Source organism: Helianthus annuus, chromosome 3 (assembly GCF_002127325.2).
Source record: "Helianthus annuus cultivar XRQ/B chromosome 3, HanXRQr2.0-SUNRISE, whole genome shotgun sequence".
NCBI lineage: Eukaryota > Viridiplantae > Streptophyta > Magnoliopsida > Asterales > Asteraceae > Helianthus > Helianthus annuus.
The window spans coordinates 132,854,415-132,926,503 of NC_035435.2; the positions used below are offsets into that span (position 1 = coordinate 132,854,415).

Below are 72,089 nucleotides of genomic sequence, written 5' to 3' on the forward strand. Positions count from 1 at the left end.
GTAAGATATTGATTATTAAACATTTTGTTGAGCTTATGGTATTGATGTTGATTTGTTTGATGTCAATTGCTGTCTTCTTATGCAGCCTTGTTTTTTTTTTTTTTAACTATAAATTTGAGTTAATTCAATGTAATATTTGATAAAAGTGTTGGTTCTGGTAAAATGAAATTAAAAAACTACAAATGTGGCATTCTCCCAACATAAAAAAACAGACATAACATGAGCTTATGTGTGCTTTGTAGCCAGGTTTTGTAAGAACTCAGCTTTTATAATCCGTAGAAAACTTGTGAACGTAGTAAGTCTATATTGGTAATAATATTTGTGATTTTCTTGGACCATATGAACACTCCTATTTGTATTTGTAAAGTTGCAAATATGTACTTTTATTACTTGGGGGCGACAATCCGTGACACGAACACGACTAGAGCTGTAAACGAACCAAACATTCAGCGAAAAGTTTGTGAACCGTTCGGCGTGAAGTTCGTTTATGTTCGTTCGTTTATTAAATGAATGATCACGAACAAGAAATTTTGTGCGTTAAGCTAAACGAACGAACATAAACAGAGGATGCGTTCATTCGTTTATGTTCGTAAACATTCGATAATATGTTCAGTTATTCATTTATGTTTATTTGCATTTGTTCACATCAAGGTTTCTTATATGTTAAATTTTTTTATTTGTTTTTGTTTTTAAAATTTCTTGAAATCTTAGTTATACTATGGGTATGTTTGGCAAAAGTAGTTGGTGGCTGAAAGCTGGTAGCTGATAGCTGTAGCTTTTTAGATATATTTGGTGTTTGGCAGAGTAGCTGTAGCTTTAATAAAATGTATAAAATGACCAAAATGGACATAACTAAAAATTTAAAAAACTTGTGCATTAATAAGTTCATTATCTTTAGTGGTTAAAATAGTGATTTTTTTCCCTAAAAGCTTATAGCTCCTTCTAAACGCTACTAGTAGGAGCGTTCAACCAAAAGCTTCAAGCTTCTAACCTAAAAGCTTCAAGCTCCTTCAACCAAACAAGATTTTTTACTGAGTAGGAGTTTTTTCTTAAAAGCTAAAAGCTTGGAGCTTTTATGAGCTTTAAGCTTTTAAGAAAAAGCTCATACTCAATAAAAAGCCTTGTTTGGTTGAAGGAGCTTGAAGCTTTTAGGTTAGGAGCTTGAAGCTTTTGATTGAACACTCCTACTAGTAACGTTTAGAAGGAGCTACAAGCTTTTAGGGAAAAATGACTACTTTAACCTCTAAAGATAATGAACTTTTTAATGCACAAACTTTTTACATTTTTAGTTATGTCTATTTTGGTCATTTTATTAAAAGCTCCAGGTATTCTGCCTAACACCAAATATATCTAAAAAGTTACAGCTACTAGCTACCAGCTATCAGCTTCCAGCCACCAGGACTTTTAGTTTTTATTCTAAAATAAATATATGTTCATATGTATTTGTATGTATCATAAACGTTCGTTTGTGTTCATGTATGTTATGAAAATTTATTTATGTTATTGTGTTCGTTTATGTTCAGTAAGTGTTCGGGAACAGGTCATGAACACGTTCATTTCCTTACTGAACGAACATGAACAAGAAATCTCGTTCGGTAAGCGTTCATGAACATGCTCATGCCTTAGCGAACAAACACGGTTCGTTTATAGCCCTAAACACGACACAATCTTCTCTATATTTGAGGGCTTAGTCTTCCAATTCCAAGTCCTTATCCACGTTTCTATATTGACTTTCCACCGGGTCCATATAACATGTTTCTAGTGCGAATAACACCACTAGAAAATAGACTACACTGAGAAGGGATGCGACCTGCCATACGACCAACCAAAATTTTATTTCGAACCCCACAATTAAGAGTCGATTGCTCCGATACAACTTTTATTAGAGTTTGTGTATCTTCTTATCAAGAGGATTGTCTCTGTGATATATCTTATGTAATTAGGGTTTATGTTACTCCTCTCATGAAGCATATCGTCTGGTGTATTTGTGAATGTATATTTGTTTTTCGTCTATGTCTTGTTCACATTTGTACTATAAGGGTTAATAAAATCGAAAAATTTGGGTATCTTTGTGTTCTTGAGTTGATTATGTGATAATGTTGTTGTAGGTTTGTATGTCTATATCCAACATCTCTCATTGAATGTCTATCTTTGTCTCGTGCACATTCGCACTATCCAAATTCTTTGTTGAAGAATTCATAAACTTCATTCAATTAAAAAACACCCATGAAGTATACCTAAAACAAGAGAAAAATGCCCGGATAGTTCCTGTGGTTTCGCCTTTTTTCACCTATAGTCCCCAACTTTCTAAAATTACCTCAATAGTCCGCAACTTTTCATTTTTTGTTCCCGGATAGTCCCTGGGTCTAACTTCAGTTAGTTTTTTTCAGTTAAGAGGGTGTGAAATGACAAAAATACCCTTTCCTTAAAAAGGGTAAACCACAGGGACTAACTGTGCATATAATAAAGAAAAAAAATAATAATCTAATTATAATAAGTCAAAGTGGGCCCCACAACCTACCCCACCCTCACCCCCACCCTACCTCTATCGTCTTCTTCTTTCACCCATCTGCAAATCCAACATCAATTTATTTTTATTAAAACCTACACAATGCAACTTCACCATAAATAACAACCATTTAAAGAGAACCGTATGCGATCATTTTACTGAAACACTCACCAAATAAAGCATTCGAAAGGCTGTTGTTCTCTAGGTACTCGTATACGAGCATCAGTTGATCTCTTTCGATGCAACATCCATGAAGCTTCACAAGATTTGGATGTTGTAAACAAGATATCACACAAACTTCGTTTAAAAATTCACAGTACCCTTGTCTTGACTCCGATGAAAGCTGCTTCACTGCGACAACCGTTCCGTCAATCAACATACCCTGCAATGAATATCACACAACTTCACAATCCATACATGCAATTTGAACAACAGAAGGTTTAAGATATGTATTGGCATTGCTAGAGGGTTAGCTTTTCTTCATTTAGAAGACTCTGGAATCACGAGGAATTGCTGTTGACCAGAGGTTTGGAAGTGATTTGACCTAACTGAGCGGATAAATGGCCTGCTAATGAACCTTTCATCAGTTTGTTTGTTTGCTTTCTGCTGCTACTAGCGCTACCGCCCCTTCTCCTCTTCAAGATTTCATTCTCACCAGGTGTCAGTCCCTGTTTGTTTTATGTGTTGTGTGTTTCCAATTGACAATTTGATTTTGATTCAGGCGACGGTGAGGGTTGGGATTGGCGGTGATGGTTGGGAATGGTGGTGATTTGCAGGTGGGTGGAAGAAGAAGAAGACGATAGGGGTAGGGTGGGGGTGAGGGTGGGGTAGGTTGTGGGGCCCACTTTGACTCATTATAATTAGATTTTTATTTTTTTTCTTTATTATATGCACGGTTAGTCCCTGTGGTTTACCCTTTTTAATGAAAGTGTATTTTTGTCATTTCAGACTCTCTTAACTGAAAAAACTAACTGAAGTTAGACCCAGGGACTATCCGGGAACAAAAAATGAATAGTTGGGGACTATTGAGGTAATTTTAGAAAGTTGGGGACTATAGGTGAAAAAAGGCGAAACCACAGGGACTATCCGGGCATTTTTCTCCCTAAAACAAAGTTATTTTTTAAAAATTTGTAAGATCACCCGTAGTAGGGGATTTTTCGGTGTTTTTCCCCCAAAAACGCCCCTCCACGCCCCCAAACCACCCCCTTGAGGTTTTTTCCAAGAAAAAAAAATCCAAGAAGCGTCTTTTTTTCCACGCCCCCCACTCTTTTCTTTGGCGAATGACAGTTTTTCTTCTTTTTGGTTGGCCAATACCTTTTTTGATTGTTTTTTTTTTTAATTTTTTACACCCATTTTAACATAATGTCTCACAATGCCCACATCCCCACTACATCCATTTAAAAAAAAAACGCCCCATGATGCTTCATTTCTAACTTGACTGACACGTGACGCAAAACACCCGATGTTCTTCCCCCTCCCACTACGACTACACATACGGTCTTAGAGCATTCACATCCAGCTCCCTAAAAATATACATATATTCCACTAAAAAACAACTCCTATATCAATATATTAGTAACCTATAAATAATCAACTACTTTAAGCATAAGGTGGTTGTAACTTTGGCTTTGGGAGAGTTTCAAAAAAAAAATGGAATTTTCCATTTTAACCTTCAAGTTTTAATCCTTGACAATTTAAGCTTAAAGTTTTAATCTTTGTTTCCTTTTTAACCCTAGAGTTTTAATCTTTGACAATTTAAGTTTAAAGTTTAATCTTTGGTAATTTAACCCCTTTAATTAATTTGATTTTTCACTTCTAATTCAAAAATTTCAATCTTTTACGATTTAACCACTTTGATTTTTTTTACTTATGTGTTGTAATCTTGGCTTTTTGGGGGTTTTCAAAGAAAAAATGGTTATTCATATGGTTGTTCCGTTGTTGTAACCTTGGCTTTGGGGATTTTTCAAATTTTTTTGCTTTATAGCTCATTCGAAATTTTGTGACTTAACACATCGCAACGTGCGTCTTTGGTTTAACGTTTTTACATTTCGTTCTAACGCGAGTTAACACGACGCAACGTGCGTGTGTGGGTGAACGTTTTTACATCGTCTATTTTTTCCCGTTTGACAGGTTTAATATAACGTGCGCATCCTAAATCGACTTAGTTACAACTAAAGAATTCCCGCCGCATTGCGGCGGGTCGTAATTCTAGTTTCCATTAAAAACAAATACTTTTTCCCTCTCCTTTTCAATTAAATAATATTTTTATACCTTTATCATTACATTTTTCTCTCTCATTTACTCACAACCACTTTCAATATATATTAAAAAAATTATAGGGGGTGAACAGTTTCCCCAAATTATTATTATATATATTAAAACACAACTCAAAAGTACTACACCAGTAATGTTTGGGTTTTTTTTGTTTTGCCACCAAACTTTACCAACTTCTAAGCAGATTGACAAAGACATACAGAGAGGAGGGGAAGTCTCTAGAGAGAGAGCGATGAAAGAGGAGCCGCTATGGGTACGAAGACGCGGATGTCCTCTCATCGGCTGATCCGGTGTGACAACGGCGTTCGTGGTGTGCTCTGTTAACCCAAGCGATGAATACAGAGGATGGTGGTGATGTTTGTAGCAATAGACTTACATAAATGCCCTGCTTGCAAATTATTCTTCACAAAAACACAACGGTGTCTTCTTTCTCTGTCTAGGGTTAGACAACAACCACCACCATGGAGCTGGCGGCGGCTACGATGGTGGATATGGATGAAGTGGTGGCGGTTACGGAAGTAGTGGTGGCGGAAGCGGATCTTACGGTGGAAACTATGGCGGAGGTGGAGGTTATGGTGGAGGTGGCGGCGGCGGTGGTGGAGGATGGTGGTGGATACGGATGAAGTGGTGGCGGTTACTGAAGTAGTGGTGGCGGAGGCGGATCTTACGGCGGAAACTATAGCGGAGGTGGAGGTGGAGGTTATGGTGGCGGCGGCGGTGGTGGAGGATACAGTCAGGTAATCTCTTGAGTTTCTTTAATACATCAGTATATTCATAAGACTTCCTTAACTTTAACTGTGAGAAACAATTCATAGCTTTGAATTAACATTAATGATGGATAATCATGAAGATTATAAATGGGAGTATTTCATGTGATAGCACATTTGATTTCAGAAATGGATCTCAATCAAAGAATGGTTTCCAAAGAATCATGAGTTAAAAGAGCTAACACCTGCTTTAAGGAGTTTGTTTATTTGTTTATTCATTAAAAATTGATGGTCAAAATATCTACATAACCATAGGAGGATCTGCACCTGTTTTGCATTTGTAGATATAGTTTTTGGTGGAATGTCTTGGTATAACTGCTACTGATGTCAATGAGGCTGAGGTAATAAGTTTTAGCAGATTTGAGATAGTTAAGTGTATATATAGTATCTGCATATATATGGGATATATCTTTTATATGTCCAACAATAAATGAGATACTATACAAGAACATGATTTGTAAGCTAATATTGCTAACCAAGTGCATTTAGCTTTTTCTTAAAATGTAAGCTCCGTGCCTTTCTTTATCATAAGTCTCTCTATCCTTCAGCCATGTTAACTCACTGTCTTCTTCCTTTAGCCAAGTGAATGAGTTGTTTTGCTTTGTAAAATTTGTTTCTGCCAATGGGGCACCAACTCTATTGGTAAAGTATTGAATAAGTTGTTTTGCTTTGTTCTTACGGTTAACGAGACACTCGATAGTCATACAATTTTAGTGTGCAACGACGACCGTCTCTTGAAGATTGTTTTATTCCTTCATAAATAACATCTCTCTTTTATATTTCGGTGATTTGTTATTGTAGATCGAGTAAAAGTTGGGGAATCTCTACTGAACATGGAACAATGATATTTGAAATCATGGTCTTGGTCCCAAAATACATCTCTTCAATGATGGCTGAACAGGTTATTTATAAAATATTATAATCATAATGAGTTTCATTTTGAGACCTAAATCTTCTTTCATGATTCTTAATAGTTCTCTTATTTGTGGAAGTTAACATGTGAGATTTGCTTTGAAGTGTATATATGTGATAATATGGGTTCTGCCGCTTGCATTCATCCTTTTGGGTAACTTGCTGACATGGTTCGAATATTTGGTGATTACCATCTAGCAGAAAACTATGCACAGCTAAAAGATCTTTCCAAATTTGAATACGAAGCGTCCTCATGTCGGCTCAGTAGGTATGTTACTAAACATCTATGGCAGATAACAATGAGTTCAAACTAGCCTATTGCACAAACTGATATATGTCATACTACTGTTGTCTAATTGTATAGGATCAAGCCATAGCGCCAAGAAGGCGCATGACAAGTGAAAAATCGCCGCGATGTAAACACAAGTCGACATACTTTTGTACTTACCCACGATTTATTTTGTAAGTTTTCTCTTTCGACTGCTATATCGAATCAAAAATCGGGTCGTCCCGCCGCGAAGCGCGGTGTCACCCACTAGTATATAGATAAACAGTAACATTTTCTCTTTCCTCCACTCACAACCACTTTTTATACTTTTTATATTTTAATAACCACACACATTTTGATTGCATGAATGTGAATGCTAGACTTTTTTTACATATTAGAGAAGAGAAAATTACCAAATTGGCCAAGAATATCTTTGACTTACCAAATTAGCCAATTGATGCCTCCTTGGAGCAGGGCATCCCCCATTTAATGTGTCCGCCAATGCTTACTTGACACGTGGCAAAAGTTGTCTGATGCGTCAGCCGCCAGCGCATCCCGGCCAAAAAGTAGGCTGATGCGTCCGGCTAAGCTGCATCAGGATACAAATGGCTGGCTTGGCTGTGGCTCGATGAGTGGCTCCTTGGAGGAGCTGTAAGACGCATGGGGGCGCGTGGGGGGGCATCAGTTTCCGTGCTTTTCTTTTTCTTTTTTTATATTTTACATATTCATTTATATTTTTTGTTAATTCAATCCTTTCTACTATATATAATAATGAAAATCAGTTATTTTGAACATGCTCTCTCCAAACCAGTTTTTATAAAATGCTTATGTCAATGTATCCGCCTTTTGATAGTCTCCAAATAAAAATGAACTTGTTTAACAGTGTTGAAGATGACGTTTTTCTGAGCTTTAGAAGTCCTACTGTTTATGGGTGACGGGACCTGCCCCGAGTGACGGAAGTGATCTGTCCTCCCATTTTTTTGTAGGTGGTTTAATGAAGAAATGCGAAGAACTCACCTACAATGGGAACGTTGGATCACTTCGTGTTATCGGATTTCCCCGTCCACGTCCTCTACCGCTCCTCCAAGGCCGCCAAATTATTCGAAAACAAAGGAGGAATTGGAGACCGAGCTTTTGTGGAGGAATTGGATCACTTCGTGTTATCGCTTAAAAATATCTTTTTTAGTCTGTATTTTTTTTGGTTTATTTTGGTTTGTTTTTCTATTAGGTTTAATTGTTGTATTTAAAGTAAATAAAAAGTTGTATGTTATTTCTTTTATTTTTATTTGACATTTCTATCCATATCTCCATCTATATATATATAAATTGGTAACTAGTATACCACTAAAGAAATAATTAGAAGAGATGGGTGGTGGTGAATTTGAACCATTGGGTGATTGCAACCCACCACCAACCCACTGTACACCTCCACCAGGCTGCCGTGCACCGCCACCATCCTACTGTACACCGCCACCAGGCTGCCGTGCACCGCCACCATCCTACTGTACACCGCCACCAGGCTGCCGTGCACCGCCACCACCCCACTGTACACCGCCACCAGGCTGCCGTGCACCGCCACCACCCCACTGTACACCACCACCTACTCCCTGTACACCCCGTCCAGTCTACCGTGCACCGCCACCTCCCCGTTTAAATCCTAATTTATTCAACCCGCCGCCTCTGAATACTGATGATGAGTGGGACGGTATCACCGATGAAGAAGCAAGCTTTGCTTACGATTGTGCTATGGCAGAAGTCCAGTTTTCCTGTTTACGAGTTGGTGGTAGTCAGTCAAACTACATGGATTGTGGGGAGCCCAAGAAAAGTGACCAGCGTTTAAATTAGAGAAATAGTTATTAATGGTAAAATGTATGTTAATGGTAAAATGTATGTTAATATGTTATCAAAAAATAGTCCAAATTTTAGGTTAATTAAAAACAAATTTTATAATTTATATATAATTCAGTAATCCTATACTAATAAACAAAAATCTTTTTGTACACGTGTCACTCTCTCGTGCCTTCTCCATTTTAATAATAATATTACATATTATTTTTTATACACAAAATATAATATAATATTAATTAATATAGTTAGAGATAAACGTATAAATTCGAATTTAATTAATAATTATCTATAACAAATATAAATGTATCAAATAATATAATAAGTATAATATTATTTAATATAGTTACAGATCAAACGTATAATTTCAAATTTAATTAATAGTAAATTACTTTTCGAGTCCCTATGTTTTAGTGGTTTTAACCACTTGAATCCAAAATCAAAAAGTTTAACGCCCTGAGTCTCTAACCGCTCATTCACACCCTCTGTAAAAAAAATCAAAAAACTTTTTGTAAGGTCGAGTTCTCAAAGTTTTCACAATTTGTAGAAATTTTCATTTTACCCTAACCATATATATTTGTTAAGATAAAATATATTATTTGGATATAAACAATAATTACTAATAAAGTATCAAATCACATGTACAAGTACTTATAGTATATAACTTAGAAGACTAAAATTACAAGTGGGTTATCTAAATAAAGTACCAAATTATCTTTAAAGCGAACACTAAATAGTTTTTAAAAGGCATATTTTTTTTGCTATTAAGTATATAACATTATATTTACTTAAGTCGTGTAATACATGTGTTCAATATTTTCTTCCAATTTTAAATTTATGTTAATATCAATATGTTTTCATCTTAAAAAATGGTCCAACTTCCTAATAACATTGAGTTTTAAATATTAAACTTAGTTCAATCATATTACGCAACTAAAAACATTATCATCATGCTAAATAAAGACATTATATAATGTTATAAAAATTTTATTTTGAATATTTAAATGTCGACTACTAATTAAAAAAGTTATTGTAGACGCTCAAATTTATAGTTTAAAAAACTTTAGTCCTATTTTTTAAACGTGTACTTTATTTTTAGTATGATTTTTTTAAATGTAATATTTTCTATACAATGATGATATTCGTATCTTGTCTCATGATCCATATATCTAAAAATAATATTTATATCAAAGAACTTTTTATATCAGTAATATACGTTGTAGAATTTAATTACAATTCATTTACCATAACTTATAATTATTTTTAAAAATACTTACAATTTTATGATCATTATTTTTTTTAGCGTTACTTCTTTTTAAGACATATAATAAAATGGATTGTAGTATCTCAAAAGAGAAGTGAAAACTTATAAAATTATTTTGAATAGCGAAAATATAATTGTTCTTTTGTTTTAATATTTTATCTAAGTAAGTCATTTCATTAATAAGGATTACATACAAGTTTATAATTTATATTTTTTTGTCACTTAACCCGTGTAATACACGGGTTGTAAGCTAGTTTGTTATGAATACACATAAATATATGAATCTGAATTTTTTTTTAAAAAAAAACATGCATCTATTTTCTAATTTTTTAATATAAAAATGTTAAAATGTTATTAAAGAAATTCATATTTTAGGTGATTTGTTATAAAAGAGATATGACAAACAAATTTTATATAAAATTTAGCAATTAAAATTTTATTTTGTGATTTTGTTATTTTGTTATTTTTAGATTATTATTTAAATTATATTTAGTGATTTTGTTATTTTTTATTATTAATTAAATTATAAAGGAATTATTACATAAAGAACACAAAGTAAAACGATCATGAAGGTAAATTAAAATTTCCGTTACAAAGTAAAACGATCATGAAGGTAAATTAAACTACATTAGGACGTGGTAAACAACGCCAGAAATACAAATTATCTGCCATGAACCTTCTATATGACTTCATTTTTTGATTGATGTCACCAGTGAGATTTATCGGTTTATCTGTAACGAGATGCTCCATCAGCATACATAGATACAAAGCTTCGATTCCAGTCAAAGAGCAGTTTGACACGACATAATCATCATTTATTTCAAATGAAATGATTTTTTCTGGCTTTCCAGTCTTTTTCCAATAGCGCAAATGAACTAATACTGCTCCTAAGTATATGCATATTTTTGTCAGCCTAGGGATGACAACCAGCCTGTATTTTTGGCCTGCACAGATGTCTTGAACCGGGAACATTACCAGCTGTTGGGTTGCTAGCTCAAGACGGAGCATTAGCCACTCCTTATTTTCTAGCGGGATCGGGAAAAAAACATAATCAATGTAAAAAAAAAAGAAGGAAACGGGCTTAATTTACCGTTACAGTAAGTAGCCGCGTTTTTCGGAACCGATTCCAATACACACTCATAAAACTTTGGGGGTAGTATTGTCCAACGTAGATTTAACAAGGGGTATTCTTGAAGCTTTCTACTTCTCCAATTCATCAGTCTTCCAACCTACGCTTCGATATGCTGTAAAAATTGTAGTGTTAGTAACATATTTTAAGAAATTATAGTTTACGCAAAATTGTTCATATAATTTATTGTGTCGTTGAGATAGCCGTTGAAACGAAATCCCTATAAAGTTCCCCAAAATTTTTTGTCAAGCTGTACTGATCTATTAAAAACAGCTGAATAACAGAACGGTGCGTCTCCTCTGTTGTAGAATTCGAGCACATCTTTCGACCAATTTTCTGTTTCATCGTCTGGTATCGCCCATCTACCGCGGTTGTGCTGATGTAGGCTATGTCTATTATGTAGATAGTCTTCTTCTCCCATTTTTTGGGGGTTGGATGATGTTCCGCTTTCTGTTCCATTCACCGGCTTCCACCATCGATTAAGGATCCAACTTGAGGATTTTTTAGCAGGTTGAGAGCAGTATTCTTCACCAGCTAAGTCTTTTCCCCGCCGTTCAGACATGTTTTTTTATTAAATTTTCGGAACCACAGATTTTTTATGTGTTTTTGCACTTGTAATAAAAGTTGCTTATATAAAAAAAATTTACATTAAAAAGACAAGATAAATGAGATGGGACGTTCTCGACGCATCCCATGCGTCTACGAATCCTAGAAAAATGTGATGTGATTTAAAAATAAATGAAAAATAAATTTGTTTATGTGATTTAAAAAACTAAAAGTTACTTATAAGTTACTTATATATATAAAAAAAAGATTACATTAAAAATAAAATAAAAAACGAATTTAAATTATTAATGGAAATTAAAAATTACATTAAAAAACTAAAAATTAAAAAAGATTACATGTCCGACGCATCCCATGCGTCATAGACGCCTAGGAAAACTACCTTTGACTCTTAAATTATTAATGGAAATTAAAGTTATTTTAGAGTCATCAGATGCAGCTACACATTAAACGAGGGGTCCATAGACGCTTTCGGGTTTAGACGTCTCCCATTGCAGGGACCACCACATGTGGTGGTTGCACTGTTCCTAGGCTGCTGCTTCCGAAGCGGGTAATAGGGACCACCTTTGCCGGAGCTCCGACCCATCTTTCCTCAGTAAACCACACGATCCTACCCGATTCAGTTACTTTCCGACCCGATCCGACCCGTTTTTGTAACGGAAACACGCACAATGAATCAGAATAATTGGGAGGATGACTCAATCCCAAACTTTAACATTGAATTTACTGTGGAAGATACGGTTGCTATGCTGGACAACACTCTTCCGGCTACCACTAAACTGGTATTTCTTAATCTTAATTCTTTATTCTAGTGTTATTGGTTTTTTAGTTTTTGTTGTAGTGTTTACCATTCATTATCCCACTGATATAGGCTAAGGCTCCTAGAATTAGAATTAGAGCAGCTTGGATGGTTCTAGATAAAATCAAGAAGAAAATGACAAGTAATTTAGAACATAGGCTAAGGCAGACGGTCTTTGGTCACTATTTGGATCTTGAGTCTGTCATTTGTGAAAGCCCACTTTTACTTTGTGTTGCACAACATCAGGTTCCCACTGATAACCCTAGCAATGGAACAAGTTATGTGTTTGGGAATGATTTTATTCATTTTACTCCCATCCAGTTTTGTCTTATCACCGGGTTTAGATTTGGACTGATTACAAATTCGATATCTAATGGATCACCTAGTTCGTTCAGATCAAGAATTTTCCCGGGGACACGCGATGTAAAGTTACGTCATTTAGAAGATGCATTTGATTCGGGCTGGTCACAATTCAGTGAAGACGATTGTCTTCGTATCTGTCTGTTGATGTTACTAGAGTTAGGTTTTAAAGGTACCCAACGGTTTGAATCCATTGACAAATTGGTTCTGAATTTGGTTGATGATTTAGAGGCATGGAACAACTTTCCGTGGGGTAGCTATCTTTGGCAGAGCACGTATCTGCATGTTTATGATTTGAGTCGTCGACACCAAGAGGGAAACGCCGGGTTCTCGTTGCCTGGTTGCGTTTGGCCATTCAAGGTACAGATTTTGATTTAATCTGATGCAATACATTGCAACCACTTTCTTAAAATAAATTAAATTAAATTTATGTATGTGTGTAGATGTGGATTTATGAAGTCTTTCCAGAATTTAAGGAGATGGTTTCATTTTTTAAAACCGAAGCAATTACAAGATTTTTGGGTTGGGGGCCTGGAAAAAGGGTTACAACTAGCACCGTTGAACTCATTTTTGAATCTGCCCAAAAGGTAATTGCTGCAGTTTGTTATTTTATTCTCAGTTATATAGTAAGATTAGAATAAATTGATTGATAAAACTTTTTCAATATTCAATTCTTAGAATGAACATTACCGTCTGATTCAAACCATATTGCCCACTAGTCAGGAGATGCAGACTGAGTGGTACATATCTAGTGTTCAATTTTAGAAAGTATTCGTATAGCAAGCGAGGTACCCCGTAACATGCAGGCCAATGATGATACGATGCACAACAGTGGTGAGATTCCAAATGATGGGGTTGCTGACGGGTTTGAAGGTTATGCAGCGTTGTCCCCCATGGCCACCCAATCAGCAAGAAAAAGAAGGTCTGCTATTTATGATGGAGGAAATGTTTCCAATACGGATGAATTAGAATCGTCTCTTGTTGAAAAATTTAAATCAATATTGGACGATAACAATGAGAAGCTAACTTTGTTAATTGAGGCAAAGGTGAGGGTGAAATTAAATAAATTTGTTTTATGTAATAGTGATGCTATAATTTAATTTAATATGTCTATTTCTTATGCAGCTAATGAGTCTAAATCTTGATCATGGTAGCGTTCATTCAGTCAGAAAGGTAATGTTGTATTGCGAGGATTTAAGCAATTCAATTACATCAAAAATAATATATACTAATGTTCGTTATCACTTAAACTTATGTATGTAGCCGGAAGTAGACTCGTTTGTGAACTTCAATGATGTTGGTGATTATGAAGTGGCATCAGTCAAGTTGCAACCGTGTCACGATCTTGTATGTAATAATACAAAACAGTTAGTCGATGATGCCCCGATAGCCGCATTGCGGCGATCAGAGAGGTTAGTAAAGCCCGTTCCGTCTATGCTATCACCTTTTGTTTTGTTGAAGAATGTGTCAAAGAGAAACAAGAACAAAGAAGATAGTACGTGTACGGATAAAGAGATTCAAAAGATCTGAGATTGGTATATCATCGAACGTTCACTGGTAAACAAGACGGATTCAAGGACCCGGAAGCTTGCAAAAACGATGGCCAGTGAAGTTGGTCCAGAATTTTGGTCGTCGTTGCTAGGTGACGACGGGTCCGGATGGTTAAGTGATGATGTAAGAAAATTATCAATATTCATGCTTTCAAATTATTTATATTTTCAAAACTGTTATTTTAAAAATTTTTCAAAACAGCATTTATATGGTTGGATGATTAAGATGTACGAGCAGAGGAACAAAACCGATCGTTGGAGCATTCTACCACCCTATTTTCAATTGACCATGATTCAGTGTGATGCACACCGGAGGTTGGAGGGCTATTTCAATGGGTCCTTGATTCCTATTCCACCAATTTCCTAAGTTGACGAGGTACAATATGTTTGAATGCCGAAATGTTTATATATATTACATTTAAAAATAAAAAATACTACCAAATCACTGAATGCATGGATAGGTTTATGTTCCGTTGAATGTAAAAAACGTGCATTGGCTTTTGGCGGTGTTCCACCTTCGCAATCGGACTCTTACAATTTACGACAGGTTCGTCATATCGTATATATATACCAATGTAGTGTATTGAATCAATTTGTTACAATTTACATATTCCTACGTGTGTAGTTTATTGGAAAGTGAAACCATGGTGAAAGACAGAACGGAAGTCATTTACCACATCAATTTTGCGTTCGACATATGGCTACGCATCAACGGATACTATTCAGCCGATGAGCCATTAAAGATGTCGTTGCCGTTCAAAGTCGTTTACCCCAGGCAAGTACCTCAACAATCAGGGAGTTTAGGAGATTGTGGTGTATGGGTTTGCATTTTCATGGAAAGGTTGATCAACAAGGAACCCGTATATCGAGAAGAAAACACCGCTAAGGCAGCTTACTAAATGAGGCAAAGGTTGGCTATCATGTTCTACGATAGTCTGTTACCGGAAAACTTTGATCTCGTCAGTAGTTGCCAATCATTTGAAAGTGATGTTGTTGAACAAGTTGATGAAAAAGTTGTAGATCCGTAAACAAGGTATTACGACATTGAACATTTGCATTGGGCCCATTTCTGAATTCTGATTCGGGCCAATTCTGATTCAGATTTGGGGCCCAATTCAGTGGCCCAATTCTGATTTGGCCCATTTCTGGTTATGCTTTAACTTTTGTAACAGTGTTTTTACTGCGTTTTTAATTGTTTATGGACCATATTACAGGTTGGGCCGGCCCAAATTTTGATTCTCCCCATTTCTGATTTGGCCCAATTCTGATTCGGCCCAATTCTCATTCTATTAGTGCAACAATTCTGATTCGGCCCAATTCTCATTCCATTAGTGCAGCAATTGATTTGGCCGAATTCTGTAACCATTTTAAAAACGCCATTGGGCCGGCCCATTGGCATGAGAAGGGGGTGCACCAACAGCTTTTTCTTTAATCCTAAAATAATCGAAGACAAGGTAACAGTTTGTCATTTTTCCATAGTAAGTTATGGTTTCATGCTTATCTCAAACTATTATTAACTATTATTTGCGGTTTACAAACAAACATTTCTTTTTTTTTTTTTAACGAAAAATGTTATCAATAATCCTTGAATATTTCCCTTGTTATCAGAATTTTGTAAATAACATAATAGAGATATTATATATAACCAAAATGGTGCATTTGTTACATATCTTAGATATTAAAAAAAAAACTTGTTAACCAAACTAGTAAATAAAACCAAAATCGGTTAACAAACGGGTGATCTTAGACATAATTGACAAACTATATGAAGATTTACAAATAAATCTTCATAATCTCCCAAACAGTGACCCGATCGAAGTCTTCATAATACGTCAACGGGTACTCTAGTTTTGCTTCCTCAATCACTTCTTGTTCAGTTAGCTTCTTCTCCTCCTTCGACGCTGCCTTGGACGCTTCGTTTACCTTTCCATTGAACCTGGAACATATGCACCTTAGGTAAGCCGAACGGGTCTCCACCTCGTTCACATCTCGTTCGGTTTCACCAACATGTCTACAAAACATTTTGAAAACGCTGACCCAAAAGGCGACATCCATACTCGCATGGCGGCATAGGTGTCTCGTTTCCACATAAGACATTGCAACGACAATGTCTTCTACTTCGGTCCATGAATCATCCATATTCTTAATGGTTTTGTGTATTGTGTAGAGCTAATAATGTGGAATGATGAAAAAATGGGAGATAGTTGGCTATATATAGGCATGGAAGAGAACTAATTAAATGCACATTTAGGGTGAAACAATTAAATAATCTTAGTTGTAACTTAAATTTTAATAAAAGAACTAAATTGTCATTCCATCTTTTGAAATTCACAATAATTAAATGATAATTTTGTATAAGTTAAAAAAATACCTTTAAATAAAAAAATAAAAAAAACAGATTCTAAAACTTTATAAAAAGTTATTAAATTATTTTATTAATATTTCCTTTACCTATTTTTAAAAAACGGTTTAAAAAAATTATAATAATAGTATTAGTTATAAAAAAGAGGAGGTAGGTGGAAGATATTATTGGTCTATAAATATAGACCATTGGTAGGAATTTCTTATTTCTTATTACCACAACAAATTTGCACAATAATGTCGTCAAAAGGAAGGCGTCAATCAAGCATTCCAGATTGTGTAGAGAACACTATTTGGCTTAATCGGGATGATCAATCTGTTTATTGATCACAAAATGTTCTTGACTTCTACTACGACGGTGATAGCCAATTTTGCTATTCAACTTATATGGGGCAAACGCCATTAGACAGAGAGTGGTGGGGTGGAGTACTAGGGTATTGTGGAGATGGATTTATGCAAGAAACGGTAATTAGATTATTTTACATAGTTTTATTATTAATATTATTTATAATTTCTAAATATGATCATTTAAAAAAAATTTATAGCATGTCCGTGCATGGTGTAACAAGCTAATACAAGATAGAGAAACAGAAAATCGTCAAGGGACATCTTCATCAAATACTGTTCTTTGGACCATTCTACCCCCAAATTTTATAAACCTTCTGGCGGAACAGGATCAAGATGCTTACGGATACGCTATTGGCGATGTAGAACTATACCCTGCCTTTTGGGAAGTGGATACGGTAAAAAAAATTACATTGTAAGAATGAGCAACACAGATATGCACTCACTAAATATTTACCGTATCTCGTTTTCAGGTTTACATACCAGTATCGCAAGACAAAGAAGGCTGGATAATCTTAAAGATAGATATGCACTCACTAAATATTACCGTTTATTCTACCAATAAATGTGATGCACTTAATTGCGGGGAACGATTCTGCGTTCACAGAAGGATACACCAAACTCTAGTAGAATTCGAGAGTCTGTTCTTATGGTTCCTCGGTCGTATTCAATATTGGGAAAATGCTGGACTAAGTGAGGCTGATGCGTTGGAGTACACCGGGGATGTTGTCTGGCCTACATCCGAACATCGGGCTGGTCAGAATTCGGGTGTCATATTGTCTATGTTACTGCAAAATCTTGTGCAAAACAGTGTACTTCCAAACTGGCAGGAACGAAACATGCAAGATGCCTGTATGAGATATAGAAGATTTATGGCAGATGAACTCTATTCTGCACGTTTCACACCCCATTAATAATCTAATTAATAAATAATGCCTACTGAAATTATTGTTTATTTAGTTAATTGAATCGAATTTTTTTTTAATTTAATGATTTAATTAATAAATAATGACTAATAAATAATTTAATTTAATTATTGTGAAATAAATTAATTGTTTATTTAGTGAAATTATGTTCTTTTTTTAAATTATAAAAGACTTTTTTTGTGAATTACAAAAAAGTTAAAACAGAAAACTAATATAAATAAAATAAGGATTGTAATATATCTTAAATAGGAAATGTATTTGGCATAAATTTATACAAAAACTTCTTTAATCATCACCCAAATTGTACGAGGGATATGCATTTTGAAGTACATAATCCTGAAATTCTCCGGCTTCAACTTGGATGGGTGTGGGTTGTGGCTTAGAGACGCGGTGAGAAGAAGTCTCTGTTTTGGGCGGTGCTAAACAGCTCGCACGAGAATGCCCATACGTTTTGCACTTACCGCAGTATATAGGAGTGGGGTCCTCTCCTAGCGATAGGATACATTTGTTTTCTTTCGGACGTCCGGCTTGTCGTTTTGTAATAAGCGGTGGTTGCAGATTCACCAGTCCATCGGGTACTTCCCACTCTGATTTATCAGGGACTGGATTTATATGCTCCTCATACGTGGATTTATAAACTTCATTACTGTAACATGACATCGCATAATGAGCACAATCTGGTTCACCTAAAAATCTAGATACCGCAATAACGTGCCCGCAAGGTAACCCAGATACTTGCCAAACCCGACAACTGCATGTTCCATTAGAGAAGTCAACTAAACCTCTCTTTCCACCGTCATCAACGTCAAAACTGTCCTGAGAAATTCCAGCAACCACCCAAGAACGAGAACCTTCAACTTTGCCTTGAATTTTTTTTTGAGCCCACGTTGTAAGCAAGTGTTCCCCTTCAATTCCCTCGTTCCGTCGATCATAGAACCATTTTTGGACAGACTGTCTGAAAAATTCTATAAGTTGGGTTATTGGAATTTTTCGGGCATGTTTTGATAAAGCATTCATAGATTCAGCGCTATTAGATGTCATGTAATGATATCTTCTGGCTGGACAATGTGCTCTTGACCATTTGTCAAACCCAATTTCTATAAGAATGTTCTGTAACCTTGGAACAGCGGCACATAGGGCGTCGAATGATTCTTGAAAATCGGATATCCGGTAAGATTTGCAAGTCTTCCACCAAAGACTCTCATATTCCTTTTTTTACGGTAAACGTAGGTTGACCATCAAATGGCGACAACATAACCCGTGAAAGCTTTTTGGAAACACAACCCGTACGGCTAATTGTATAGAAGCTGCCCGGTCAGAAATGATTGCCAAATCTGGATGCTCGCCGATGCATTCTTTCAGTTTTGAAAGGAACCACGTCCACGACTCACCGTCTTCAGATTTACCAATGCCATAACCAATAGGCAAAATCTGATTGTTTCCGTCCATGCCAACAGCCAAAAACATTGTTCCCTTAAATTCACCCTTCAAGTGTGCCGCATCTATGATGACAAGCGGTCTTAAATTACGGACAAAGCTCCGAATTTGAAAGCAATACGATAATGTTAGATTTTTGTTTAAAATTTTATTTATTTATTTATTTATTATTTAATATAGTCTTTCACTTACCACCGCACCTATGGCCACAAATAACATTTCAAAACGACTTTCAGAATCATTGCGTATGTGTGTCACTGTTTCTGGATTAGCCTTCTCCAAGTTATAACAATAGACGGGAAGTTCGGCAAAAGAACTTGACGAACTACCTTGCAAAAGTTCTAATGAGTTACATTTCCCACGCCATGCTTGCATGTATGATAAATTGACTTTTTCTTTAATCCTAAAATCCTTTACAATTTCGGTCGAACGGTATATCCGTCCACAATCTTTGAATTGTTCTTTTAATAAGCTACCCACCACCATTGTGTTTGCTTGTCGCATATGTGGATATGTTTGCGTCTTAGAACATGTATGTTTTTGGTTAAAATGTTTAACGTAAAAAACATCACAAGATTCCCGACTTGTTGCCTTGAAATTCCACTGGCAATTCTTATCAATACAAGATACTTCGTAACGAGTTTTGGATGATCTGTCTACTTTATACGAAAAACTTTCGGAAAGACACATTTTTCCTAATTCTATTTTTATTTCCTGCTTGTTACGGAAAATATAACCTATGTAAAACTGGCTTTTATTTTCAAGAGGACAATTAACATTATCAGTAACTCCAGATTTATATGATGCGTTACATTCATCTTCAGGAAAAACATTTACGTTAAGATCGGGACATTTAAAAAAATTGGTAGAACCCGCAGATGAACCAACACCAAGTTCTTGCACCACATATAATTTAAATAACTCATGAGAGTTTCCTTCCGTATTATTGAAAAAAAAGTAAGATCGGAATCATCAATTATATCATGGGATCGCTAAAACTTGACATTTTGTAAGATACACGTGTGATGTTTTGAAGACCTGTTGACTCACTAAGATTTTTTTAAAAATGTTTTATAAGAAATTGTAGTAGAAGTTTCAAAACCACGTCTAACAGAATCTGGTTGGACCACGTACTCTAGCCTCCCATCAACGACTTCCCACTTGCCTCCAGAGTAAACAACAAATCTGACTGCCATATCAATAGAGAAAAAAAATATAAAAAATAGATATTTCTTGTAAAAATTTTGGAGATGAAATTTTCTAAAATGTAAAGAGTATACTGGTACTTAGACTCTAATCTAAAAATAGAAACGTGTAATATATCAAATTAATAAAAACGAAAACTATTTTTTTTTGTCTAAAGCGTCCCGAGACTCCTCCAATGCGTCTGTCAGTTATAAAGAGTCAAAAAAGTACTTTTCTGATTACCGACGCATTACATGCGTCTAAAGAGGTCTTCCCTTTGACACGTGTTGCGTCACAACCGCATAACTTGAGGCGTCTGTTGACGCATAAATAAACGTGAAAGTTGACAACCGAAGCGTCTCATAGACGCATACAAAGCAGCTATAAAAAAGCTGACAAAGGAAGCGTCTATAGACGCATACGAAGCAGCTTTGAAAAAGCTGACAGAGGGGCATCCAAAAGCTGACAAATGGAGGCGTCCTTAGATGCATACGAAGCAGCTTTTAGGGGCATCAAAAAGCTGACAGAATGGAAGCGTCTTCTAGACGCTTAAGAAGCAGCTGCGAGGGGCATCCAAAAGCTAACATATGGAAGCGTCTCATAGACGCATAAGAAGCAGCTGCGAGACGCATAAAAATTTGTACCCAGCCAGACGCATCACACTAAGCCAGACGCAAGCTAAAGTGGATGCGTCTGGTAGACGCCTTCGAAGCAGCATAACTTTTCAGACCCAATCATTGACACACGTGTCCCTTGCCTATTCCCTGACGCATCCTTGTGACCTGCAGACGCATAACAACTCTCGAAAAATGAGATGCCCTGCTTCAAGGAAGCATCAAATGGCTAATTTGGTAAGTGAAAGATTTTCTTGGCCAATTTGATAATTTTCTCATTAGAGAAACCACAGTCCACAAGTGGTAGTTAAAAATCTCAAATAACCCTAAATACTCCGTAGTAAATAGTTGGAGGGTTTAAGGACGGCGATATTTCTGTAAAACCCAGAGGGAATGGCGATGAAGACTGCGACAAGGGTGGCGGCCGCCGGTCCACGTGGCATGAGATCGCTTTTCTCAACTCTTTCTACTAACTTCCCCTTTCCTTCACAACCTGCTGCCAATCAGTCGCAGAGGCCTCAAGCTGAACCTTCAACCAATCTCTTCGTATCAGGCACATTCTATTTCATTTTATACGAGTACAATCTTTATATATCTTTCATTATTTGTATCTACATGTATATATTTAGTATTAGCCCTAGTTTATTCATCGATTAAATAGTTACATGATCCATCAAGCGGATTGCTTTTGATGCTGATAAACGATTGAAAAACAATACTACTGTTAATTTATCCTGCAGATGAGCTTCCTCTAGTATTGAAGTTGTGCTCATCTGGAAATTTAATTTTAATGAAATTATTTATTTTTTTTCAGTTGGTCCATGGCTTATTATTGGATCAGTTTCATATCAAATCATATTTTAATAATTACCATTATAATTTAATAATAGTGGAATTTGTGTTGTTAATTTTACATTTACATATGTTGTAGATATTGCTTTTGCACAATGATTTACACGTCGAAATATATATCAGTTCTGTTGGTGTAGTTGACTGTCTTTTAGCTTTGCAAACTGTGTCATTTGTCTTCAATAATAACAGAAAACGTACTCGATGTTTGCAAACTCTTGCAAGTTATGTCCTTTAGCCCTAACTCAGTTAATTTTTGTGGTTAAATCTGACCAAATGGACCCCACACGAGGGTATTTTTGTGGTTAAATCTGAACAAATGGATCTCACATGAGAGTAAAATGACAAAAATACCCACATGTGGGGTCCATTTGGTCAGATTTAACCACAAAAAATTAACTGAGTTAGGACTAAAGGACATAACTTGCAAGGGTTTGCAAACATCGAGTACGTTTTCTGTAATTTTTGAAGACAAAGGACACAGTTTGCAATAAGTGACATACATAAAGGGCGATTTTTGTAATTTACTCCAAATATTTAATATTATGGTGTTTGATTCATGCTTTTTGGTTGTTCAATGATCTATTTTGTCTCAGCCAATTGTCATTTAATGCTGCTGCTATAGGCATGATCTTAGTGAGGTTTGTTGCTCTTTAACGCAGGTCTTAGCAAACGCACAACTGATGAAGGACTTCGAGAATGCTTTGCAAAGTTTGGTGAAGTTCTCCATGGTTTGATTCTTCTCCATAATTTATTATCCTGAACCATACACGTATACCATCATCACAACTTTAATTTCCATTTCTCTGCAGCTAGAGTAGTAAAAGACCGTACATCAGGTTGGTCAAAAGGGTTCGGTTTTGTACGATATTCTACACTTGAAGAGGCTGCTGCCGGCATAGAGGGCATGGATGGGAAGGTCAGGATAGTCATTTTACTGTTTTTTTTTTTCCGGTGATCGATTTAACATTGATGGTCGGTCATCTTATTGTTTTTGTTGTGTATATTGCAGTTTTTGGATGGTTGGGTTATATTTGCAGAGTATGCCAGGCCAAGAGACTCTCCTCTGCCGTCACCTCCTTCTTACGGGAACAACCAGTATGGCCGCCAATGAACTCTCTTCTGAACCTAAAGTACTATTATCAACAATGATGATCAATTCATGAACTACATATTTAAACTGTGTTGAGAGCTCAAACACCAAAATTTTGACCTCTTTATGTATTCAACTAAAGGCTGCAGTCCACACGGGTGATATTTGTGTGTGGTTTTATAGACAATTTTTTATTTGCTTACGGGAAAACTATAGTAGGGTTGTTATATTGGGACCCTTTTGTTTCCATAAATAAAACCTTAGACCACACGGTGTGGGCGTCGAAACTTGGCGTGGTTGCCAATCCACGCCCATCAAACCACTCCGTGACCCGCGTTGTGTGTGGGGCGAGTGATTTCCACCGGCGTGGTAGACGACGTCGACGTGGACTGTTGGTATTGGTGGGTTTAAATTTAATATATTTTTTTATAAATTATAAATATAAAATAATAACAAAAAAGTGTGTGCCAAGTGTCGAATTATGCCGCTCTTCCACGTCCAGTCCCACACCTCCCTTTTTTGCACCACGCCCCATTTCTGACGTGTGCTTACGTGTCGTCCACATGTTGCATAACGCTCCATTTTCAAGCCTCTTCACACCGTATGGTCTTATGACACAAGTTATCGAGCCCTAAGGTGGCATGTTCACTTAAAAGTTAAAACGCCCCCCCCCCCCGTCCAAATACACCATTAAAGGGACCAAAATCACCCGTAACTGTTCTGTATGTGTAGCACGTCAAAGAATGGTGTTTCTAACCATCGTCGGAAATAGGGCTGTTCAAAATTGCATTTGGCCTCATGTCATGGGCGACATAAACATTTTCTGGTAAAAATTTCCGATTGGTTGTTGCTAGGACTGTGCTTCCAGTCAAGACTATACCTAACCGTTAGGATTCGACCCTGACAAAAATACCTAGAAATCATAAAAACAAAGACCGGATTGAAAGAGGCTCGATTGAGTCTGGTTCAGGCGTTGAGTTGGATCTCAAGTTGTGCATTCTATCAGGCCTTGAATTGTTGGACCCTCATTATCTGATGGTCCATGTCATTATGTGCGATGAAAGAGGGGGTGCTTTTGGAGCCATGTTCAACCGTGAGAGAGGGACAAGCTCCAGGCGTGAAGGCGTTTCTAGAGCTACCCGTTGTGGACGCTCGTGCATGGCTTAGACTTTAATATTTTGCAAATTAAAGGAAATTAACGTGACATGTTTAGGCTCGTGAACCTAAACGATCGTAATGTGTAGAGATCATGCTTGGACTAGTTAAATAAAAGAGCTCCATTTAAGGATCCTATCTCAAAAGTGGTTCGGCTCATTCAGACTCAAAAACCATTTTAAATGTTTAAAAGTGTTATTTTAAACCCAACAGTCTAATGCACTACCGGATGAAACCAAAAAATGTACCCATTTTCTTTTGTTATTACTATACTATACTACTAGTGTATTACCGCGAATTTCGCGGTGTTGAGAAATGATATGTTTTTTATTTTTAGAAAAAAAAATTACGATTATACTGATTATAAAGAAACCGTACGCATGAACTTAATATGGAAATCTAAAGTTGAATATTAAAATACAATGAAGCATCGTATTATAAATCTAACAAAACTAAAAAGATAACTAAATGAAGGAAATATGTTTTTCTGATGCAAAATTTTAAAACATAAAGTATAAAACTCGTCAACTTTTACGCTAATGGAAAACGTTCTATAATTTTGTGTAAACATAAACGACAAAAGTTGTAACTTGCTCATTATTGAATTTGTTTGTCCATTTATTAATCATCCAATAATATAAAGAGTAAATTACTTTTTGAGTCCATGTGTTTTAGTGGTTTTAACCACTTGAGTCCAAAATCAAAAAGTTTAACGCCCTAAGTCCCTAGCCATTTATTTTATAACATTTTGAGTCCAATTTTGTTCATTTTATAACGATTTGAGTCCAAAAAATTGGACTCAAAAGGTTAATATTTGGATCCAAAAGGACTCAAATGGTTAATAAAAATGCTTATAGAGACTCAAGTCGTTAAATTTTTTGCTTTTGAACTCAACTAGTTAAAACCACTAAAACAGAGGACTCAAAAAAAGTAATTTACCCTAATATAAAAGAGTCTACATAATAAGCTCACAGTCCCTCGAAAACCTAGCGGCGCATACCCGATTCTTCTTCAGCAAATCAACAATGGTGATTCTCAATCTACTTCACCTTTCTCTCCATCAATCGATTCTGTAGATTCGATTCATAATTTCATCTAAGAAACACTTTTTATTGTTATTTCAGGCGGATGTTGAGGTTGATGTTGCGGCAGCCGGAGCACCGAAGAAGAGAACGTTCAAGAAGTTCAGTTTCAGAGGAGTTGATTTGGATGCTCTCCTTGATATGTCCACTGATGAGCTTGTTAAGCTCTTCACCGCACGTGCTCGCAGAAGGTATATATATATATTTATATATGCATTTTTTTGTATAAATTGTGGATTTGTATTTTTTTTATTTAATTTGTGTAATTTTAGGTTTCAGAGAGGTTTGAAGAGGAAACCTATGGCTTTGATTAAGAAGCTCCGTAAAGCTGTATGTTTTTTTTACAACATTTTACTGTGATAATCTTGTTTTATAAGGAAATTTATGCTGCTGTGTGTTACTGTTATATGCTATTTTGTTATATTATGTTTAGTTTTGTTGCTGAAAAACTTTATTGATATTTGATTGATTTATGTAAATAGTGCTACTAAATGCATTGTTTGTTGAATCTTGGTGTGCTTGACTGCAATTTGTGTGAAACTTTGTGTTGTTTGAAGATGCAGTAAAGCTGTTTGATGAAATGCTTCAAAGAGGTGTAGACCGAGATGTAACTAGTTATTTAATTTCGTTACATGTTTATAGTTGAGCACATAGGCCTCATGCTACTCTTAAGGCGTTAAACTGTTAAAGAAGGATAAGTGTGTTCTAATTCTAAGTTCTAACATCACTGGCATCGTATACAATTATGTTTTGTTTTTAATTGGCTATGTGATGTTAGTATGTTTTCTATATCATGTAAACCTTTTATTTGTCTAATGTTTCTCTGATTAAGCCTTGATAAGATGTGATCTTTATGTGGTAACACAAGCTTTGCATACATTTCTTTTGATTTTCGAGTCCCTTTTGGATCAATGGAAGTATAATAAAATAAACCCACTTAGACCCCGAGCTATTCAGTTAATGCGGTCTAAAATCAAATAGTGAATCTTCTTCTAAGTCCACATCAGCCAAGGCATCTAAAATAATGGTCAATATCGGTCAAATAGCAGTCAATAGCACCAATAACAGCGGTTCCGCTATTCTGGACTGCTATTTTGGAAGGCCCAATAACCGCTATCCCACCACTATTGACTGCTTAGACCTCGAGTGGTGTAGGTTAAAATCCTTGCAAGTAGTATTTAGGTGTTACAATTGCTGTTAAAAAGCTTTTTTTTTTTTTTTCAAATTTAGAAAGATATTGTTTTTTTATTGGCGTTTGAACTTGGATTTAAACTTATTGGAGCTGCTTGAAAATGACGTATGTAGATGCATGATGTGTGTTCTTTACCTGTTTTTCTTTTGTTTTTTTTTTTTGAATGACTGCATATTAGTAAATTCGGTTTCACCATTGCTGATATATGTATATTACCTGAACAGAAACGTGAGGCACCTGCTGGTGAGAAGCCAGAGCTTGTGAAAACCCACTTGAGGAACATGATTATTGTCCCAGAAATGATCGGTAGCGTTGTTGGTGTCTACAACGGAAAGACCTTCAACCAGATTGAAATCAAGCCCGAGATGATCGGTCACTACCTTGCGGAATTCTCAATTTCATACAAGCCCGTGAAGCACGGTAGACCTGGTATTGGTGCCACCCACTCTTCCAGGTTCATCCCATTGAAGTGAGACCTTTTTATGTCGTGTTTAAGTATGTTTTTTGTTTTCCGAACTGGGTAGGTGGTTTTCATTTCAGAAATGTAAGATGTTATATGTTTTAAGGATCTTGCTTTTTTAATGCTTGTGATGACAAGCCTTCTTTTAGTACTTCAACTTTATGCTGTTTTAAGTATCGAGTTCAGTTGATGCTTCCAATTATATTTTTTTAGCTTTTTACATGTTCTTTTTCTGGCTTTGATGGTATTTTGCAAGTAAAAGAAACCCATGCATGTTGGGTTCTTCAAGAAATTCACAAAAACGAAGCTTCCTTTCAAGTTTTCTTATACGATTGGCCTGCTTAAGTGTTTTCGTTTCTTGAAGCACGTTTTGCTCGTATTCATCTTAGTTTTTTTGCTCGCCTGGCTTTTGCATCAAGATTCTCGCCAGGTGTACCAGCAGAGCCCGTTCGGTCTTGTCTTTCGACTCTTGGTGTGATAAAAGTCGATGCTACAATCGAGCGTGTTCTTCATCTTGTAAAGATTCTGCCAACTTTTCGTTTTCTAGTAATGCTTCTGAAACGTTGGGTGGCAAGAGATCTTTTCCAAACTCTAGTTTTTGCGTCGGTTGAGCTGCAATCTATCTCAAACGAGTGTTCTAAAAATTTAGTAACAGGAACGGGTCAAATTAAGGGGGCAATTCTCACCCAAAGTCTTTGATATGGGTCATTTTGGGTTATTTATAAAATATTATGGGTGGGTTTGGGTAAAGTAATTTAAATTAAAGGGTCAAAATGAGATAATTAAAAAAACAAAGAAGTATCTACGGGTCGACAATTCTGACGGGACGGGTTCTCTAGGGTTGAGAATTTTGAACGGGTTCTCTAGGGTTAGTGAAGACAATACCCTCGACTTCATCATCAATTCATCACTCACGTCAGCGACGTGGCGTCATCATCCTGAAGACAACACCCTTGACTTCATCTGGCCGCTACCACCGTCAATCATCAGATTAGTTGGGATTTCTTTTCTTTTCAATTGGGTTATAAGGCTCTTGAATTAGGGTCTGACCTAAACAACCCACTTTTTGATTCGTGATTTGAGCAATTAATTGATGTTTTTTTTTTTTTTTTTTTTTTTTTTTTTTTTTTTAATGGCTAAACTTGCATACTATGGGAATTGAACCCCTGACCTCTCCTATCCTAAGCTCTATCTAAACTCACCAACACCACTGGGCTATTCCCAAGTGGATCAAGATTTGTGTGATTTGAACAATTAATTGATGTTAATGGGACCAAGTAGGGCACGACTTCCGTTCAAATCACCAGCCACAGAAATAGACAATCCCTTAAAATCACATAAATCAGTAAGAACAAAATATGTTCTTTTTGTATGTAATTTATTTATAGCAAAATGAGTTTATCAGTAAGAGCAAAATATGTTCTTTTTGTTATGTTTCTGTTAATGGAGAAACATAAGAATCTATTGCGCTTTTCGAGGAGTTACTCAAAATGGGCCCACAACCAGATGAAGTAACGATGAACTGTGTTCTATTAGCTTGTGTTCATGGTCGTTTGATCGATAAGGGGTTATCGTTCTTTCGTTCAATGGAGAACAAATATGGGGTCAAACCGACAGCCACACATTTGACCTGCATTGCTGAAATGATGATCCACGCAGGTGAAGTTAACGAAGTTAATGAAGCGATGAAGATATTAACGACGGAGATTCCTAATAGACTCGATGGTTACATATGTAAATTGATTCTTAGTTGTTACGAGGTACAAGAAGACTTGGAGTTGACCGAACTAGTTGCGGAGAGGTTGGTCAAACTGGAACTGATGTCTTTGTTCCCGTATATGGTGTTGGTTAAAGCGTATGAAGCGAGGGGAAGATGGGAGAGTGTGGCTCGAGTGAAGAAAGTTACGAAAGAAATGTTACGAAAGTGGTAGGATGCAGTTGGATTGGTGTAGATGGTTTTTTTTGTTTTTAACGAAAATGAAGTTGTACATTTCTAACAATGAGTTGAGCCCAGTGTCACTAGGTAGTCCTGCTAAGGCCTCGTGCGGCGTCCTTGGTTGCTCAAGGGCTCAATGAGTGTCACTTATTGATATGGGTCTGGTCTTGTCTTGTCTTGTCTTATCTTATCAATACTTATTAGGTGTGGCAATCAGCCCATTCACATGCATCTTAATGAATGCATTTATGTTTACCAGTACAATACATTCCTGCATAAGATATCTGAATTGTGATTAGATGAGTGGGTTAACAATGGTTCAATCTACAGCTTGAAATGGGTCATAAATATCAATTCTTTGAATAAAATGGTGTAGGAAGCTGTATGCACTAAAACTAGACTTCCAATCAGTGATGTTTGATCGGTTATGATCAAAGACGACCCACTTACAAGAAAATGGGTGAAAAATGTCCCTTGTACTAGTACATTTTTTTCTTTCTCAAATTGTCACTCCTTTCAATAACATCCTTGAATTTATGCAGGCCCGTCCCTTTTTGAGAGACTGTAAGAAGTATGTTCAATTGGTGGACCCTCTACTGCGTGGTCGATTTTCGATGCGTACGGTGCACCATATGGTTGCAATAACTGCGATGTGTCTTCAGGATGAAGCAAAATTTCGGCCCTTGATTAGTGATATTGTTGTTGGACTCGAGTACTTAACTTCTCAAGCTGAAATGTGCAAATAACCATAAAAGTTTGACTATTGACTCGTAACTTGTTGGATAACTTTAAAGTAAAGTAAAGTAAAACCTGACCCGAAACCCGTTCTGACCCGGACCCGTTCTGACCCAGACCTGTTCCGACCCAGACCTATTCCGACCCGGACCCGTTCTGACACGGACCCGTTTCGACCCGAACCAAAACAACCCTTTATATAATTGACCCGTTTTGACCCATGACCCGACCCGACCTGGCCCGTTTGTAGGGGTGTGCACGGTTCGGTTTTTGGGTAAAATCAAAATCGAAACCGAAATGTCGGTTTTCGGGTTTTAAAAACCGTTCGGTTTCGGTTTTTTTCGGTTTCGGTTTTTCGGTTTTTACGTCGGTTCGGTTCGGTTCGTTATTTCGGTTTTTGAAACAAAATTATGTAAGATTCAAAAAATAAAAAGTATAATTTATATTATAACAATCTTTTTATATGTTTACATTTAAATTATTATAGTTAACCTCTTTAATTAATATTGTTTACATAAACCTAATCTTCTAATCTTTTTTTATGTTTCTTCAAAGTTTTTATTAAATTTTGTTATATCTTATAGGTAATAATAAATCATTTCAGTTATAATGTTTTTATTATAAACATTTAACATTCAAGACTAAACTTAACATTTTCTACTAGCATTGGGTTAAACACTTAAACAATTTAAACTTAAACATAAAAATATATGGATTGTAACATATCGGTTCGGTTCGGTTTTTTTTCGGTTATTGAAAAAGTTTATCCGAAAACCGAACCAAAATTTTCGGTTATTAAAAACCGAAAACCGAACTGTCGGTTTTTGTTTCGGTTCGGTTTTTTCGGTTATTCGGTTACGGTTCGGTTATTTCAGTTTTCTTGCTCACCCCTACCCATTTGCCAGGTTAGGTCAAATAATTAAAATGCGTCAAATTAGTTTAATGTTGTCCAAAGTCTAGTTTCAACGAATCCAACCTCCTTACGTTGTTTTATCTAGAGATTTAAGTTATTGCAGTGGATGGGTCACAATCTTTACACAAGCATCCACGCTTTAAAACTGAATTAAAAATCACAAATGCTTATTCAAGAGACTTCATCGGTATGGAGTATATTATTTTTTTATATACAAATTAAAAATACATTTAATAGAAAGTCAAATGGATGGCAGCCACGATAAAAGAGTGTGACAATTTTCCAAACCAACATAACCTCCAGCCAACCACCTATTAAGAAGGGGTAAGCTAACCAGTTGACGATATTTAACACCATTACAAATTCTTACCTAATCATGCTTACAAAGAAGGAAGAGGAAGTGAAAACATTCGATTGAGAAAAAAATTGGCTAAAGAAATGATTATAAGACTAACGTGTAGCGCGTATAAGACTATAGGGTAGTCTACCAGTAGTAAAACGTATTTACATATTTATCATCTGAATTGTTAAGTGTTCAAGTATTATGTAAGATGGAGATATAAAATATAACTTTATATCTTAAAAGAAATCTTGACATAGTAGAATTAGGTTTGTGAAAAAGAAAATTGTGTGTGTTCATGACCTAACACATTTATAAACCTCTAAAAATCATTTTGATATGTTCAAACCCTCCTCTCTAACTTTAAGCAAAGTGTTTAATACGTAAGGGTGAACGGTGTGGGTGCGGGGAAAGGTGCGGTGTGTCTTTCACCGCGCGGCAACACCGCCACCGACCCTTCTGTCACCGATGATGGAAATCGGTGAGCACTCAAAATATGAACGTTGAACCTTTTGTGACCGTTGGAATTATAAATGCAAAGGCTATATAGCCGTTTTTATAAAATAAAAAAAAATAATTTTCATATTTTTACACTATATTGACATGACAATAGATGATTAGGTGGGTGAAAAGTTTACCTCTTCTCATGAGGTGACCACCCCTCTCACCCTAAGGCCATACGTAATGGGGCTATGGCGTGAAAGGTTTTGATAATGCCCTTACACCATCCCCATGAGCATTATAGGGGCATGAAGAGGAAGAGACATTTTCTAGAATAATGCACAATAAAGAGTAAAAACAAGGAAACTAATAAATGAAAAGACATTAAAAAGCCTTAACCATTACATGAAACATTATGATGGTGATATGACAAAAGATGCCCCTTGTAAGGACATTAACCATTACCCATGGTCAAAGAAATTTTACAAATTAGTTAGTTGGCTAGCTGCCTAGACACCCGTTGCAGTTGAAGTGTACTAATCCAAACTGACTTCCCAAACTTAAATACCTTTAAAAAGTTCTTCCTTCCGTAATGAAATAACAAAAATTAAAGATAGAGAACTATAATTTATTATCAATCACATTTATCACTTATACAACATACTTCATAATTCAAAAACTAAAAAAGGAATACTTATTTCATATTATATACCCTTTCTTTCTTTCTATCCTAGCATTAGTATTGTAAGAATGTATATTTTCAATATTGTATTAGAGTTAGTTGTATTGTAAGAATGTATATTGGAAGGATTCGTTGCCCGCTCAATATCGTGAAGTAAATCATTTTTCCTTATGATTTAAATCTTTCTTTTTTCATACACCATTCACCGACCCTAAATTGGAAATAGAAACATTTTCAAATTACAAACAGTCACCAGTTTTGAATTCTAAAACTTGGATTAAAAATTGTGAACGATGAACATGTTGAAAAATTACCGTGAAACATTGATTGAGAAAATAAGCTTGTTGGAAGATGAAACCATAAAAACTAGCAAGGCTACGTTTCTTAATACCCATGTTATTTGTTATTCGTTTGTTGTTTCAAGTTACACATGATATCGAAACCGACCTTTCGCTTGAGAGGAAATACTAAGAGTATAAAGTAGTGTTGATTCATTATTGTTTAAGATTCTAGTAGTAGATAGTTAATTGGCCTTTTATCTTGTAGTCAAAATCAAGAATTGAGAAAGATGGATACAATTTCACAATCAGTCATTTAAATTACTAACATCACATGCTCCATAACTTTTAAGTTTTAACTATCTAGAAACAAACACATGCTCCATAACTTTTAAGTTTTAACTATCTAGGAACATAACTTTTATGCAAGTGGTGGGGATGGCTTTCCGTATGTGCACAATTATGACACAAAGAATGAATGTCCGCAGTATATCAAGGGCATAATGGTCTTTTTCTAAGGTGTGAATTATTCACGAATGTCGGGAGGTCTAGCATACGTTGTCTTAATCGAGTCCACACTAGAGAGCCCCCTCGCACAATAGATCCCTAATTTAAACCCCTGAATGAGAAACCCCTATCACCCAGACTCACCCGGGCCCACCACTAATGATGGTTAAGAGCATAATGGTCTAACTATGGCTTTAATCATCAACTATATTTAATCACTAAATGTTTACTTTAATTATAAATAGATCGAGTTGGTAACACAAATAAATAATAACACTGCCAAAATAAATCATAATAATAATCTATGTTAAATGGTGACTCACCTGCTCCAAATCTATGATCACTTACTTATAATAAAATAATTCATAAAACTATTATTACTTGTAAACTGAGTACGTCAATATTTTAATTTTAAATAATATAATATTATAATTTATAAATCTGCCCGGTAAAATGACTATTAAGCTTTAAAATATAGCTAAAATATACCCTTTTTTAATTTTTTTAATCAAATTAAACAATTGCCTATATATTAAAAAACAAACCTAATAAATAGTTACATATTATTAAGAGTAAATTACAAGTTTTGTTCTTTACGTTTACACCAAATTACAGGCGCTATCCTTTAACGCAAAAGTTTTGATTAATTTCACTAAAAAAACGTAAGTAACTCTATTAGTAGTCTACTTATATTCATATATAACATATTAATTCCTTATTTTATAGGGTTGAGATCCTGTACAAACAGTGCTAATTATAAGAACCGTAAGAACATATCTGAACCATTGATAATTTAAATCAAGGGTTGATATTGATTATAAATAAAACCCTTATAATTAAAAATTACTACTAACAAATTAGGGGTAATTTTGTAAAATTGCTAGTCATTTGACTATTTTCCATTAAATACAAATTCCACCAAGGTTTTTTAAACTAAAATAACTTTTATATATTTCATTATTTTTTTTTAAAAAAATATACCATAAAATCAAGTATTTTTTTGTCTTTAATATGAGTACCATATTGCTATACCTTTTTTGTATTTATAAAAGTGATTTTTAAAAAAGTTAACAAAAGATGTTTTATAATTGTGTTGATAACGTGCTGATTATGTGTTAATTACAAAATAATACAAACAAACATCAAAAGTAGATATAATCAGCACATCTGGTGTGCTAATAATGGAGAACAATTGAGGATGTTGTGCTAATGTCGTTTATGTTGAAAATGGAGAACGGTTGAGGACGATGTGCTAATAATGAAGAACGATTAAGGATGTTATGCTAATTATATAGTGTTGTGCTGATTATATTTTTTGTAATTATTTTTAATTAGCTATTATTAAATATGGTCAAAAGGTCTAAATTACCCCTAAACTAATTTTTTATTGATGGACACTTGTCAATTATGTGTTGGTTCTTACGGTTCTTACAAACTTAAGTGTTTGTATTTGATCCCACTCCTTATTTTATATACACCTTTTGTTGGTGAAACTAATTAATTGTTTTTTAAAGTCAAATTAATTTTAACAAGCCAAACTAACGTTCATTTGCTGATAATAACTTATACTGACAATCTGATTAAAGACACTCAAAATTTCATTTTCTTTGGTAAAGGTAATCCAGTTCTAAGGGCATGTGTAGTCATAAAGCCCTCAAAGGGGCGTTATGCGACATGTGGCACGCCACGTCAGCGTGTGGGCGTTATGGGGCCTTATGCATTTAAGCCCGTAGTCATAACGCCCCTACCTCATCATTACCCAATTATTTAATAAACCCTTAAATTATACATATATATGTATGTATATATCTCTGTGAGAGTGGAGAGAACACAAACCAAATGCATGGCGCCACGAAAATTATCGCGCCACCCCCCAAAAATTCGATTGATGGCGCCCCTTGTGGCGGTGTGCCGGCGCTATACCGGCGCTATGAGGGCATACCGCCCAATTATGCCGCCCCACTACGTTCGGACTAATAGATAGATTATTTCTTCTACCCATAACTTTCATTTATACCCATAAGGGTGGAGGGTATAGTCAAACACCTTAGGGTGTTTGAGTGAAATCCTAGCCAATAATATTATGTCATGTCAACTCCTCATTCCACTTCCCATTTTGCACTCAATCACAAAGTATGTTGATGGTAGTTTACTTGATTGGTTGAGCCTCTCTCTCTCCTCTCATCACTCTCCCCTCTTTTCGGTGAAAAGTCACCGATTTAGACACTCTCTCTCTTGGTCACCGCCCTACTTTAAACACCCGGTATAGTCACCGAGCGGTGACTATCATTCCCCGCACATGTCGCCGAGGGTTATACCCTCCACCCTAAGTTTCATTTACTTTTGTTTCAAAATAATTTACAATATTTTATACCTGTAATTTTCATTTATGTTGTTTCAAAATAATTTACAATATTTTGATTGAGATAAAAAGTAATCAGTTGTTTACTAAACTAATTTTTTCGTAAGACTTGATTTCCCTTGACATCATAAGTAAAGCTAAAAAAAGTTAAATATTAAGACCGTTCAGAAAGAAAAAAAAGAAGTTGAGTATTAAAATTCAATTTAGGTTTTGGCTAAATTTTGCCACCTTTAATCATATTTATCTTTCAAAAATATAAAATAAATACACAAGGCACACTTTTGGTATAGTATATTTCGAATATCGCCATTTCTGTTGGAACATTGTTTTGGTGCGTCTGAAAACCGGATCTTGTCCCTGCTGCAACTCAGATTACTTTACTATCTTCTTCCTCAAGATTCTTCATTCAACCTAACTCTAATTTTCTCTTCAATCACCGCTAGCATCATCAGGTAAACCATTAACTTAACTTTCATTAATCATTCACATCACCTTACTCATAATTTTAAACTACTTTCTCCTGTTCATATTAATGTTATTATCCACAATTTGAATCTCAATCGGTTTGATTCACTGTTCATTCACTGATTTTGACAACTCCGATTTGTTTAGCGAACAATGACGTCACTGAAAAGTTAACTGAAGATCTATATTTGTTATATTCATGTTTTCTGTTGAGAAAATTAGTAGTTTGTGTTAATATCTTCAACGATTGGTGCTTCATTGCCGGAAATTACGATTTCTGTTTCTGAATTTTGTTAGGAATCGTTCAGTATTGGAACATTGTGATATAGCTCGAATTTTGCTTCAGTTGAACATGATTTACATGCTTAATTGTGATTTTTATCTCCTCATATAACCTAGCATATTTTTTTTTATGATCTGCCTTTTTTTCCAGTTTGATTGTGTTATGAACTTGCAGTAACCGTCTATATACTCCACTGACAACACTTTTTTTCAGTTTCTTCTTCCTTGATCTACTACAAGTTTGAGGAATCTGTTGTTTACGCGCTCAAGTACATAACCGTACCTAGCTATTTTTGCGTCCTGCGCGAGTTAATTTTCGATATTAGGTCTACTGCAAGCTGAAAAACAGATTCTGATTTGGATTTATATAATTAAGTTTCCTTGTAGATACTACTCTTGAAGTTTATTATGAATTTCTTCTGAGTTATGTTTATAAATCTGGATGATAACTTCACAGGTGTGTTGATGGTAACTTGGATAGGAAACATTTGTGCTCCGGAAAAGAGATGAAAGAGAGGTCATCTGGTCTGATAATTGGGATCTCGATAGGAGTGGTGATTGGAGCTCTTTTAGCCGTAGGTGGGCTACTTTGCTTTAGGTTTCACCGGAAACGACCTCAAATCGGTAATAGCAGTTCTAGGAGGGCAGCGACTATCCCCATTCGTGCAAATGGTGCTGATACTTGCACCATCTTATCTGATTCGTCAATGGGTACTGAATCGTCAAGAACTTCTGTACAAAATGGCGTCCCGTTGTGGCTTGGTGGTCTTAAGAAGGGTCATGTGGTTGCCGCTTCTGGAATTCTCGAGTATTCTTACAAGTATGTTCAAATCATTTGTGCTTGATAAACATTATTGTTATTGTTTCTTATTTTGTCAGTATCATTCTTACCGATATCTTCTTTTATTTTCTTTTCTTGATCAAGCAGAGATCTACAGAAAGCAACCTACAATTTCACCTCATTGATAGGCCAAGGGGCGTTTGGTTCGGTTTATAAAGCTCAGATGACCACTGGAGAAGCAGTTGCCGTTAAAGTTCTTGCAACCGATTCCAAACAAGGCGAGAAAGAGTTCCAAACAGAGGTAGTAATGAATCATACTCACATTCACCTCATGCTTGTATGTCTTGTATAGATTACTTTAAGCTAAACTAACATTTTCTAACGTTTTTTAAAGCAATCTGTGATACTGTGTCATTTTATGTGAGCTTCTGCAATTGTCAGTTTTGCATATACGCTTTACCCGTGTGCATACATATATTTGTAGGTTATGTTATTGGGAAGATTACATCACAGGAACCTTGTGAATTTGGTAGGATATTGTGCAGAAAAGGGTCAACATATGCTTATATACGTCTATATGAGCAAAGGCAGTCTAGCATCTCATTTGTACAGTAAGTGGCCATCCAACTTTCTCATAAATATTAAACATTGTTACAATAATGCTTATAAACATGTTACTTTTGAAATTTCAAGGCGAAAAGCATGACGTGTTAAGTTGGGATCTTAGAGTTCAAATAGCTTTAGATGTAGCTAGAGGATTGGAATATCTCCATGATGGAGTAAGTTATAATCTTTACGGCATTTACATGTATTTCCATTTTCGGTTTTATTTCTTTTAAATCATCCAATTTATCGACCGTTTTGTTGTAATTCCAGGCTGTTCCTCCAGTAATACACAGGGACATCAAATCTTCTAACATCCTGTTGGATCAAGCAATGGGAGCTAGGGTTAGTTTTAATATCTGAAACTATTATTAAAAATATGATCTGTTTTTAAATATTCGTTTTATTGACGACTACCGAATTCATGGTATATTGTGTAATCAGGTGGCTGATTTTGGACTTTCTAGAGAGGATATGATTAACAGAAATGCCTCCAATATACAGGGAACGTTCGGATATCTTGATCCTGAATATATATCAACAAGAACTTTCACCAAAAAAAGTGATGTTTACAGCTTTGGAGTTCTTTTATTTGAACTTATTGCTGGAAGAAACCCTCAGCAGGGTCTCATGGAATATGTTGAGCTTGTGAGATCTCTCTCTCTCTCTCTCTGAACTCGCGTGCACACATACACACACACATATAGTTGGTTTAAACCCAAATGGATGGATGACAAGATTTCAAACCTTTTGGATCCAGATGCGGTAAAAACAAACGTTTGGTCGAAAGTCGTAAAACTGGGAAAACCTCAGGGACGAAAATGACATTTTATTCCATATAGTTGGTTTAATCCCAAATTAAAAAAAATTTTCCAACTTTTTAATCAATATAAACGGATCTTATTTTTTCCTAGTGTAAAATATACCGGTTTTTGTTTCTTAAAACATATGCATCTTTTTTTTTTTTTTTTTTTGAACGGCAAATTTGGATCACTGACGGACCACTGGAGTATCATCGTGCCACCAGCAGAACCACCCGATCATATCCATCTCCAATAGGCAATATAATGCCTATACACCAATTCAGGAGGAAACCCAATAAATTTGGGAAAAACCCCCTTTGTGGGAATCGAACCCATGACCTAATGGTCATAAGTGTTATCCCACCACCAAAATATATGCATCTTCTTATAATCATTGTTTTTTTAACTAACCACATGGGTGACACATTGAATGCAATGTCTTAAATCACGTTTCCCTAGTGATATGTCTAGCTTTTTAATGCATCAAATCATAATATCAGATATACCCATTTCAGTTTTGTTTACATAAATACCCATCATCTCATACAAGGATTTAGATTATGACAGCTTAAAGTGTACAGAAAAGCATATGAATATAATTCTAATATTACAAATTGTATTTAATGAAATTGGCAATTTCAAATGGGTATATTGATATTACTAATTTTTTGTTACTAAATATAATATTAAACGGGTATATGTATAATTAGGCAGCGATGAACACCGAGGGAAAAGTTGGATGGGAAGAGATAGTGGATTCGCATCTCGAAGGAAACTTTGACGAGCAAGAACTGAACGACGTTGCGGCTCTTGCATACAAATGCGTAAACCGCTCCCCAAGAAAAAGACCATCAATGAGGGACATTGTGCAAGCACTTTCTCGTATTCTTATGATGAGACCTAACAAAAAACATCATAGACGTGATTCGTCTGTTGCAGCTGACGAGGTTGCTCTTAATGTAGACCAACTAGGTCGTAGAAGTCCTATGAACGGTGAACATCGAAGGTTTGAATCTTTTGGTAGCACGGCTGAGTCATGTGAAGCTTGATATGATATGACCCTTGGCTTACTTTTGTAATATATATGGAAGCTTACAAGTAGGAGTTCCACAGTGTATAGATTAGGTTTTGGTGTGTTGTTGAGCGAGGAAATTAGGTTTTAAAATGAGTGTGTTTGGTGTTTGTATAATTGGTTGTTGAAGCTGACTTTGTTATTGGTCTCTGATCCTGTTACGGTTCAGTTTTGTATAGTGACAGTGAACATTGGAATTTGAAAGATTGTAAATGGCCCCTAAAACTGGATTCTTTTTTTTTTTTTTTTTTTTTTGTATCCAGATCTAGAGATGAAGTCTGATAAATGATTTCATGAAAATATAATCCAATTAAAGACAACACTCACTCAGTTATGTATATGGATCTAGAGATGAAGTCTGATAAATGGCACGGGTTTGATCTTAAAAATGGATGTTTACACAGTTTGGATCTTAATATAAAAACGGAGTGGTTGAGCAACCAATTAGTTGATGACATGTATAGTGGCATAAGAGTCTTCTATGGTATGATGATTTAATTCTTCACCCATCACCAGATCAACTTCGAAGGTTATATTTTTATAATGTTAATGATATGGCTAGTTATATTTAACAAAAAAAAAAAAACTTAACTAATGGTCATTTTCATGACTCTAAATTTAACTAATAAAATTTCTAACTATAAAATCCTAACATTTCTCTGTTTTATCTCTCAAATTATAACCTAAAAACTCAAAATATAGAAGTGTACAAATAAACTATAGTATTTAACTATTTATACTCATTTATATTTAGTTAATAGAATAACTTTTTTTAATCATGGATAACAATTAATAAAGGTGGGATAAAGTAAATTATAAGACCATGCGTAGTCGTTTAGGTGAATAATGCCCAACCCCTTTTGGCGTGGAATATTGGACGCCCTAACATTTTTTTGGCAAAAAACGCCCACATGGGCCGTAGATGGGTGTGTTTCGGGGTATGTTTGGGCTTAAAAACGCCCAAATGTAAACGACTACACATGGTCTAAATAACATCATTTGCAACTTGCAAGTAAAATTCTATCCAAACAATATGGGCTGGGCCTTTAGTGCTACAATCAATGTAACAAAGCCATCCTTAAAAGAATATATTCAAGTGTATTGGGCTTGTTATAAGCCCAGCCCATTTATCTAATCTCTGATATGAAACTCTATCCTCTTGCTTCTTCATTCTCCCATCCATCATCTATCAGGATAAAATAATAAAAGCTCTGAAATCCGGTGCACCTTCACTGATAAAAATGGCGGCCATTGCTACTCTCCAGAGCTCATTTACCGCGCTTTCTCTCTCCTCCAAATCCTTTCTCGGTCAACGATTGTCTCCCTGCCCCTCCCCACCTCTGGTACACCTCTTTTTCTGCAGATTTCGTTCACTAATTGCTCTCTTCTTTGTATATTTGTTTAATTCTATATTTTAGTAACATGTTTTTTTTTTTTTTTTTTGAGTTAATTATGTGTCCAATTTTACCCTTTGTTGGTATTTTTTTTTTGGGGAAATTGGATGTGTTCTTGAGACATTATGATGGCGTAGAACAACAACACAGAGCCACATTTGTGGAATTAAATTTGTGTTAGCAAAATAAATAATATAAACATGTTTATAAAATTGAAACAATTGAGAATTTTGAAGGTACTTGAGTTGCTAGACACAAGTGATGTAAAATAATTTAGGGTTTGGCCATCAGATCTATGTATCTTCTGGCTTAGGCATTCTACCCTAACAGTAGAATTTGGTAGGGGTGTTAATGGTGTCGTGTTTGCGGGTTGAATCATAAAACCTATATACCACTCGTATATTTGTTCTTGTCAAAGAAATCAAGCTTGACCCGTACACAGTTAAAATCATGTAACTTTAACACGGCCCGTGTTACCCATTTATCTAAATGAGTCATCAAATGGGTTAACGGGTTGTGATCAAGATGCAAACGTGTTAAATGGGTTGGAGTGTTATGAACTTATGATAAATGGGTAAAACGGTTCATAAACAGGTTGGCTGATCGACATGTTTGATTAAACTGGTTATCGGGTCGACCTGTATTATTAAATAGGTTACGTAGGTCAACCCAAACACACCCTGTGTATTAAACGGGCTAGATATGACGACCTAAAATTTATTAATTTCATGTTGTGTCAGGAATTGCCATTGAAGTGGAGTCTGTATCTATGCAGTTAATATCGGTGATATATCGGCCATATCGGTTATCGGTGTCAAATATCGGTACCGATATTATCGGTGATATTGACCGATATATCACCGATATCACTGATATATCACTGAATTATTAGTGTTAAATTGCTATATATATAAATTCTGCATTATATTAAAATTACCTATATCCGATATCCGATATTTCAAATACATAATTTAATTTCATATTCATGTTCAAGTGAAATCTCAAAATACTACTTTGCATCTTCAAGAATTTGATCATATCTAACCTTTAACTGTTACATGAACGCGTTGCAGGTTCAGCAAAACAAGTCTACAAAAACATGTCCTCCTCTCCAAGCGAAGGTTGGTAACAAACATCCACGCCCTGCTTCGATTACTTTCAAATCTTTTAACTTGGCAAAGATTTGACTTTTTAAAAATTCACTTTCGCAGCTAAAGCGGTGGGAACGGATCAAATGCAAGCCAAACAGTCTTCCAATTGTACACAAGATGCATGTGAAGCTTGGTGACACGGTTAAAGTGATAGCAGGACGCGATAAGGGCAAGGTCGGTGAGATAACCAAGATCGTTAAGCACAATAGCACTGTTATAGTCAAAGAAATCAATTTGAAGACCAAACATTTGAAGAGCAAAGAGGAGGGTGAATCGGGCCAGATCGTTAAGGTTCTATTTCTTCTCCTTTATAACTAATTAAATGCGTTAATGAGTCTCCGTTAATACCCTTTTCCCATTTTTTATTAAGAGTAAAATGCCATTTTTGGTCCCTGAGGTTTGGCCAGTTTTGCGACTTTCGTCCAAAGGTTTGGCCAGTTTTGCAACTCCGTTTGCTTCTCTGTCTCTGAGATGATGTACCTTATGCATCATAAACTTGTACTTTATTTAAAAATATTAAAATAATAAAATACTCTTCAAGTCAACAGAATAAACAAACGGAGTTAGTTTGGTGGATGAAAATGACAAGATTTCAAACCTTTTGGATCCATATGCAAAAAAACAAGCCTTTGGACGAAAGTTGCAAAAGAGGCCAAACCTCATGGACGAAAATGGCATTTTACTCTTTTATTAGTGTTTGGATTGAATTTTAAAAGTGATTTTGGGTAATTAGAATAATATAATGTTGGTAAAAAATTAAAATTATGAAATTTAATTAAAACGGAACCTAGTTATGGTAATTACGTCTCCATTGTTGTTTATGTTCCATGGGCAGATAGAAGCACCTATTCATAGCTCGAATGTGATGTTGTACTCGAAAGAACAGAATGTTGCAAGCCGGGTGGGTCACAAGACCCTTGACAACGGTAAACGTGTACGATATCTTTTAAAAACCGGTGAAATAATCGACAGTGTTGAAATCTGGAAGAAGGCGGTCAAGGAAAGAGAGAAGAAAACAGAAGAGATTACTGTTGCATCATGATTCTAGCAAAAATGTAATTGTAAAATTATGTGCATTTCTTGTTACTCAACTTCCTGTTATTAGTTTTGTGATGTAATGCTACCTGGCCTCTTTTTGATCCTCATATTCAAGTAGAAATTAATGAGAAATATGTTGAAGAGTGATATTAATATTGTATTTGTAGTCAAAAGTGAGCCAGACGAGGCATAGGCTCCTCGAACAAACTCTAGCGCAAGTTGAGGTGGGCCTTGGTCCGTGAGGCGAACTGAGCGCTTGGCTCCATTCTGGTAAACAGTTGAATTAGGTCAGCCCTGTATTCCTAGCCACAGGTCAAACACAACTAATGGTTTCTCTTGACCAGGTGGCATCATGTGTTTATCTTCGTTAAAGTGATTTTAGTAGTATATTTAAGGGGGGTGTAAGTTGTCAAAAAAGTTGCATTTTAGTCTCTATTTTATAGTGATGGTTGACCGTTTTGCATATATGTTGTGTTAGTTATTTATTAAATGCATCAAAATATTATGGAATATATGTTATTTTGATTTTTTTAATGGTTTGTAGGTTACGAAGAAAATGGTGTTTTGTAGTAATGAAATGGAAAATATTGATATAAATAATATTTGTTGGAGGCAAAAATTCAAAAGGAAAAGAAACAAAAGAACTAAAATTGGGCCAAAGATTAATTTGTGTCACGCTAACCAACTCAAAATTCATGGAAAACTACCTATGAAGATTGAAGAAGTACCCAAGACAAACACCTCCCCCCCCCCCCCATTAAATCGGTTTCCCCCCATACCCAAATTGGCATATAACACTACCTGAATTCGAAACCGAGACAAGTGCGGCCGTGTTGCTGAAGTAGCCGCACAAGCCGATTGGGGATTTGGGGTACTCGAGCTACGCCCAGGAGATCACTTTTTCACCAAAACTAAAATAAGCTTGACAAAAGCCAACACGGTTGGTATACGAGCCGAGAACACTATGTTTTTTTCTTGAACGGCTAATTTTTTCCCCTTAAATATTTACACCTCTTAAGGATTAAACCTTGGTCTTCCCACAAAAAATAATTCCTCTTGACCACTAGGCTATAGCCTAAGTGGCCGAGGACACTATGCTTACCTCTTTCCCTCATCCTGCCTTACCAAAAACATATCAGTGGATTCCCTTTCCCCCTCGCCAAAGTTTGCCCCAGATGGAGCGCCGCTTCTTAATCAACTAAGATATGTCTTCGCCATCGACTTCTTCAACCTACCTCACTATCGACTTCTTTGATCTACCATCTCATCTTCTTCGATCTTGTTCATCCCGCATCTTTATTACTTATTAAACTATGACAATTTGGATTCACGATTCTTGTAATGTTTGGTTGTGTTACTCGTAAGGTGACTTCTTGCTGAATTTTCGATAAGAGATGTCTTGGTGTTGTTTGTTATAACCATATATAAAGTTAGTCAATCTAGCAATATAAGTTATATCACACATTGAGTTAATAAGTGACCAACTTTAATGTTATCATCGTACTTACTATTAACATGTCAATCAAGCAATGACTCAATGTAGTGTGATCATGCTGGAAAGTGTTGATTCTCATTTTTTTTAAACTGGAAAGTGTCATTGATTCTCATTTTTTAACTGGAAAGTGTTGAAATATACATGTGTTATTACAATTTCATTATCCATACAATTTCTTTAGTTGTGTACTTATGGTTTATTCTTGTTCTTTGTATGTGAGCTTAACAACTTGGACATGTGGACATGTGGAGTGCTTACTGGACTGGACTTGTTGCTGGGCTTGCTGGTGCTGAAAAGATTAAAAGTGTCACAAGGAGTTATAACAACTAACAATAAGTTGTTATAACAAACCAAACATTCCGGGTATGGGTCTGGTAACTGGGTCCTCTATATAAACTCCTGGTCCAGGCTTATTGTGAAGTAGCTGTGATATTTTGTACTTGTTCTCTCCTTTCTCTCTCTAAAGGCGAATTAGGGTTTCATCTGAGAATCATTCAGATTCTCAGTTGTTGTGAGTCTATTGTTCGTTTAGTGAAAAGATCATTGTGCTGATGATCTTGTGAGTGCTAGGGAGTTTGTATTTTCTAAGTTCCTTTCTTGTAAGTTGTTCAGATCATACTTTTTAAGGTTAATAATATCTGGTTTGGGTGTTTTCTGGATATTTTAAGTTTGGGACCTTCGTTTTGACATGGTATTAGAGCCATACTGGCTCTTGAGGTTTAGTCGTTGGTGTTTAGGCTTCTGATCTTTGTTCCGCTGTGTGTGTGTGTCAGTTCTGTCCGTTGTTGGTGGATCTGGGTAGTATAGTTGTTGTGGGTTCCAGATCTTGAAGATCTTGATGTCTTGAAGTTTGTGCCGTTCGAGTTACAGAAACCCTAGATCTAGGGTTTGGATTATCAAGGATCTGAGTCTTGGTGGACTACGTGTTTGCCGACTTCAAATCTGCAGAAGTGGTTGTTGGTCTTGACAACTGTGGGCTTTGTGCATCTTGGAAAGGATTTCTTGAAGGTTTTGCTCTAGTTAGGGTTCAATCCACGAAGATTGTAAAATCCTAACCGGATTTGGAGAAACCCTAACTTGGGTTTGCTTATCTGGTGAGATCATTCATTGTCTTTATTTTTACTTCTGTATCTTGCATTTAGGCATTTGTTGTTGTCGGGCTAGTCGGGCCGGTTGTTGATTTGGGACACAGAGAGGGTTCACTATGTTGCATCTTTTTTGTGTTTATCTGTGTTGTTGTGGTTCTTTACTTGTTACATCTTTTTGTGTTTATCAGTGTTGTTGTGGTTCTTTACTTGTGTGAGTTTAGTATACAACTCCTGTGCAAAGGCCTGGGTAGGCACCTCTGAGTGACGATCCTACTATCTGGTCCCTGGCACAATTTCGCAGTGTAGGGTTCTGTTCTGTGTTTGTGGTTTTGTTGAGTTGTGATTGTTATTTGTTGTTGTGCTGATATGGGTGATTTGATGAATCTGTTTGGTGAAACTATGATTAGTAAATTAGAACCTGATAATCCACTCTACTTGCATGCAAGTGATTCAACTAGTTTTAACTATTGTTAACATTAAACTAAAAGGAACTGATAATTACACAGTTTGGGCTAATGCTATGAACCTTGCTTTAAGAGTTAAAAACAAAGTAGGGTTTATTAATGGTACCTTTCCTAAACCAGAGGATAATGAAATTTTAGGAATTCAATGGGAAAGGTGCAACTCTATTGTGCTTACTTGGATTTGTGTGTCTGAAGAGTTGTATTTAGGTCATGTGTATTCCAAATCTGCAGCAGACGTTTGGAAAGAATTAAGAGACACTTATGATAAAGTTGATGGGTCTATTGTGTTTGATTTATATCAGAAGATAAATTCATTTAGTCAAAGTGGAATGTCTGTGGCTGAATATTACCATAAATTAAACATTATGTGGAAGAAATTAGAACAAATCTTGCAAATTCCTACATGTACTTGCAATGCTTCTATACAGTTTAACAATTTTAACCATTTAATTAAACTCGTGTAGTTTTTAATGGGTCTTGATGGGGTATATGAGTCTGTTAGAACTAGTTTGCATATTAGAGAACCTCTCCCTACTTTAAAAGAAGCTTTTTCTGTTGTGTCTAAGGAAAGGTCTCATAGAAATGCAAATGTTAATGTGTCTAAAGATCAAATTGTTGGCCTTCTTTCTAAGGTTAATTCTGTTGTTGAAAATAAAAAAAGAAGTTTGTTAGAGGACAAAATCAAAATTTAAAATGTTCAAATTACAATAAACAGGACATTCTGTTGACAAATGTTTTGAGTTAATTGGTTATCTCTCTTGGATGAAACCTCCAAGAGGGAGTCAAGGGAGGAAACTGTTTCAAGTAATAATGTGTGTTCTGATGAGTCTAGTGTTCCTGTTAGTTCTTTAACTTCTGACCAGTTATCTAAATTGTTGAATTTGTTGAAAGAAAAATCACCTGAAACACTACAAAGTTGTAATGTATCAGGTAGTCTTTTCTGTTCTAATGTTTTTACTAAACCAGTGTATACTTTTGCGGATTTCTTTGAAAAAGGTTCAGGTTGGATTATAGATTCAGGGGCTAACAATCACATGGTTAATTCTGAAACTAATTTGGTTGATTTCTTTGGTATTTCAAACCTAAAAGTTCAAGTTAAACATCATAATGGTACTAGTGCTTTTGTAACTAAAATAGGCTCTGTAAAGTTAGTAGACGGGGTTGTTTTAAAAAATGTGTTTGTTGCTCCTGAATATTCTGTTAATCTAATATCTGTTCATAAATTAGCATAAGATAATGCATTGTATTTGGTTTGATGAAAATATATGTTATATACAGGATTTAGTAACCAAGAGAGTCCTGGTGACTGGTAGTAAAGTTGAAGGTCTTTATCTGTATGGTAATGCTATTGTGTCAAATAAGGTGTGCTTTAATATTATTAGTTCTTATAAGCTTTGGCATGCTAGGCTAGGACATCCTGCTGATCAGGCTGTTAAAGTATTTCAAGATACTTTAAAATTTTCCACAGAAACTGATCATGGTCCTTGTGATGTGTGTCATAAGGCAAAGCAACATAGGTGAACTTGTTCACTTAGATGTTTGGGGACCTTATAGGGTTCCTAGTAGATAGGGACATATATTTTCTTACTATTGTTGATAACTATTCCATAGCAGTTTGGATTTGTTTAATGAAAAATAAAACTGAAGTTGTTGAGAATGTAAAAGAGTTTTTCAATATTATTCAAACTCAGTTTGGAAAATTGGTTAAATGTTTTAGAATTAACATTGGTTCTGAGTTTGTGAATACTCAAATGTTGACATTTTTTTAAACCTAAAGGAATAGTTCATCAAACCACTTGTGCCTATACTCCTCAATAGAATGGCATAGTTGAGAGAAAGCATAGGCACTTGTGGAATGTTACTAGAGCTTTGCTTTTCCAAAGTAATTTACCTGTTAGATTTTGGCATGAATGTGTATTAACTGCTGCTTATCTTATAAATAGGACTCATACTGTTGTGTTAGCTGGCAAGACTCCCTGTGAAATGATATATAACTTTAGACCCTTCTTAGATCATTTGAGAGTTTTTGGATGTTTGTGTTTTGGTATTGTTTTTAATGAAAGTAATAAATTGAATTACAGAGCAGAAAAATATGTCTTTATAGGGTATTCTTATAACAAAAAAAGGTTTATAAGTTGTTTAGTTTAGATACTAAAACTATAATCTTTTCAAGAGTTGTAAAATTTTATGAATCAATTTTTCCATTTAAAGAACAATCTATTTTTGACAATTATGATTCAAATACCTGTAAAGACATAGATGCTCTTAATTTTTTTAATTTGTATGATGACTCAGAATCCAAAACTTCTCAAACTGTGAATGATCCCTATGATGAAAGAAGGGATCTAGGTGAGATTGATGCAAGAACACTTGATACTCAGCAGTCAGTGGAGTCTGATACTTCTAATGTGAGGGCTGAAACTCAGCAGACAAGTGAAGATCAGGCTTCATCTGACAGGGCAGAGCATGTGACTATTGCAAATGAAACTCAGAATGCTTCTAAGGGGAACACAATACATTCTGAATCACCGGTTTTGTTACCTAGAAGATCAACCAGAACTTCTGTTTTTCCTTAAAAAGTTAAATGACTTTGTCATTAATGGTAAGGTTAAGTATGGTATTGAAAAAGTAGTTAATTTTTCTAAACTACTTTCTGATTATATATGCTTTGCTACTACCTTAACAAAAAGTTTTGAACCTACGAATTATAAAGAGGCTGTTCTAGATCCCAATTGGGTAGAAGTTATAAATGCTGAAACACAGGTATTACATAGAAATGACACATGGGATGTAGTTGACAAACCTAAAGATAGAAGTATTGTTGGATGTAAGTGGATCTTTAAAATTAAATATAGGTCAAATGGTGAAATAGAAAGATATAATGCTAGGTTAGTTGCCAAAGGGTATAGTCAAAAGGAGGGCATAGATTATGATGAAACATTTTCTTATGTGGTTAAATGAGTTACTGTGAGATGTGTTATAGCTTTGACAATTCAAAATGACTGAAAGTTGTATCAACTTGATGTGAATAATGCATTTCTGTATGGGGATGTACATGAAGATGTTTATATGTCATTACCTGAAGGTTATGGGTCACATCTTACTTCTAAAGTATGTAAATTAAAAAAATCTTTGTATGGGCTTAAACAAGCCCCAAGAATGTGGAATGAGAAACTAGTTAATGCATTAAGTAGTTTTGGTTTTCAACAAAGTAAATATGATACTTCTATATTTGTAAAATTGGTGAATGATGTGTTTGTTGTTTTACTTGTATATGTAGATGATATTATTTTAACTGGTAATTCAGTTGATGAAATTAATAAAGTAAAAGAGAGTTTTAAAACTAAGTTTTTGATTAAAGATCTTGGTGCTTTACAATATTTTCTGGGTATAGAAGTACTTAATATTGTCTCAAAGAAAATATTGTACTGATCTTTTATCTGAATATGGGATGCTTTCTTGTAAACATGTGAGTTGTCCTATTGAACAGAGTCATAGTGTTAATGCTATGTTAAATATTAATAATGGTCCTTTGGAAAATATCATAGGATATCAACAATTAATAGGAAAGTTGATTTATTTATCACACACCCGACCTGATATTTCATATGATGTTCAATTCCTTAGTCAGTTTATGCATTGTCCTACTGATGGACATTTAAAGGTTGCCTTTCACTTGTTAAGATATCTAAAGGCTGCACCTGGTAAAGGTATTTTGTTTAGCAAATCTGATAGTTTAAATAGAACTGCTTATGCAGATTCAGATTGGGCTAAATGCATTAATTCGAGAAAGTCAGTTACAGGTTTTTGTGTTTTTGTTGGTAATTGCCTAGTGTCATGGAAAAGTAAAAAACAGCCCACTGTTCAGCTGAGCCTGAGTATAGGGCAATGTGTGCAACTGCATATGAAGTGATTTGGTTAAAAAAATTATTAGCTGAATTAAGGGTTGGTGTTTAAATTCCTATTAGTTTATTCTGTGATAACACAGCTGCTATTTCTATAGCAGCGAATCCTGTGTTTCATGATAGGACCAAACATTTTGAAGTAGATCTGTTTTTCTTAAGGGATTGTATTACTAAAGGGTTAGTTAAATGCACTGGTATTAAGTCTGAGAGTCAATTAGATGATTTATTCACCAAAGGAGTTTTAGTTAAAACACTTAATGATTTGTGTGAAAAGTTAAGTCTGTATGACATGTTTCAATAATGAAATTGTGGGGGTGTTGAAATATACATGTGTTATATACAATTTCATTAGTTGTGTACTTATAGTTTATTCTTGTTGTTTGTATGTGGGCTTAACAACTTGGACATGTGGACATGTGGAGTGCTTACTGGACTGGACTTGTTGCTGGGCTTGCTGGTGTTGAGAAGATTATAAGTGTCACAAGGAGTTATAACAACTAACAATAAGTTGTTATAACAAACCGGTCATTCCAGGTATGGGTCTGGTAACTGGGTCCTCTATATAAACTCATGGTCCAGGCTTATTATGAAGTAGCTGATATATTTTGTACTTGTTCTCTCCTTTCTCTCTCTAAAGGCGAATTAGGGTTTCATCTGAGAATCATTCAGATTCTCAATTGTTGTGAGTCTATTGTTCGTTTAGTGATAAGATCATTGTGTTGATGATCTTGTGAGTGCTAGGGAGTTTTTATTTTCTAAGTTCCTTTCTTGTAAGTTGTTCAGATCATACTTTTTAGGGTTAATAATATCTGGTTTAAGTATTTTCTGGATCTTGTAAGTTTGATACCTTCATTTTGACAGAAAGTAGCTTATGGTTGATTAATCGGCCAGTGTCTCACACTAGTTAGTGTAGCAAATGTCTTGTTGGTGGTGGTTGAGGCGGCATGCATTAAGCTCATACTTGATCCAGATGTGTTTATAAATGTGGGTGAGGTTCCTCTACAAAGTGTGTTTTTCCTACAAAGTGTAGGAAGTGATCTTGACCATTGGATGAGTGTGTTTGATGGTTGAGATCATCTTGGTGGTATTTTGGTAATATGTGTGTCTTAAAAATAGGATTATTTAATTAATTAGGGGTAAATGTGTCATTTAGCTTGTTTTAAATATAGAAATGGCTGTCATACCATAAACCACCCCACATTTCTTGCAAGTTTCTCTCTCTCTCTCTCTCTCTCTCTCTCTCTCTCTTTCTCTCCCTTCTCTCCTTCGCGAAGAAACACAACGTCAAGAAAACACATCGTGAATAATACAATATAACATATCGTGAAAAAACCCAAGAAAATATATCGTGAATCATACAATATAACACAACGTCATTTAACATGTAGGGTGTGTTATACAATATAACACATCATGAAGAAACCCAAAAATTATAAAACAAAACATCAAGAAACCACAAAAGACATGTCATTTGTGAATCATAATTGGTATAACACATTGTGAATTAATCTGTAACTTGTAAAACACATCGTCAAGAAATTACAAGTACATCTCCTTCCTAAAAACACAACGTCAATAATTACAATTACATCTCCTTCCTAAAACATAAACTTCTATAACACATATCGTCAAGAATCTGTTCATGAAGGATTGCAGCTGGTAAAACACATTGTTAAGAAATTGTTCATGAAGAATTGCAGCAGGTAAAACACATCTCCTTCCTAAAACATAAACTGCTATAACACATTGTGAATTAACCTGTAACTTGTAAAACACATCGTCAAGAAATTGTTCATGAAGGATTGCAGCTGGTAAACACATCGTCAAGAAATTGTTCATCAAGGATTGTAGCAGGTAAAACACATCTTCTTCCTAAAACATAAACCACAATCAACCATGGCATTTGAAATCGTGATTTTTTATTAGTAATATGAATTGACCGAAAGAGATAAAATCTAATGGACTGTGTTTGTGAATTAGCGATGATCTTAGTATAAAATTATAACTTCTGAATTTGAATTCAGAGAAGATATTCAGTTACCATAAATATCTCGAATTGGTTTAGGAGATAAAATCTTCCTTAAATAAAATAATTATCCAATTACCAGTTTGCCCTTTTGCATAAAAATATTAAATGGCACATGTCAAATGGAGAATGCTTCTTACACTTTGTAAGAAAAGTTGGCTTTGTAGCCAACTCCTAACCCTATAAATGTTTAAATAATCTATTTGGTTATTGACTCACTAATCACTAGCAATCACCGACATGTGTTTTAAGCATGCATTTCTGGTAATCACTTATAAGGTACTTAGGAGACTTTGATGAAGATGATTATTTAATTTATAAGCATGTCTTGCCGTGTGAAACTTGATTGTAGATGTAACCAAAGAGGGTGAAATAAAAGTTTTCAATTCCATAGCTAACTTTGTATCAATTAGTCATGCTTAGTCCCATCCTAAGTGGGGTGTGACATCTAAAAACTATCTTAAAAGGGTGAGGCTATACGGATAGTCGCACATTCCCGACTTTTGAACTTTTCTAATCAACCTCCTATGTAGACAAGCGTATAACATATGTATACCGGCATATAAAATATGTATACAAACATATTGGGACATTGACTGTGATAGTACATGAGCGTATAGGGCGGTTAATGTGATGACATATACGTGTAAACAACCATTAACATATGGTATAGCATTTGATTGACAACCATATAAATATGTAATTTCTTTTAAAATGTTTAGATGATAAAATAAAAATTGATGAGTACAAATCATGTCTATGCCATATGACACTACCATGATGAACGTGACAACACTTACAAAAAGGTCATGGTCCATAAGTGACCCGAAAATCTTGTTAAAAAGCATCCGTTGGTTTGTAACCCCTTACCCTACCCAACACCACTCTACTGTAGTACTGTCTATGGAAGCAACAAAATCATGCCCTATAATAAGTGCAAAATCAACTTTAGAATAATATAGACAACAAAAGTAACACTTACATATATAATAATGGTTCAAATAAAACTCAGAAAGATAAATCGTAACATGTGTTACATTTTCTTGATTGATTATTTGTACTTTTAAAATTAAGAAATAATAATAACTAAATATTTAACCTAACATACATTTTAACAAACATTAGACTTTGTTTAATGGGTCAACACCCTGATGAGGTGGCAACCAAAGGGACATCAAACACCGCCCCAAGGGGCGTGAAAAGGGCCGTTATGGGGCATTTGGTGTTATGGGGCATTTGGTTATGCTGCTAACGGGCGTGAGAATATGTGGTTGGTGAATCACAATTTTTCTTTCTTTGTTTTATTTTTAGTTTATTAGATTTACTATTTTTTATTTCTTTGTTTTATTTTTAGTTTATTAGATTTACTATTATTTTAATGGGGTAGTGGATAGTTAAAACTTATGAAATCATTACATACTAAAGGTAAAAAAAAAAATATGTGAGAGTTCATACCTACGTGACATTGATGTGACAGATACGTTATAATATGACACTTAAAAATAACAAAACTATTATGGATAGCCTTACAATTGGTTCATGTAAAATTAGTTACATTTTTAACACAAATTTCGACACAGTTCACTTTTGCCTTGTAGTGATTATATGTATTTATCATACATTTCATTTATAACAGTTATAAATCATATTTGCCCCCTGCAGTTTAGCTAATTTTGTCAGATCCGTCCAAAAAGGTTTTTTTTTTTAATCAAGGTTTATAAATCATTGTCAAATCTATCTAAATCTCTAACACTATTAAAGTTCAATGTTAAATGCGGGGTATTCTTGTCATCTCTTTATTTATTTAATATTTTCTAGTTTTTTATTATGTACGAGTAAACTGTTATTTTGGTCCCTGAGGTTTGGTTACTTTTGCCACTTTAGTTCAAAACTCAAACCTTTTGCATCTGGGTCCCTGTGGTTTCAGTTTTATTGCCATTTTGGTCCAAAAATGAAATCTGGTTATACTTGTCTTATAAAATCCTGCAATTTTGTCATTTTCCTCAGGGGCAAATCAGGTCATATTTGTCTTATAAAATATGGTATTTATTTATAAAAAAAATGATCATTTTGCCCCTGCGGAAAATGACAAAATAACAAGATTTTATAAGACAAATATGACCTAATTTCATTTTTGGACCAAAATGGCAATAAAACTGAAACCACAGGGACCCAGATGCAAAAAGTTTGAATTTTGGACTAAAGTGGCAAAATTGACCAAACCACAGGGACCAAAATGGCAGTTTACTCATTATGTACTACTATTTTATTTAGACATAATTTTATAAAAATAATAATATTAAACATATATAAGTTTATAAAATTAATACATTAATAAACAATAGAGTAAACTGCCATTTTAGTCCCTGTGGTTTGGCCAGTTTTGCCGCTTTAGTCCAAATCTAAAACTTATTACATCTGGGGCCCTGTGGTTTGCATTTTGTTGCCATTTTAGTCCAAAACTCAAATCAGGTCAGATTTCAAAAAAAAAAAACCCTGGTTTTTATCCTTTTCCTCATGGGCATTTTGGTCTTTTTTCTAACTAAATATTAATTAAATCTTTATCTATTTATAAGTTATTATAAGAAATAAAAAATAACCTAAAAAACACATCTCTCTATAAAGTATCTGCATTCTCTCTCTCTAAACAAAATCTGACTCTCTCTCTTCTCTCTCTCAATAACTCGATCCAGATCCAGGATGAATCTCTCTCTCTAAACAAAATCTGACTCTCTCTCTTCTCTCTCTCAATAACTCGATCCAGATCCAGGATGAACAACAACAAAACATCCGTCGCCGCTGAGGAACAACCGTCGCCGCCTGAGGAACAACCGTCGCTGCCTTTGTCTTCGCCGGAACTGAATGAGAGAGAGTCAGATTTTGTGGTGAGTGTGTTGATGGAGGTTGTACTGACGGTGGATTTACGGTGATGGGTGGTGAATAATAAAGGTTGTGGTGAAGGTGTGTTGATGGAGGTAGTGATCGGAGATGATGTTGGAGAAGGTGATCGGAGATGATGGTGGTGCGGCGTGAGAGATGGTGGTTCAGATCTGCCGGTTTTGATGATGTTCTTGATTTTCTAGGTTTTGTTTGTATACAGTGTTGAATTCGTTCTTGTTTTTCTGGGTTTTATTGCAAATATGATATTTGATATTTGATGATTTTGGGTTGAATTCGTTCTTGTTTTTCTGGGTTGAATTCGTTCTTGATCTGGGTTTTGATGATGATGTTTGGTTGATTTTGGGGAACGGTTATGGTGGCGGTGGTGGTGAGAAGGGGGAGGAGGTGGCGGTGGTGATGGTCAAATGGCTCGGGCCGGTGGTGGATGTGTGGTGGTGGTGGTTGCGACGGTGTTGATGGTGGTTGTTATCCGCCATCGCTGGAATAAGAAGAGTTCAGGAGAGAGAGACTGAGAAAGAGAGAGAGAGAGGGTGGTGTTGCGACGGTGTTGCGAAGGGGGAGGAGGCGGTGGTGGTGCTGGTTGCGACGGTGTTGACGGTGGTTGTTGGTTGACGGTGGTTGTTGGTGGATGAATTTGAGGGAAATGGATCTGAGTTTATTGGGTTTATTGATTAATGTAGGAAGTCAAAATGGGTTTATTGGGTTTATTGATTAATGTTTATTGTTTAATTAAAAATGTTAATAATAATTCCAAAATGACCAAAATACCCCTCCACAACAGGACAAAAAAGGGTCAGTAAATCAGTAAAAAATCAGACATTTTGAGTTTTGGACTAAAATGGCAACAAAATGCAAACCACAGGGCCCCAGCTGTAATAAGTTTGAGATTTGGACTAAAGTGGCAAAACTGGCCAAACCACAGGGACCAAAATGGCAGTTTACTCTAAACAATACTAAAAATTATAATGATGGTCGGAAAATAAAATTAAAAATCAGTATTATTTTCTGTACATTTATTGTATATTATTAACACTAGTACCAACAAAAACTATAGTAAACTATTAAACATTTATTGTATGTTATTAACAATAGTACCAACAAAAACTGTAGTAAACTATTAAGATTGTTTTAACTTCTACTTTTAATAGTAAGTAAATTATACTAATCGGCTTTTATGTTAACATTAGATTTTAAAATGTGTCATTTGCCTTCAAAAAGTATAAAAACAATACTCTAAACAATTTAAAAAAAATGTAAATATAAATCATCTTTCTCTAACTTCTACCCAACCTCCCTCTCTCTCTAACTTGCTCAGCCTTCCTATCTCTCTAACTTCTGTCCATAGCAACCCGACAACCACCACCAACATTCCCCCCCCCCCCACACCACCCCCTCCACATCTCAAGACACACACACTCTTTGTTTCTAACTACCGGAACACCACCACAACAATCCAACAACCACCATCAACTTCTGCTCCCACCATCACCACCCATAAACCTTCTCTCTCTACATCTCAAGACACTTTCTCTCTCTAACTACCGCACCTCCACCACCCACTCACCTGCCACCACCTATCCCTACCATCATTACCACCCAGGGGCTACCACCTCCACACACTACAAACCACTTGTCATCACCAGTAAAATCAACCACCCACATCTTCCCCCACAACCACCTGACCACCACCCACCTACCCCCACACTCCATCTTCCATTTTGACACTAAGTGTCACACCCTGGCTTTGCAGAAGCGTGGGTTTATTTGGTGTTACTTCTTAATACCATAGCTTAATCACAACAAAGCTATATGAAAGTAAAACCATGATGTTCATCCATTAATTCAAGTTTTAAAGGTAAAATACGATAACATTGTTTTCAAAAGTCGACACATGCAACGGAATTACAACATGACATAATAAAAATCTTGTTCATACGACACAACCATAAGACATGAATTAAAAACACAGTTTAAGACTTGTGACTTGTCCAGGCAAAAGTCACAATCCCTAAACTCGGATGACATCATTCCTCCGACGTAGCTTGACGACATAGCATACCTTGCCAGATCCCTAATTTCCTGAAATACATGTAATTTGAAAAATCAACAAAAGTTGAGCGAGTTCATGTAAAAGTGAGTATGTTTGTAAATCGTTAAAGTACGTCCCAAAGTATAAATGTTCCTGGTATGTAGCAATTAAGGAAAAAGAGATCACCACTGGTTTGCAAAGCCACTGGTATGTGTGAAGTGATGCAGGAAAATTCAAACCTAGCAAATTTGTACCGGGCCTCGGCTGTAAGACACAGTCACCTCTATAGGCCTCCCCGGCCTCACGGGTGTGGGCTCGCTACACCCAAATAGATCTATCATTCTTGTGTCCTTCGGTCCTAACTACGAGGATTAATGGCTTTAAGCGTTGTACCCACCACTCACATGATCTGTACGTCCTAACACTCCTTAAGCTAACCATACCATGTATAAAAATGTTCTAAATAATTGTAACATGTATTTCACCCCCGAAGTTATAAAACTGAAAACAGTTAAGAGAAAAGGGGGACATGAACTCACAGAAGTGCGTCTCGAAATAGTCGGTCCCAAATCAACCTGCTGCGTGACGACCTACACGTACTAACTTCTATTAGACGGACGGCCGTGCCTTGGCTTAAGGTTTAACGTTTTTGGGAAATAGTTAGACAACTATTTCGTATTTACACTTCTTAATTATCAAATAAGGATATTCCTTCCCAATGATGGGGGTATTAATACATGTGTGCTTTATAATTCCGAAAATATATTTTTAAGTCTCACTTGAAAAATATATTTTTAATTACTTTGTCTAAAATGTTTTAATCCGAAAATATATATATTTTTCCCAAAAATATTATATTTTATTCCTTAAGTTTTTCCCAAAATAATATTTCACCAAAAATATTCTAAATAGAGTATTTTTCCGAAAAATACATAAGTTACATTTTAAAGTTCGCGTTGTATTACGATACTTGTATAACTTAAATATTTATTTTTGTGAGCGCGTTGGTATTATTTTGGGAGTCGTATTTTCATGATATTTCAAGTAATATTATTTTAACCCTAAAAATAATATATATCTAGTTCACATAATAATCACATAATCACACAAGCGTTTTACTATAAAATATATATTCTAAATATATATTTAACAAGTTTTATTTACGAAAATCCACCTCCGGTACTTTGTAATTTTTGTAATAAAAATCATGGCGAAGTTTACTTTGAAAACCAAGTTAAAAATAGATTTGTAAATATTTGTTAGAAAAATATTTCTAAGTGTTATATTTCTGGAAAAATTTCGCCAGAGTTTCCTCTGTAACTGGAGGTGTCCATGCTTTTAGCATATCATTTTCTTTTTGTAAAATCAATCAACCAATTTACAAATCAACAACATACAATACTTATTCATCAAACTTGACAAAAATAAGACTAAACCATAACTCATGAACTTGAAGGTTTTGTAAAAATATGTAGTAAATCACTAATACATTTAGTAGGTTTTGCTATCTCTAAAAATAAGTTTAAATTCTTGAAAACTTTATTTTTAAAGAACTTGAAGTTTCACAACTTCTATTCAAGATTTACAAAAATATTTCTTTATGAAATTTCATTGTTACACAAGTGGTTACACACTTGTTTTGTTACTATAAATGCTTCTTGTTCATAAAATATCCGGGTTTTAACAAAACTAGTATTTTCCGCTTGGTTCTTCCGAAAAACTACCTGTAGATCTTTAGATCCACAAGTTTACAACTTCATTTCATAAGAAAAATTATGTTTATTCAAGTTTCAAGTTCATGGTGGATGGTTCCATCATCTTTCACATTTCTAACACTAACATACTACTAGTTCATGTTCTTGAACATGATCTAGTATGTCTAGATGATGATCCATCCCACTTTTAGTAACAAACAACATCAAATATTCACAACCATACAGGATTTACATGATCTACACACATAACTTCTCTTTATCCACCTTGTTCATCTTATGTTCAAGACTTTATGTTATGTTCATTAGTGTTTGTAAATTTTTAACCATTAAATCACCTATTAACCACCATAAACAAGATCAAGATGATGATTAGAAGCACTTACTACTAGCACAAAGCTAGGGAAGAAACAAGGTGTAAATGTGGTGGATAAAAGAAATCTAGAGCGGTTCTTGAACTTTCGAGAGCACCGGGCTTGTTTGTATAGCTCCTTGCACCTTTGGATGTATGAGAAATGAGTGAACAAAGGTTGAAGGTGGGTGTATGATGGTGGTAGGGTGGCGGCCGTGAATGGTGGTAGGAGGAAGAGGATGAGCTAGTTGATGTTATGTTGAATGAAAGAGAATGATGGATCCAATAGTCTTATTTATAAACTAAACATTCCCATTATCCAACAAATATTATGTTCACTAGATTACCAACATACTTAATAAAATAATCAAGCAAAGGGAAGTGTGGGTCACCATAAGGTGACCGTCAACTAGAGGGGGGGGTAAGGGTTGGGTGGTGATGGAACTTGTTAGGATTTAGTTGGATTGTAATGGGTTTAGTTAGTATGTTTAAGTGTGTTATTTAATATAAAGGGTGTTAGGGTGTTCGGGGACCCTAACTGGCTCAGAAAAGTAAAAACAATGTTTTTGACAAAAATTTTTATGTTCCGGGTAAAGTCCGGTTGTTCGGTTGGATATTGATCCGTTAAGGTGTTAAGTAAAGCTATAAAGTGTCATTTATATTGTTTTTAGTGACACATTAAATTCCCGACACTTTGGAAAGTGTCTAGGACTATTTTACCAAGTTTTTGCACTTTACTAGTTATGCTAAAAGCTGAATTTTTGTATGTAGTGCAGAATTTTGTATTTAAAGTATGTTTTAGGCACTTCCGGTCACTATAATTATCACCTAGTGACACAGTTCTATGGTCCTCACCTCCCTACACTCCTTACTAGTGTAGTAATCTATTCCCAGCTCATCTGTCTAGTGCTGGCAATGTCAGCATGTTTACTAGGTTATCCGCTCACTGTGCTAACTGTGCTTTTGTGCATCAAGTTTGTCACTGTGTTTGTGTGTAATAAATGAAGTGACAGTAATAAAGTATGATGCATGAGTATGTATGTATCAGAAAACAGAAAGCAATTTATTCGTAATTGAAATCAAGCACAGTGATTAAGCACTAATTAAATATTAATTAATTTGTACGGATACCTGGATTTGTGAGGGTTGTCACACTAAGTTTTGTATACTCACGGTTTGTTAAGCTTTCCGATTAACCGCGAGTTGGTGAGTTTGTTGAGAGAAGAACACCAAAGTTACTATATATTGGGGACACGAAGGTGTATGCGTATTCGGGGTTTGTAGAGAGTTCGGATTTGGAATTAAGATTAAAAGGTATATGTACACGAAAATATATATTGTCTAAATACTCGTTTTGACACTAAGTTTTATGTGTTTTCATGGGTCCTAACTTGCCCATTAAAATCAAAATGAGGAGTTTAGAACGAAGATAAAATAACCTATGTCCTTAACATTTAAATTCGGTTAATATAAAGAATTCGGTTAGTAGATATATATTATATGGCATAAGTTATTGTGTAATCCATCATGTAATATCATATAAATCATGTAAGTCAAGCATGGAGGTAAGATTAACCTCTTTGTATGATTCACCAAAGCACAAATTTATCAACGTAGTTGATAACCGGTTGGTCATGAATGAAAATAAAAATATAACTAACTAGTTCGTCAAGTAGCCAAGTAAGGATAATCCGGGCGTGTCATACCCAACATGGCAAATTTTGGAGGCGAGGCGGGGTTATGTTACTTTGACTCTTGGAAGCTACTTAATGACGCTAGTTGAAATGTGTGAACAAGTAAGGTTTTGTGGAACTAATTCGGATAGCCAAAGCTTCCATGGTTCACACACAACTCATGCACAAGACTTTCAACATAAGAGGTTGAAGCTTGGTTGGTTTTCCCACTTAGAACATTTGGACAGAATTTAAATAAGGTTTAAACTTGTGCTCTTGGTGGATTTTAACCACAACACAAACCCACAACTATGAACTTAGTTGAGAGCTTAATGAGTACAAATTTACACCAAGTTTGAGTCAAAATAACTAAGAACTAAAAATATAAATTTACAACAGAAAGTTTATAACTTTCTTGGACCTCAATGTGGTGAGGTTCCACTTTAGTTTGCCAAGATAAACTTGTGAAAACCTTCCTAGAGGTAGGGCTGTTCATTTTTATCCAAATACCGAAACCCGACTCGAATTTAAAGCCACTCGAACCCAAATTAGCGAATGCCCGAAAAATATTAACCCGAGAAATCAAAACTCGACCAACCCGAACTTTAAATGGTTTGGTTATCGGGTCACTTTTTCCTGGCCAAAAACCCGAACACCCGACCCGAAAAACCCGAAACACGAAACCCGAAAAAACTGAACATTTATTGTTTTTTTCCTTATAGAAGTGTTTAGATTAGGAGTCTTTAATGAACGAAACATTAAGTTTTGGGACTTTTAAATATTATAATAGCATATTGTCAACTAACCTTTGAACTTTGATGATATTTTTAAAGTAGCAATATGAATTTTGATGATATTTTGTAAAAAAACATTTATTTTCATTTTACATCTAAACCTAAAAAATGAATAACACGACCTGAACCAACCCAAACTTTACAAATGGATCAGTTATCGGGTCCATTCTTCCCAGAGAAAAACCCGACCCGAAAAACCCGAATTCGAAGAAAAAACCCAATGAACTCCCTAGATGTTATCCAAGAGAGTTAGAGAAGAAAAATAGAGAAATTGTGAGTAGAAACTCACTATGAAAAACTCGGAAGTGCATCGATGTGCTTGAAGAACTTTCAGAGAAATGAGAGTTTGAGAGAGTTTGAGGTGAGTGGAAAGAATTTAGAGTGAAAGGAGGCTTGTATTTATAAGCTAATATTAGGGTATTAGCATTAATTAAAGTTGGTGGTGGTTAGCACTTGACGTGAGGGAGGGTGTGTATATCTTTATTATATTTTCTAGTACTTTTCACTCGTTATTCAAGCTTTATATTTATAAAACTCGATATGAAACCATCACTCTCTACAACACGCTAGGGCAAGTGCACCCATCGTTGGCGTAGTATAGTGATGGTAAGATACTGAAACACCCGTACTATTATTTAACGCTTTTTGTATAAATTACGAAAAAGAAATAATTAGTTAAGACTACATATACTTATGAAAATACGGGTTTATTTTAAACTTTTACAATGTAAAAGTTATACAACATAATGTAATTAAATTCATCATTTAGAAATAACAACGATACAACGTGCGGAAGCTTCTTTTTCATGTGTTCGGTTCTTTTCGTCGCTTGATCCTCATCCGGGTACTCTTGGTATTCACCTATGATCAAAACCAACTCAAAAGTTAGTTTTGATAGCTTAGAAACAAGTATAAACAAGTTCCAACATCAAATAAACAAAACAAATTAAAATTTCAGATTTATGCCTCTCGCGCCACGCGAGAGGCTCCGCTTTTCTTTTCGCGTGTCGCGACGGCACCCGCGTGTCGTGCCAGTGTCATAGTTCCCCTTCGCGTGCCGCGGGGGAGAACATTTTCCAGTAGGTCTGTGTCTGGACTTGCATTTTTACCCAGCTCTAGTTTTAAATCAAAAATCAACTTTCAAGTGCCATAACTTTTTATCTACATATCCGTTTCGCGTGATTCTTTTTCCTACGCGACCGTAATTTAATTCTCCATCATATGGAGTTAAAATCCAACATCCGGATTAACAAATTTTTAGACTTTTAAGACTTCGGCTTATTACCCTTTTTACCAAATTTTGACCCGTTCGTGATTTTATCAAACAAACATGTTTATTTGATCTATAAACTCATGAGATTCATAATTTCATTATCACCTATCATATTAATCATAAATTACGGGTTTCTTACTTAATTAAAACCCGTTTACGTTCAAGTGCTTATTTTGACCTATTAAGGGTATTTAAGCACCTTAAAGCTTAAAATCGCTTTCATTCATTTCTAGCATCATATTCCTACATTTCTTATCAAGTAATCTTCCACCACAACTATATGTGTGGTGGATTTAATGCGGATATCTATATGTTCCTAGTTTTACCCCTCAGATTATCGTTTTACGTCAAAGACTCATATAAAGTCATTCGACCCAAGAATCTACATCTTTCACTTTCTATACTTATTCCGTGTATTTATTTAATCATAAAACTTGTTTCCGACCCAAAATCCGACCTTTTAACTATAATCTTGTTTAGAAACCAATATGCTTCTAAAACACCATAATCATAATTCAATTTATTTGGTTTACCTAAAATATAACCGAATATCTATATTTTAACCTTGTCTAGTTCTTATAGAACCTCAAGTTCTACATGATGAGTTGGATCATTATACATACCTGGCTCGGATCAATATATTGACCCGTTTCGATACCTTGCCTTAGTAGCCGCTAAGCAACAGCAATATACATATCCATCTGATATTTATTCCTATAATCATATAGTTCAACAAACCATTAGTCGATATTGTCAAAGGGTGATAACTTCACCTTTTGACCCATTTGGCCTATATGCTGAACGTTGCCTATTTAATCAAAACATGGTTTTTGATTTCCAATTCATGCATTAATCCCATCCCGGATTTTACTACCAAATCCTTTTTCTCTCAAATCCTTTTCTCACAAATTCTACCCATTTCGGCTTACGCCATGGGTATCCCTTTTAACTTCGATTTATATTAATCAACACTTGACTAATTTCCATTTTTACCCTTTTCCTCATTATTAGATTACACTACAAGATATTCATAATGGGAATCCGTATTCTACATAAGTGTGTAAGTTTCACTTACCTTGCATCCGGTTATGCTCTTTTCCCGCGTACTCGATCCGTTTGACCCGCTTCTTTCCCAAGTCTTCACCTAGCTTGTCTAGAGTCAAACTATCATCATCACAATTCGTAAGACGGTTAGATTAGTTATACTCATTTACGACTATTCCATCCTACGGGTTTTATGTCGAATTTATCATTCGTCCATATCAAAATTATCGTTCGACCTAATCATTGGTTGGTTTGACTTTTTAAAGTCAATTGACTTATGAACATATTCAAATGCACATTTGGTTCAATGAATTCACTTAGGCATATTTCATCCGAACTCTTAACGAAATCAAATTTGACATACTAACTAGTAGGCCGCGATTTCATTTAGGCATTTCATATCACTGAAAATGGGCTGTTTCTGGTGACTTGTTTAACCTGTTTACAAGTCTTCAAAAATTATTATTTTTTTATGTGGTGTACCTCTCGGAGGGTTAGACCTTGTGTTAAAATTTCAAGATCTAACTCTTTACCAAAAATTCGTAAAATTCATTTACTAAGTTGCAATCAGATTCGTCACTTCTGACTGCAGCTTACGGAAAAATTCATTTAAAATTCTTGGTTTATCCGATTGACGGAATTCCAATTGGCGATTTGTGCAATCACTTAAAACTTTCTATAGTAAGAATTTGAGATCATAACTCAATGAGTTATGACATTCGTAATGGGCTGCAAATTCTGCCAGAAAACGCAGCTTGAACCTTCGATATGGAAAAATTCATAAAACGCTCAATTTTCGTCGAAAAAATGCGATTCCAGTGGGATTTTAAAGATATTTCTTGGAATTACATTTTAGACTCAAGAAACACATGTTTTTGTCACGTTTTGTCCAGGTTACAGCCAATACAAGTCGGCTGTAAATTCTGATCAGAAGCTGTTTGAATCCGGCTTTCAATTTGAACATGTTTATGACATTATAACACTTATTCTTAGCAATCAAAACCCCTAGAAGCATCACATACGCGAATTTAGTCAAAACCCACTTAGCACATGCAAGAGTAATCATCAAATCCCTAGTCTTTAATACTAATTCATCAAGTTTTTCAACTAGGGTTTGTTTCTAAACATGAATTCATCCTAGTTTCACCCAAACATCAATCATTGAAGCTTGAATTTCGATTTTTCATAAGTTCATCAAAAATCTCAACTTCATAAATATCAAAAATTTGACATACCTTACGATCCCCACGACTATGTGATCGTTTCTATGTGTTCATGCATTTGATTCGAGCTAATCTTGGCCTTCAATTTGATGGATTTGGGTGAGATAGGGTTTCACCCCTCTTTCTCCTACTCCTCCTGGTCGATCGACCACACACCCATGGGTGTGTTTTGTATTATTTTTTTTAAACCTTTAAATTAAACATTATTCCTATTGCCCACTTTTAGTCCCTCAAAGTTTAAGGGTTTTATAAATGGGTTAGTTACTACAAGCTCCTCCTTTGTTTTACCAACCATAAATAACTAGGTTAATTATTCCTAGTAAATTTAGCGGGTTTCGGGAGTTATTAACCAAGTTTATTCTAAGTCCCGTTAACTCGGGCCTTTCATAACTTTATTTTCTCAAGCATTTATTTTCCTTTTTAATTAATATTAGGATTATTTGTTTAAGTCCTAATATTCACCGGGTTAATTTTACCATTAACGGTATTTTATCCGTCTTTTAGTATTAACGTGGTTTGATTACCAAACCCGTTTTCGGGGTGTTACAGATACCGAGGTCGTCCAATGACATAAGAGCTTTTAATGCCGGAATTTCATCGCCGTCTAATCTAATCAAATTTTTTAGAAAAGATTTTTACTAAGTAAAATAAATAAATAAAAGAAAGTAATAAAAGAAACAAATAGACAAGAGAAAATCACTTGGTTCCGACTCGTCATCTATATATCCTTTGATGATTTTCGCACTTTGTGTTTTTTAAGAGATTATCTTAGTTAAAGTGGCATGTTCATCTTTTAGAGGCAACGCTACCCTCAGCCATATTGGTCTGAGTCAGCAGGGATACAGTCCCGCAAGGTTGGAATATTAAAAGATAATTAAGTAAGTTATTAATGCAAAATGTGACATGTCCCTCTTTTGGAGGCAACGCTACCCTCGGCCATATTGGTCTGAGTCAGCAGGGATACAGTCCCGTAAGTCTGGTTTAAAGTTTTATTAGTAGTTTATTTATGAGGAATTCAAGCCATTTTTACTTCCCCCGATTTGATGCTAGCTGCCTCAAAGAAAGTTTTAATAAGCTTGAATCAAGTACTCACAGGATCTATACACTAATTAACTAACTTTGACCCGCCGCGAAACGCGGGTAATAATTACTAGTTGTTATTGATTAATATTATTTAATGATATTATTATTATAAGTTTATATATGTTTTTTTTTTTTTGTTATTACTATTTCTCATACACAAAAACCAGTAACAAATTATTAAGAGTCTTTTAATTTTAATTTTTTGGACCTCTATTTTTTATTACTATTTTTAATTATTCTTATCATTTTTCGACCACTATTTTTTAATTATTTCGACCATTATTTATTATTTTTTTCTGATCATCTTTCGACCATTATTTTTAGTATTATTTAATTTTAGTTAGTACTATTTGTGGTCATGATCCTCTACATCAACGTCATGTTATCCACTTCTAATCCATCATCCAAAACCACTACTCTAAGGGTGTGGTTATGACCCAAAACACTATTTTCTTGTTTTAATTTATTTTTGTGAAAAGGAAAAGAAAATATTGAAAAAGAAAAGGAGGCTCATGATTGCCATGGTTTAATCTATGCCAACCATGGTGGATGATTCAAGGTGGTGGTGTAGCAATCCAATAATGGTCCTATGTGGCATTAATGACCCAAACCATGCCCCTCACACCCTTTAAGACTAAAGGGTGTGGGGGTCATGGTTGGGACATGATTCGTCACGTAGGAACATGAATGGAAGGCTATACCATCCCTTTCCCTAATCCACCATGGTTTAAACCATGACAACCATTGTCCTCCTTTCCATTTTTCAAGTAATCATTTCCTTTTTCTTTAGATAACTATAAATTAAAATAAATAAGAAGATAGTAGTTTGGGTAGTGACCACACCCTTAGGGTAGTGGTTTTGGATTGTGGATTAGGCTATACGGTGTGGTCATGACCCTCCACGTCAGTGTCATGTCACTCACCTCTAATCCACAATCCAAAACCACTACCTTAAGGGTGTGGTCATGACACAAACCACTTTCGTCTTATTTATTTTAATGTATCCTTGTCTAAAGAAAAAGGAAATGATTACTTGAAAAATAGAAAGGAGGGTCATTGTTGTCATTGGTTTAATCCATGCAAACCATGGTGAATTAGGGAAGGGAGGTGGTATAGCCTTCCATTCATGTTCCTACGTGGCGAATCATGTCCTAACCATGACCCCACACCCTTTAGCCTTAGAGGTGAGTGACATGACACCAACATGGAGGGTCCTGACCACACCCTATAGCCTAATATTATCATTTCCTATATATCTGGTATATTTAATTTTAGTTAGTACTACTTATTAATATTATGATTTCCTATCTGTTATATATAACTAGTTGTATTCAAAGCGGCGCGTTGCGCCTAGTAATGTTGTTTGACTTATGTTAGACAACCTGAATATCATAGCTGCAAGATTTTGCCGCCCTAAAACACCGGTTTATGCCAAAGTCATCATAGTCGTAGAAGGATCGTGTGACTAATAAATTCAATAACAGATGTTAACACATGAAAACGTCAACTGTAGTTGTTCCCATAACCAAATTCAACAATAAGTTTTTCAATTTCTTGTTAAGAACTTATAAATATCCTGATTCCAAATAAACATGAGTACCATCAAACCACAAAAAGTTTATGGGAAGTAAAGTTTGAACCTAAGTTTTTTCTTCAACTGATTATTTTAATGGAAATACATTTGCTTTGGAAAAAGAGAGTAATTAATTAAGGGAAATTTACGAAAATGTCATTTGATCAACGTTCTTTACAAAAATGTCACGTTCATGTGTCCGTGGACGGACTCCTCCATATGAGAGGAGTCTGTGTGTCACCTTGAAGAGTCCATGAACGAGGAGCTGACGCGTGTCCTTTAAAATGTTGAAGAGTCCATCCCCGACGCATCCCATGCCTCCCCCGATGCATCCCATGCCCTCCCCAACGCATCCCTTGCCTCCCCAACGCATCCCATGCCCTCCCCAGCGAATCCCATGCCTCCCTGACGCATCCCTTGCATCTGGACGCATCCCATGTGCAGGAGTCCGTCCACGGACGCATGAACGTGACATTTTCATAAAGAACGGTGGTTAAATGACATTTTCGTAAATTTCCCATTAATTAAACACATTGTTTTACTTTTGAGTGGATAAATGGGCGTATTCAATGCATATGGCATTTCCAAAAAGCTTTTGATGAGAAAAGTAGATGTCCTCATGGATTTATTTTTATAATGTTCAAAGAGAAAATACAAGGTAACAGTTGGAAAATAATGTCATGGATTAAACCATCGTAGTCTCAGGTGAGAAGCATCTAATCGACTAAACAACCCTCACAACTTTCAAAAGAAAAGGCATAGTCTCAGGTGAGAATGATCTCATCAACATCATCGACCGAACATGGTTTACAGCCACCGCTACCCGGGACAGCATAGAACGGCAGCCGACAACGATGGGTTATATTTTACAACAACTAAGCCAGATCTCGCCATCGTAGGCTCAGATGAAAAAATCATCTTCATCAGCCTGAGCAGAGATGTTCTGGGCTCACCGACGGCGAATTTCTCTCTACTTCATCTCGGTAGTGAGAAAAGTTGGAGGCACCGCCTGATAGAGGCATTCAACGGTCACCGGCGGGGGCCATCTCTCTCTATAGTAAGAGAAGGAGAAAGACGTACAGAAATTGCCGGCGGCGATGATAGATTCAACGTCTAGTGAGAGAAGGAGACGATGGTGGCCTTAAAGAGAGAGAAATAACCACATCAGAAAAATTTTCGTTCTTTAATCCTACTGAGAGATTCATAAAGAGGAAAGTTTTAAGAGTAACAGGTGTAATGGATACTAATCCTTTTGATGACACGTTTGATCAAAATGGACAACCTCCCAGATTAGCCATTCATATGAAACCATCACTCAAAACACTATTCATTTAGTTTTGTTATTAATAGATAGCGATTTTCCTTATACACAATAAATGTAAATGATTAGTTAGTACTACTTATTAATATTATGATGATTTCCTATCTGTTATATATAATTTTCCTTATACATAATAAATGTAAATAAAAGAGTGAATTACAAGTTTTGTCCTTTATGTTTCTACCAAATTACAGGTGGTGTCCTTTACATTTAAATTTGATGAGTTTTGTCCTTAACATTTCAAAATCCTACACGTCATGTCCTTTAACCCTCACTCAGTCAGACTTTTTTGTTAAATATGGTCATGTGCCTTGCACATGAGGGTATTCTTGTCATTTTACCTCTCCAGAAACTATTGAGTAAATAACTTATATCAAGGGACTAAATGTGCAAAAAGATTATAGAATAAGATATAATAAAAAAAACCTAGCCCAGCATCTCCTTCACAACCAACAAACGCCACCATCCACCCCACCTGCCACCACCAATGTTCACTATCTCCACCACCATTCAACAACAACACTAGAGGAAACCTAACCTAACCCAACCCATCAGATCACTCCGATTTCATCCATCGCACATCTCCCTTCGTCGCCGCACCTCCACCATCTCGGATCACTCTGCCTTCATCCACCGCACATCCCCTTTAATCGAAAGAACTGAAGCAATCAAAATAATTGTGATAAAGAAGATCGAGTAAACAAATGTTTACTGACATGAATCAAATTCATGTTTTTAATACGCCACTCAAATCACTACCTGCTACAACCAATGGTTTTCCCCTAATTTAATTTAGGATTTTGCACTTGTTTTCAATAAATACCACATGTCTTCACTTAATTGTTCATATTTTTCGATTTTAGTGGTTAATGGTGGGGTGGGGTGGGGGTGGGGGTTGATGGTGGCGGTGGAGGACTGATATAAGAAAGAGGGGTGGACTGATGAGAGGGGGTGGAGTGATAGAGAGACGTGGGGAGAGAGATTAACTTTTAATATTTAATTTTGATATATTTTATTTAAATATGTTTAAATAATTAGGTAAAAGGACTAAAACACCCTTATGTTATCTGATTTAACCAAAAAATCTAACTAGGTTAGTGCTAAAGGACATAACGTGCAGGATTTTTAAACGTTAAGAACAAGACTCGACAAATTTAAATGTAAAGGACATCGCCTGCAATTTGGTACAAACATAAAGGACAAAACTTGTAATTTACTCTAAATAAAATAATCTTGATTTTTAATTTTATTATTCCGACCATCATTATAATTTTTTAGTATTGTTTATTAATATATTAATTTTATAAAGAGTAAACTGCCATTTTGGTCCCTGAGATTTGGGCAGTTTTGCCACTTTAGTCCAAATTTGAAACCTTTTGCATCTGGGTCCCTGTGGTTTCAGTTTTGTTGCCATTTTGGTCTAAAAAGAAAACCAACTGATATTTCTCAAAAAAAAAACTTGGTTTTTTGTCCTTTTCTGCAGGGACAAAATGGTCATGAACTCAAATAATTTAAAGTTTATTTTTATTTATAATCTCAAATAAAATCTTGGTTTGACTTTATAAAAGTTATCATCTTCCCCACCCAAATGCAATCGTAATACCCTAATTGTTCTTCTGTCGCCACCCCTAGTGGTGGTATATGCTCAGATCTGGATCATGTTGAGGTTACTTGCGATTCCTCTGTTACAATTAAACATCAATTCGGTCACCATTCGGTATCAAACCGTCCAATTGAACAAACAACAATCCCCAAATCTGCTACTCCTGTCTCTGGCTCAACAACCAACCCCCACCACCACTGACAGCCACCCCCGCCACCTCTTTCTTCCCCAACCGCCCTTGCAGATTCAACCACCATTCGAGTAACATAAATAATTCGACACCAAACAATTCGAGTTCCATAAACAATTTGATACTAAACAATTCAACCCGTCACCAAATCAAAACCCCACCCTTCACCCCTCTTAACAAATCAGATCTGGAGGGTTTAACTGAAAAGCACTCTGATTTAGCTATAAACAAAGCCGCTGATTACCTGGTTTCTAACGATTAAGGAGAAGTGAAGGGTTGTGACGGGTCGCCAAAGAGATGATTATTATTAACCGGAGTGAATTTTGAGTTTTGTTTTGAGTCGCTAACCATTACCATCCATCCTTTTCTGCTCACGTGAACTCCGGTGACCACCACCATCTTTTCCGCCACAAACATGTCATCGTCGTGCAACTGAACTCATCCTCCATTTCCATCATCGTCACTTCAACATATCTATCATCGCGTTCACTTCCAACATCGTCATTCAACACCGTCCATAGTTGTTATCTCGACACAAAACTCACTTCACCGAACTTCTCCGGCGTTCATCACCGGTGTAGGTGTGTGGGGGATGATAAGTTGGGTTTGGAGAAGATGAAGGTTGGGTTGGGTTGGGGGATGATAAACTGATAAATCTGTTGAGTTTGTTTTATAAGGTAAAGAATTAATTAATTTAATTATTTTAATTAATAATTTGTTAAAATAATACTTGTAATAACCAAATTGCCCCTGTAGAAAAGGACAAAAAAAAAACAAGTTTTTTTTTTAGAAATATCAGCTGATTTTCTTTTTGGACCAAAATGACAACAAAACTGAAACCACAGGGACCCAGATGTAAAAGGTTTGAGATTTGGACTAAAGTGGCAAAACTACCCAAACCTCAAGGACCAAAATGACAATTTACTCTTTTATAAATGTATAAATATTTAATATTATATTTTATACAATAATGTGTAAATAAAATAATAACAATTATAATAGTAAATAATAAAATAATTAGAAATATTAAATAAATAAAGAGAATAACAAGAATACCACTCATTTAGCATTAAACTTTAATAGTGTTAGAGATATGATGGATTTGATAATGATTTATAAACATCAGTGGTTCGTGTGAGAAAAAAAAAACTTTTTTTGGATGAATATGACAAAATTGACCAAACCTTAGTCAGATTATTTTATTGAAATTACATTAGTGTAAATTGCCTTATCAAATTAGGACGATAAAAACTAGAAAGTTTAGATAAAGTAAATATGAAAAATTAGCAGTACCAGGGTTGATAGAAATATTTTTATTAGAATTAGTTCTACACATTTTTATATGCAAAAGTTTTGAACTTAAAAAAAATACTTTTTAACATGTTAAATGCATGATTTCCCAATTCTCCACTTTTTTTAGGTTCCCTATTGAATCCATCGAAAACGGTTATACACTGTTAATCCAAAAACTAAGGTATTGTTTGGTATAAAAGGAATTGAAGCATGGATGAAATAAATCATTCTGAGACAACGAAAGAAAACATGTTTTGTTAACATGCATTAATGGAATCGATCATTCCATATGTATTGTGATTCATTCCATTAATTTATATATGA

At 35.3% G+C, this 72,089-nt stretch overlaps 5 protein-coding genes and 1 long non-coding RNA gene across 11 annotated transcripts in view; all 6 read left to right on the forward strand.

The window, feature by feature from the left end:
• The window catches only part of LOC110929662 (60S ribosomal protein L8), a 1,971-nt gene extending 1,909 nt beyond the window's left edge, over window positions 1–62 (forward strand). Inside the window, exon 2 of the mRNA XM_022172833.2 lies at window positions 1–62. This exon is cut by the window's left edge and continues 464 nt beyond it. The gene's annotated coding sequence lies outside the window, so the exon portion shown is untranslated.
• A 4,869-nt stretch (window positions 63–4,931) lies between these two features.
• Window positions 4,932–8,028, forward strand: LOC110929663. Of its 4 annotated transcripts, none has more exons than XR_002587332.2 (5): window positions 4,932–5,520; window positions 6,352–6,451; window positions 6,543–6,730; window positions 6,827–6,924; window positions 7,614–8,028. It is a non-coding gene; the product is annotated as an uncharacterized LOC110929663 (long non-coding RNA). The 4 variants fall into 4 exon arrangements; XR_002587331.2 differs by having other exon boundaries at window positions 4,933–5,520; window positions 6,525–6,730; XR_002587333.2 differs by having other exon boundaries at window positions 4,933–5,520; window positions 6,525–6,730; window positions 7,717–8,028.
• Window positions 8,029–21,425: 13,397 nt separating this feature from the next.
• LOC110929664 (organelle RRM domain-containing protein 2, mitochondrial) lies at window positions 21,426–23,278 on the forward strand. The gene is made up of 4 exons (XM_022172834.2): window positions 21,426–21,662; window positions 22,621–22,689; window positions 22,771–22,877; window positions 22,971–23,278. The coding sequence occupies exons 1-4, from the start codon at window positions 21,503–21,505 to the stop codon at window positions 23,070–23,072; spliced, it is 438 nt and encodes a 145-aa protein (XP_022028526.1). The 5' UTR covers window positions 21,426–21,502; the 3' UTR covers window positions 23,073–23,278.
• Window positions 23,279–25,141: 1,863 nt separating this feature from the next.
• LOC110929665 (40S ribosomal protein S15-4) lies at window positions 25,142–27,116 on the forward strand. The gene is made up of 4 exons (XM_022172835.2): window positions 25,142–25,234; window positions 25,331–25,479; window positions 25,561–25,618; window positions 26,705–27,116. Exons 1-4 carry the CDS (start codon window positions 25,232–25,234, stop codon window positions 26,951–26,953), a joined length of 459 nt encoding a protein of 152 aa, XP_022028527.1. The 5' UTR covers window positions 25,142–25,231; the 3' UTR covers window positions 26,954–27,116.
• An 8,313-nt stretch (window positions 27,117–35,429) lies between these two features.
• On the forward strand, window positions 35,430–39,365 carry LOC110929666 (calcium/calmodulin-regulated receptor-like kinase 1). Of its 3 annotated transcripts, none has more exons than XM_022172837.2 (9): window positions 35,432–35,586; window positions 36,096–36,207; window positions 36,339–36,701; window positions 36,810–36,963; window positions 37,147–37,273; window positions 37,356–37,441; window positions 37,539–37,610; window positions 37,710–37,913; window positions 38,779–39,349. In XM_022172837.2, exons 3-9 carry the CDS (start codon window positions 36,388–36,390, stop codon window positions 39,115–39,117), a joined length of 1,296 nt encoding a protein of 431 aa, XP_022028529.1. In that variant the 5' UTR covers window positions 35,432–35,586; window positions 36,096–36,207; window positions 36,339–36,387; the 3' UTR covers window positions 39,118–39,349. The 3 variants fall into 3 exon arrangements, with proteins under 3 accessions (XP_022028528.1, XP_022028529.1, XP_022028530.1); XM_022172838.2 differs by having other exon boundaries at window positions 36,096–36,150; XM_022172836.2 differs by lacking the exon at window positions 36,096–36,207 and having other exon boundaries at window positions 35,430–35,586; window positions 38,779–39,365.
• Window positions 39,366–40,285: 920 nt separating this feature from the next.
• On the forward strand, window positions 40,286–42,872 carry LOC110929668 (50S ribosomal protein L24, chloroplastic). The gene is made up of 4 exons (XM_022172839.2): window positions 40,286–40,483; window positions 41,608–41,655; window positions 41,746–41,976; window positions 42,521–42,872. Exons 1-4 carry the CDS (start codon window positions 40,382–40,384, stop codon window positions 42,725–42,727), a joined length of 588 nt encoding a protein of 195 aa, XP_022028531.1. The 5' UTR covers window positions 40,286–40,381; the 3' UTR covers window positions 42,728–42,872.
• Window positions 42,873–72,089: the final 29,217 nt, after the last annotated feature.

Bases quoted from the DNA above. Each gene is read 5' to 3' on its own strand.
- LOC110929664 (XM_022172834.2), top strand. From the start codon at position 21,503: ATGGCGATGAAGACTGCGACAAGGGTGGCGGCCGCCGGTCCACGTGGC. The intron at 21,663-22,620 runs GCACATTCTATT...TCTTTAACGCAG, and splicing joins AACCAATCTCTTCGTATCAG to GTCTTAGCAAACGCACAACT. The intron at 22,690-22,770 runs GTTTGATTCTTC...ATTTCTCTGCAG, and splicing joins GTTTGGTGAAGTTCTCCATG to CTAGAGTAGTAAAAGACCGT.
- LOC110929665 (XM_022172835.2), top strand. The intron at 25,480-25,560 runs GTATATATATAT...GTGTAATTTTAG, and splicing joins ACCGCACGTGCTCGCAGAAG to GTTTCAGAGAGGTTTGAAGA. The intron at 25,619-26,704 runs GTATGTTTTTTT...TTACCTGAACAG, and splicing joins TTAAGAAGCTCCGTAAAGCT to AAACGTGAGGCACCTGCTGG.
- LOC110929666 (XM_022172836.2), top strand. From the start codon at position 36,388: ATGAAAGAGAGGTCATCTGGTCTGATAATTGGGATCTCGATAGGAGTG. The intron at 37,274-37,355 runs GTAAGTGGCCAT...TGAAATTTCAAG, and splicing joins TCTAGCATCTCATTTGTACA to GCGAAAAGCATGACGTGTTA. The intron at 37,442-37,538 runs GTAAGTTATAAT...TTGTAATTCCAG, and splicing joins TGGAATATCTCCATGATGGA to GCTGTTCCTCCAGTAATACA.
- LOC110929668 (XM_022172839.2), top strand. From the start codon at position 40,382: ATGGCGGCCATTGCTACTCTCCAGAGCTCATTTACCGCGCTTTCTCTC. The intron at 40,484-41,607 runs GTACACCTCTTT...AACGCGTTGCAG, and splicing joins CCTGCCCCTCCCCACCTCTG to GTTCAGCAAAACAAGTCTAC. The intron at 41,977-42,520 runs GTTCTATTTCTT...TTCCATGGGCAG, and splicing joins AATCGGGCCAGATCGTTAAG to ATAGAAGCACCTATTCATAG.